The following is a 60948-nucleotide window of genomic DNA, read 5'->3' as shown; positions in this document are numbered from 1 at the left end:
AATTGCAATACCTATAATTTAATAGTTAATAACTAACTAATAATAATAATAATAATAATAATAACTATTACTATTTCAGATTTTCAAATTATTATTATTATTATTATTATTATTAGTTAGTTATTATTTCAGATTTTCGGACTTTCGCTCTTTCAAATTTTCGAATTTCAGATTTTCGAATTTTCAAATTTTTGGATTTCTGAATTTCCAAATTTTCAAATTTCCGATCATAACAAATGACCTGCACATGTCTAGAACACACAATGTGGGGTTTGTATCCTTTGTGAATATTGAAGAATGGATGGAAATGAGTTTTTGTGCCCGGAGTTCAGCTTTAAGATTGCCCATGAATACAGAGACCTCATTCCCCTGTAGAGGTGGTCGGTGTCTGCTGGGTTTGGTGGTGATTTTTCTCTGGAGATGGTCAGCGATGTCTTGGTGGAGTCACATGTTACAGTTCAGACACTTTTTGGTGACTTTATCAGCTGATAAGAAATGTTCATACATCAGCGATTCTACAAGTGCAGAGGTTGCTACATTTCCCTCCCCCACCAACAACAGTTGGTGACACAAATACGTGTGACACTTACATACCTCCCAACTTTTTGAGATGGGAATGAGGGACACCTATCAGCAAAAGTATGCAGATATAGGACACACCCCTTGCCACTCCCCATTAAAGGAGAATTGTACAAAAAAACAAAACAAGATTGGTTAAACCCACATGTGCTTTTTTTTACCACTACAATTCCTTTATATTGGCTTTTGGAATTTACAAATGTAGCAATTTAGAAATCAGATGAAAGGTTTAGCGCTAGAAAACACTTTTTGATACTTAACCACTTAAGGACCGAGCCTCTTTTTGAGATTTGTTGTTTACAAGTTAAAAATAGTTTTTTTTTTTGCTATAAAATTACTTAGAACCCCCAAACATTATACATTTTTTTTCTAACACCCTAGAGAATAAAATGGCGGTCGTTGCAATACTTTTTGTCACACCGTATTTGCGCCACGGTCGTAGAAGCTCACTTTTTTTGGAAAAAATACACTTTTTTTAATTAAAAAATAAGACAACACTAAAGTTAGCCCATTTTTTTTTTATATTGTGAAAGATAATGTTACGCTGAGTAAATTGATACCCAACATGTCATGCTTCAAAATTGCGCCCGCTCGTGGAATGGTGACAAAATTTTACCCTTAAAAATCTCCATAGGTGACGTTTAAAAAAATTCTACAGGTTGCATGTTTTGAGTTACAGAGGAGGTCTAGGGCTAGAATTATTGCTCTTGCTCTACCGATTGCGGCGATACCTCACATGTGTGGTTTGAACACCGTTTTTATATGTGGGCGCTACTCACGTATGCGTTCGCTTTTGCACGTGAGCTCGGCGGGATGGGGCGCGTTTAAAAATGTAAGATTTTTTTTTCTTTTTTATTTTACCTTTTATTTTTTATTTTTACACTGTTCTTTTTAAAAAAAAAAAATTGTGTCACTTTTATTCCTATTACAAGGAATGTAAACATCCCTTGTAATAGAAAAAAGCATGACAGGACCTCTTAAATATGAGATCAGGTGGTCAAAAAGACATCAGATCTCATATTTACACTAAAATGCAATAAAAAAAAAATAAAATAAAATAAAAGTGTCATTTAAAATGTTTTTTTTTTTTTAAATGGTCCTTTAAGAGCTATGGGCGAAAGTGACGTTTTGATGTCGCTTCCGCCCTGCAATGATATGGAGACGGGTGGGGGGGCCATCTTTCCCCCTCACTCGTCTCCATGCCAAGGAAGGAGCAACATCCGATCGCCTCCGCCTCTACCGACGGCCCCGGTATGCGGCGGAGGGGGCCCCTCTCCCGCCACCAATAAAAGTGATTCCGCAGCGAATACACCGCAGAGACCACTTTTATCTGAAAGCGGACCGCCGGCCGAAGAAGAGGATACCGGGGTTATGGCAGCTAGCTGCTGCAATAACAACGATATTCCCCTTCAAAGTAAGGACGTATATCGATGTGCGGCGCCCCGTAAGTGGCTAAAAAGTGCATTTTATATACATCTATATGGATCAGACCAAAATGAGGGACAAATGAGGAGGAATGAGGGACAGAGGGACATTGCTCCAAATCAGGGACAGTCCCTCGAAACCCGGGACAGTTGGGAGCTATGCACTTAAGGTTCAGTTCACATTGGAGAGATCTGACAGCTCAAATCGCATTGACAAGTCGCATTCTATTGCCAGCAATCGCACTGTTCAAATCGGTGTGACGCCGGCTTTGCAGTGCCGCATCGATTAGAAAAAGCAGTACATGCGCTACTTTTCAGGTGCGACTTGCCTAGACATCCGCGCATGAAGCCGCATCAGATGTCTTGAAAGTCGCTTCCAAAGGCGCACGATCTCAAAGCCTCAGTCAATGTGAACGAGGGGCTTAACTGCTTGCCGACCGCCCGCCACAGATCTACTGCGACAAGGTGGCACGGCTGCGCGACTCAACGCACCTGTACGTCGTTTCGTGCACTAGCCCCGTGTGGGGCACGCACTCATTGGCCAGAGGCGGTAGCAAATCAGACGCAATGTCCGTCGGCCACCCGCGGTCCTTTCCCACAGAGGCAGAACGGGGATCCGCCGATGTAAACAAGGCAGATCGCCGTTCTGACAGGGAGGACATAGAGATCTTGTGTTCCTGCTAAGCAGTAACAATGATCTCTGTGTTGTCCCAGTCAGCCCATCCCCCACACAGTTAGAAAACACTCCCAGGAAACACACTCAACCCTTTCATCGCCCCCTGATGTTAAAGTGATTGTAAATCTAATTTTTTTTTTTAAATAACAAACATATTATACTTACCTCCACTGTGCAGCTCGTTTTGCACAGAGTGGCCCCGAACCTCCTCTTCTGGGGTCCCCCGGTGGATCTCACAGCTCCTCCCCGCATCAGATAGCCCCCTAGGTGAGTAGTGCTTCCCCCGAGGGGGTTACCTTGCGGGCGCGCTCCCGAGTCCAGCCTTCGCCGTCCATAGAGGCCCCCCGACACCTGTGTCATTGGTATGGATGGATGAAGAGATCTGGACAGCCGCACACCGGAATAAATTGTGTTCATCTTTATTTGTGAAACAGGATCATGGGGTACACAGGGCACCACTGTGGGTGGTACAGAGCAACAGCTGACGCGTTTCACACTTACATTAAGTGCTTACTCCTAACTCAAGCTATGAGTAAGCACTTAATGTAAGTGTGAAACGCGTCAGCATACCTGCACTAGCAATTGCCAGCACCGGGGGCTCTCTCTTTTTTCTGGAGGTGGAGGACATACACACTCTGGTTTGGATCGTCCTGAGCGGTGGTAAATATATCTGCTCGCGTCATTGGGTTTGATTGACACCAGCGGGAGCCAATGGCTGCGCTGCTATCAATCTATCCAATCAAGAGCAGAGAACCCCGGGCAGAGAGACAGCGTGTCCCCGCCGGGTCAAGTTTGAGGGTTCAGGTAAGTAAAACGGGTGGGGGGGGGCGGTCACTGCCGGGTGTTTTTTCACCTTAATTCATAGGATGCATTAGGGCAGGCATGTCCAAAGTCCGGCCCGCGTTTCCCAGTTTCAAACAGCCCAACTGGTAATTTGGATATATATATTTTTTGTGGCCCCCAACAAATCCCTGAGTGCCACATAAGATGTATACCTGTATTTATCGACGACTCGGAGGGGGCGGGACGAGTGCCGACAGATTAAATACAGGAGAATCTCCTGTTTGCTCGGCGGCCTCTAATAGGAAGTCCCGCCTCCTGGGCTGGCATTGGATGGCTCTTCTGTCTATCATAGGAGGAGGGACTTTGAATTAAAGAGGCCGTCAAGTAAACAGGAGATTCTCCTTTATGTAATCTGCCTGTGCTCATCCCGCCCCCCTCCCTGTCCACACAGGCTGCAGATGGGCATGGATCAGGCTGCACTGATGGCAATGGTGAGGCTGCATTTATGTCAATGGTGAGGCTGCATTCATGGCACTGGTGAGGCCGCATTCATGGCAGTGGTGAGGCGACATTCAAGGCACTTGTGAGGCTGCATTTATGTCAAAGGTGAGGCTGCATTTATGTCAATGGTGAGGCTGCATTCATGGCACTGGTGAGGCTGCGTTCATGGCAATGGTGAGGCGACATTCAAGGCACTTGTGAGGTTGCGTTTATGTCAATGGTGAGGCTGCATTCAGAGGTTACATTCATGGCACTGGTGAGGCTGCATTCATGGCACTGATGAGGCTGCATTCATGGCATTGATGAGGCTGCATTTATGTCAATGGTGAGGCTACATTTATGGCACTGGTGAGGCCACATTCATGGCACTGGTGAGGCTGCATTCATGGCACTGGTGAGGCTGCATTTATGTCAAAGGTGAGGTTGCATTTATGTCAATAGTGAGGCTGCATTCATGGCACTGGTGAGGCTGCATTCATGGCACTGGTGAGGCTACATTCATGGCACTGGTGAAGCTACATTCAAGGCACTTGTGAGGCTGCATTTATGTCAATGTAGAGGCTGCATTTATGTCAATGGTGAGGCTGCGTTCATGGCACTGGTGAGTTTGCATTCATGGCACTGGTGAGGCTGCATTCATGGCACTGGTGAGGCTGCATTCATGGCACTGGTGAGGCTGCATTCATGGCAATGGTGAGGCTGCATTCATGGTAATGGTGAAGCTACATTCAAGGCACTTGTGAGGCTGCACTTATGTCAATGGTGAGGCTGCATTTATCTCAATGGTGAGGCTGCATTCATGGCACTGGTGATGCTGAATTCATGGCACTGGTGAGGCTGCATTCATGGCACTGGTGAGGCTGCATTCATGGCACTGGTGAGGCTGCATTCATGGCACTGGTGAGGCTGCATTCATGGCACTGGTGAGGCTGCATTTATGTCAATGGTGAGGCTGCATTCATGGCAATGGTGAGGCTGCATTCATGGCAATGGTGAGGCTGCATTCATGGGAATGGTGAGGCTGCATTCATGGGAATGGTGAGGCTGCATTCATGGCACTGGTGAGGCCGCATTCATGGCACTGGTGAGGCCGCATTCATGGCACTGGTGAGGCTGCATTCATGGCACTGGTGAAGCTACATTCAAGGCACTGGTGAGGCTGCATTTATGTCAGTGGTGAGGCTGCAGATGGGCACTGATTAGGTTGCATTGATGGCCACTGACCATTTATTTTGCTTCACAGTACTTTATTTAAAATTTTAGTTTTTTCCTGAAACTTCCCTCTTAAAGTGAAGGTTTGTGTTATATGCCAATAAATACGGTATATCCAAATAACACGCCGGAGCTCATCTTTTGTCCTGAGCAGCGCTCGGGGATTCGTTGGGGGCCACAAAAGATATATATATATCCAAATAACACGCCCGGCTCATCTCTTCACCACACACAGCCACATAGACAGGAGGATTCTCGTTTGGCTGTGTATTTATTGCTCAGACAAACACACTTAGACCAAATTTTAATGGTTCAAAGAATGTCAGGAAGAATGGTCGGCCCTCACGCACGTTCACTTCAGCAAACCTGGACCTCTTTGAAAAAAGTTTGGACACCCCTGCATTAAGTTGAAAAAACATGAAGGTTTACAACCCCTTTAACCCCTTCCCTGCCAGTGTCATCAGTACAGTGACAGTGCATATTTTTAGCACTGATCACTGTAATAATGTCACTGGTTCCCAAAAAAACGTCAGTTAGGTGTATGATTTATCCGCCGCAATGTCGCACTCCCACAAAAAAAAAAAATCGCTGATCGCCACCATTACTAGTAAAAAAATATAATTGATACAAAATTTCATAAAAATAGTTTGTAGATGCTATAACTTGTATAACTTTTGCGCAAATCAATCAGTATACGCTTATTGGGATTTTTTTTTTTACCAAAATTATGTAGCAGAATAAATATTGGCCTAAATTGATGAAGAAATTTGATTTTTTTGCAGTTTTTTATTTATAGTGTTTTATAGCAGAGAGTAAAAAATAGTGTTTGGGGTTTTTTTTACAAAATTGTCGCTCTTTTTTTGTTTATAGCGCAACAAATAAAAACAGCAGAAGTGATCAAATACCACCAAAAGAAGCTCTATCTGTAGGAAAAAAGGACGCCAATTTTGTTTGGGTGTAGCGTCGCACAACCGCGCAATTGTCAGTTAAAGCAACGCAGTGCCGAATCGCAAAAAATGGCCTGGTCGGGAAAGGGTATAAAATGTCCTAATGTGGTTAAAGGTGGTCAGGACTATTTTGGAGCTTTTCATCAGATTTGAAAATGCTGACAGAGACTCTGAGGTGTCAGAGAAGGTGAAGTGTACACAGTACAGCTGTCCTTTAATTATCCCCCTCCCCCACTCCTCTGAGCGCAGCCTGCTGTGAAATCACCCCCTCCCCCCCTCTGCCAGGCAATAGTCAGTGAGGCCCCACCTTGTTCTGTCCATCCTTTCTTCTAGAAGTCCTCACAGGTCCTCCTCTTACACCCCATTCACACTTGTCATGCGACTTTGAAAATCAGAGTCACATGACAAGACGTACCCCATGTTTTCCAATGATAACCATTTAGGTGCGACTTTCATGCAGCTTTTGAGGCTGAACATTGAAGTCTATGTGCCTCAAGTTGCTTGAAAGTCAAACCAAAGTAGTGGATGAACGACTGACTGTAAGGCTCTGTTTCCGCTACTGCAACCCCAAAGTTGCGCGATTTAGGCTCGGTTTCCACTAGTGCGACTTTTCATGTGAAGAGTCGCATGACAAGTCGTACCCCTATGATTTCCAATGAGTACCGTTCATATCTGTGCGACTTCAAGACGCAGCGACTTCAAAGTAGTCCCCGCACTACTTTGGTCCCACTTTGATGCGACTTGAGGTCCATAGACCTCAAGAATACACAGGCGTTGCTTCAAGTCGCGGCAAAAAATTGCGGTAAAAAAATTGCGGTAAAAATCACGCGACTTTGGGGGCGCGGTAGTGGAAACATAGCCTTACAGTGCAACTCTGCAATGGCGATTTGTGATGCGATGTCATGCGACCGGTGAAAACCACATGAGAACAAGTCACACCGATGTCGGGACAAAGTAGTGCAAAAAACCTGATTTGGAGTCGCTGTGACTTGAGGCGCACCGATTAGAACGGGGACCATTGAAATACATGGGATTTTGACTTGTCATGCGACTTTTCACATGTGTCAAGTTGCACAACTCGCAGTAGTGGAAACAGAGCCTTAGGCTCTGTTTCCACTATTGCGTCCACAAAGTCGCGCGATTTTTGACCGCGACTTGAAGAAATGCCTGTGTATTCTTGAGGTCTATAGATCTCAAGTCGCATCAAAGTGGGACCAAAGTAGTGCAGGGACTACTGTGAAGTCGCACAGATATGAACGGTACTCATTGTAAATCATGGGGTACGACTTGTCATGCGACTTTTCAGTCCCAAATCGCATGAAAAGTCGCACTAGTGGAAACATAGCCTAAGTCAAACATATCTGATGGGTTTACTTCCTCTTTGTTTCCCTGCAAAGGTAAAGCATAGTAGCCCATTATGTGTCACTTAGAGTTGCCACCTCATCCCTTTAAACCCGAACAAATATTAATTACACGGGTCCTGTGGCTAATTGAATGCAGATAAGGCACTAATTGAGTTTAATTACCACCTTAATCAGGCACAGAACCTGTGTAATTATTATGTGTCCGGGTTTAAAGGGATGAGGTGGCAACCTTAGTTTACAACCACTTTAAGGCGTCAGCAGACCAAGACATTTTGGACAATTTCATGCTCCCAACTTTGTGGGAACAGTTTGGGGACGGCCCCTTCCTGTTCCAACATGACTGTGCACAAAGCAAGGTGAGTGAGTTTGGGGTCGAGGAACTTGACTGGCCTGCACAGAGTCCTGACCTCAACCCGATAGAACACATTTGGGATGAATTAGAGTGGAGACTGCGAGCCAGGCCTTCTCGTCCAACATCAGTGCCCGACCTCACAAATGCGCTTCTGAAAGAATGGTCAAACATGTTGGAACGGGAAGGGGCCATCCCCCAAACTGTTCCCACAAAGTTGGGAGCATGAAATGTCTTGGTATGCTGACGTCTTAAGAGTTCCCTTCACTAGAACTAAGGGGCCAAGCCCAACCCCTGAAAAACAACCCCCCCACCATAATCCCCCCTCCACCAAATGGTTTGGACCAGTGCACAAAGCAAGGTCCATAAAGACATGAATGAGCGAGTTTGGGGTGGAGGAACTTGACTGGCTTGCACAGAGTCCTGACTTCAACCCGATAGAACACCTTTTGGGATGAATTAGAGCGGAGACTGCGAGCCAGGCCTTCTCGTCCAACATCTGTGCCTGACCTCATGAATGCGCTTCTGGAACAACGGTCAAACATTTCCCTTAGACACACTCCTAAACCTTGTGGACGGCCTTCCCAGAAGAGTTGAAGCTGTTATAGCTGCAAATGGTGGGCCAACTCAATATTGAACCCTACGGACTAAGACTGGGATGCCATTAAAGTTCATGTGCGTGTGTGTGTAAAGGCAGGCGTCACAATACTTTTGGTAATATAGTGTATATGAAAACAGATGTCGTCATCCCTTTAGTATTTACACTCGGGGCCTCGAGGAATGTGCTGTGCCAATAAGTCTGAACTCCATTTATCTCCCCCGGCTGTATATTGCACAGGAATCCTTTATAGTACTATGTGTCCTTGGTTAAACTCTAGTGTAAAGTTCACCATACAATAATAAATATGAGATAAAGGGTAGTTGGGGTGAGTATGGGACAACATTGTCCATGGAGATTAGAAGGAAAAGCAACCCTTGTACTGTGCGCTCATTACATAGATATATAGTAGGTGAGGTCGAAAAAAGTCCATGAAGTCCAACCTATGTGTGATTATATGTCAGTATTACATTGTATATCCCTGTATGTTGCGGTCATTCAGGTGCTTATCTAATAGTTTCTTGAAACTATCAATGCCCCCCGCTGAGACCACCGCCTGTGGAAGGGAATTCCACATCCTTGCCGCTCTTACAGTAAAGAACCCTCTACGTAGTTTAAGGTTAAACCTCTTTTCTTCTAATTTTAATGAGTGGCCACGAGTCTTATTAAACTCCCTTCTGAGAAAAAGTTTTCTCCCTATTGTGGGGTCACCAGTACGGTATTTGTAAATTGAAATCATATCCCCTCTCAAGTGTCTCGTCTCCAGAGAGAATAAGTTCAGAGCTCACAACCTTTCCTCATAACTAAGATCCTCCAGACCCTTTATTAGCTTTGTTGCCCTCCTTTGTACTCGCTCCATTTCCAGTACATCCTTCCTGAGGACTGGTGCCCAGAACTGGACGGCATACTCCAGGTGGGGCCGGACCAGAGTCTTGTAGAGTGGGAGAATTATCGTTTTATCTCTGGAGTTGATCCCCTTTTTAATGCCAATATTCTGTTTGCTTTGTTAGGAGCAGCTTGGCATTACTGAGCCTCTCATCTACTAGGACCCCCAGGTCCTTTTCCATCCTAGATCCCCCCAGAGGTTCTCCCCCCCAGTGTATAGATTGCATTCATATTTTGACCACCCAAATGCATTACCCGGTGACATTGCCCCTTATGACGTCACTGCCCCAGCATACCCCGGGTGGTGATGTCATAAGGGGTGGGGTCACCGGGTGACATTACCCAGTGACCACGCCCCATGCCTTTATAAGTCGTTGCGCACCACGCACACGGCATTACAACGGGAGAGAGCTTTGTGTCAACATCGGAAGAAGAGAAGAGGGAAGAAGACAACGGAGAAGACCGGACCACCGCTAGCAACAGAGTAGGCAGAAGAGCAGAAGATAGTGGAGGAGCCCGGCAGAAGACACCGGTGAGCGGGAGAAGAACGAAGAGAGAGCGGAGAAGAGGCTGGAGAGTTTTTTTTATTGACACTTTTTTCCCTCCAGGTGAATGGGTAGGGGTACGATGTACCCCATACTCATTCACATAGGGTGGGGGCCGGGATCTGGGGCCCCCTTTGCTCCCGGATTCCGTTGAGCCCCCTGCCCGCAAACCCCGAAAACCAACGGCCAGGGATGTCGGGAAGAGGCCCTTGTCCTCATCAACATGGGGACAAGGTGCTTTGGGGTGGGGGGGCCGCAGGGTGCCCCCCGCCCCAAAGCACCCACCCCCTATGTTGAGGGTATGCGGCCTGGTACGGTTCAGGAGGGGGGCCTCGCTCGTCCCCATCCCTTTTCCTGACCGGACGGGCTGCGTGCTCAGATAAGGGTCTGGTATGGATTTTTGGGGGACCTCCATGCCGTTTTTTTTTCGGCATAGGGGGTTCCCCTTAAAATCCATACCAGACCCAAGGGCCTGGTATGCTCTTGGAGGGGGAACTCATGCTGGTTTTTTTATTTAAAATTTGGTGTGGCGTTCCCCCTCAAGATCATCAGAGCACAAGTCGCATGCCAAAGTCGGATCATGCAAGACGGCGATCCGACTTCAATGATAGTCAATGGGCTGAAGTAGGATCAAAGTCGGGTCAAAGTAGTACAGGGAGCATTTTCAAAGTCAGACCGACTTGTGTTGGACCAGTTAGGACGGCTCCCATAGGGAAACATTAATTTTCACACATCATGCAACATGACCTCCCAATGTCGGAGCGTTTGTCGTACCGGTGTGAACCCGGCCTGAGGGCAGGGACTGATGAATATATAATATAAGGAAAGTGCTGCATAAATTGATTGCGCTATATAAGTTCCTGAAATAAATAAAATGTGTGCGAAAAATAAAATAAAGGATTAAAAAAAGATGAGGGGTTAAAGTTTAATTCCAGCCCAAAGTTTATTTGAGTTCTGGATGGAGTGGGGTAGGTTAGATCCACCGCCAGGTGGTTGTTGCTGGGCAGATTTCCTCCTATAGGCACACATTCATAAATTACCATAATGGATACAAAGGACACCATATAGTCTGCGCCGGGGCGTTGAAGTTCTTGGATGTTGCAATCACCGGCCAATGTGACCAGTCATGTGCAGGCTCCGGCGCTGGTGATTGGTGGGTGAAGCTGTTGACCAGTGGTGACCCCGCCCCCATTTTTGTGTTTATAGCTGGGAGGAAGGATACAGAGTCACAATCTGCGGACTCATCGTTGTGACAACACTCAGATTGCAGAGGAGAGCAGGTAAGTGATCAGGAGGTCGGCCAGTGTGGGGGGTATAGATCTCCTTTGTATAGCACTTTGAGAAGATACCTCTAAAGCTGTTCTATAAAAGAAAGTTTATTATTAGATTCGATTATTTCTAGATTGTAAACTAACGAGCCGAGCCCTCCTGTATTGGTTTGTATTGTAAGTGTAATGTCTGTCCTCATGTTGTAAAGCGTTGTGTAAACTGTTGGCGACATATAAATCCTGTATTATTATAATAATAATATTATAGATGTACCCTGCTGGAGACAGTGTGGGGGAGGGGGGACCACTTGGGAATAAAGAGATCTGTGTGTGTTGGGGGAGGGGTTCAGTAGAGGGAGAGATCAGACAATGGAGGGATCTGACTAATGCCGGCCATACATGAGTCGAATTCCGAATGGATTTTCTTTTGGAAATCAGATATTTTATGATCTGATGATACCACCATTCTTTTCGAAATTCAACCAAACAAGCCTTCGATTTCTCCTCATGTTGTTACAGAAAATAATTTTCGTGGCCGGGAATCTTCTTCTCCTTCCAGGTCACAGCTCATGCAAAGGAGAGATATGACGATATGGGGGAGGTCATCAGATGTAGAGATCTGACGATATGGGGGGATGTCATCAGATGTAGAGATCTGACGATATGGGGGGATGTCATCAGATGTAGAGATCTGACGATATGGGGGGAGGTCATCAGATGTAGAGATCTGACGATATGGGGGAGGTCATCAGATGTAGAGATCTGACGATATGGGGGGAGGTCATCAGATGTAGAGATCTGACGATATGGGGGGAGGTCATCAGATGTAGAGATCTGACGATATGGGGGGAGGTCATCAGATGTAGAGATCTGACGATATGGGGGAGGTCATCAGATGTAGAGATCTGACGATATGGGGGAGGTCATTAGATGGAGAAACCTGACGATATGGGGGAGGTCATCAGATGTAGAGATCTGACGATATGGGGGAGGTCATCAGATGTAGAGATCTGACGATATGGGGGAGGTCATTAGATGGAGAAACCTGACGATATGGGGGAGGTCATCAGATGTAGAGATCTGACGATATGGGGGGAGGTCATCAGATGTAGAGATCTGACGATATGGGGGGAGGTCATCAGATGTAGAGATCTGACGATATGGGGGAGGTCATCAGATGTAGAGATCTGACGATATGGGGGAGGTCATTAGATGGAGAAACCTGACGATATGGGGGAGGTCATCAGATGTAGAGACCTGACCATATGGGGGATGTCATCAGATGTAGAGATCAGACGATATGGGGGAGGTCATCAGACGGAGAGACCTGACGATATGGGGGAGGTCATCAGACGGAGAGACCTGACGATATGGGGGAGGTCATCAGACGGAGAGACCTGACGATATGGGGGAGGTCATCAGACGGAGAGACCTGACGATATGGGGGAGGTCATCAGACGGAGAGATCTGACGATATGGGGGAGGTCATCAGATGGAGAGATCTGACGATATGGGGGAGGTCATCAGACGGAGAGACCTGACGATATGGGGGAGGTCATCAGACGGAGAGACCTGACGATATGGGGGAGGTCATCAGACGGAGAGACCTGACGATATGGGGGAGGTCATCAGACGGAGAGACCTGACGATATGGGGGAGGTCATCAGACGGAGAGACCTGACGATATGGGGGAGGTCATCAGACGGAGAGACCTGACGATATGGGGGAGGTCATCAGACGGAGAGACCTGACGATATGGGGGAGGTCATCAGACGGAGAGACCTGATGATATGGGGGAGGTCATCAGACGGAGAGACCTGACGATATGGGGGAGGTCATCAGACGGAGAGACCTGACGATATGGGGGGACAGATTGACTGACGGATCTGACAGTGGGGGGAGATCGGCAGATGGGGAGATCTGATGATGGGGGGGGGGCAGGGAGGTCAGCCAGGACTGCAGTGTGGGGGATATAGATCTCCTTTGTATAGCACTTTGAAAAGCTACCTCTAAATAAAGATTATTGTTATTGTTGTTATTATTATTATTATTATTATAGAAGTACTTTGCTGGGGGCAGTGTGGGGGAGGGGGCTACTGGGGAATAAAGAGATTTGTGGGGGGATCAGGCAATGGAGTGATCTGACTAATGCCCGGTACACACGACGAGATTAACGGACAAATGATTGTCCCCTTTTTTTTTTTTTTTTTTTTGAATTCTAATCTCAGATCGAATCTGATGAGTTTACTAAAGTCACGAAAATTCTTGTATGAAAGAATAACAATTCGGAAGTGATGTCATGTGTTGTAATACATTTGTATTGCATTTTCAAATGACAGCTGTACTGATTAAACGAAAATTGTACAACATTTTTTGTTTTCGTGCATGTCTGATTAAATATCGGATGAACTGTCCTGATCGGCTTTTGAAAGCTCTGTACTAACGATCAGCTTATCGTACGATCGCTTCCAAATCTGCATTTTTTGTATGATTTTCTGATCGCGTGTATGGAGCATAAGAAGAGAAGATCGGCAGATGGAGAGAGCTAACAATGGGAAGTGGGGGGGGGGGATCAGCAGATGGAGAGAGCTGATGGGTGGGGGGGGGAGAGATTGATATATTGGCAGATGACAGAGTGATTGGGCTTATATAAATATATCACTAAATAATAGTACTAAAGTACACAGGTTTGCTTTAAAGAAGAAATATTTTTTTCCTAAAGAGGAAATTTTTTTTATATATTACCCAGGGGGATCAGGTGCATATAGCAGATGCTGAGCAGAGTGGTTGGACAGCTAGCGCCCCAACACATCACCCCAAGCTGTCCAATCACGCTTCTAGCAAGAAGACGAATATGTAATGAGGATTGATTGGCAGCCTTTGTCCGTAGCTGCAGACGCATGCCGGGGAGCAGCACCGTCCTTCAGCTTCATTCGTAGATCAGCTCAATTAATAGAACAAGCTAAAGTTCAATCAGCTCTGTGGTGTAGAGTATGTCTACCGGCAGCCGCAGGTCTATCACACAACCCCGCACAGCAGGATGTCAGGATATTGGTTGATCTATAGTAATATGTTACTTGGTGTTAATATCTAGTGGGTGTCTTGGTGTACATGCTTGGACTCCAGTGGGGGTATTGTAGATTGAGGTCTGTGGACCAGAACATACAACCTGAGGAGATATCCCTCATGCTCCCTGTGTATAATCACTCTTCATGTTGTCTCTTCAGGGATCGGATACTTATTTGAAGATGTTTTCAGTAATGCTATTCCTTGGCCTCGCCGTCCTGGCCACCTCCATCCCAATTGAGGACCCAGAAGATGGTGGGAAGCACTGGGTGGTCCTGGTGGCCGGCTCCAATGGTTGGGAAAACTATAGACATCAGGTGAGAGCTCCCGATATCACCTTCTCTCATCAGGGACTCAATATAACAACACTAATTTTCAGATTTTGCAGATATATATGAACTGGCACAAGTCAAAACTTACACTACAGACCACCTTTCTTTTGCATAGAAAGGAAGAAAATCTATTGGCATATTAATTACAACTAATCCCCCCGATGCATAGATATGTATTAGGCGTCACGTATCGGCACTTTACTACAGACAGCCCCCCTGATGCAAAGATATGTATGAAGTGTCATGTCTACTGGAAGGATATATTTTTGCCTAATTCACAAAGTTCAGTAATAAGATTTTATATCAAGTAGCTAATATCACATGCCCAGGTAAGTTCTGCTCTGTTGGATAAGTAATTAGTAGGGATGCACCGAAACACTTTTATTTTTATTTTTTGCATACGCCTATACCAATTACTGATACCGGCCGGTGTTCTGCCGAGGAAGTTCTGCTCGGCGTATAAGTTCCCCCCTCTACTGCGCCTGCGCAGTAGGTATCAGTGGAAATAGCCAAAGCAGAACAGCTGAAAATCAGCTGTACACGGCGCCTGTAAGAGGGCCCCTCGTGGGCTCGCTTCGCTCGCCACGCTTCGGGCACGGCCTCTCTGCACTCGGCACTTTTAGATTCCCCCTCTAGGTCCACTTGGATGGTGGGGAAGGAACCTGGACCCAGAGCACAGGCGCCGTGTACAGCTGATTGAAGCATTTGAGCTTCGGCTATCTCCGGCGGCTGAGAGTAGTATGTACTGCGCAGGCGCTGCGCCTGTGCAGTACAGGCGGGGAACTTATCCGCCGAGGGAACATTCTCAGCAAGACACCGGCAACTGTTTTGTTTACACTTCAGCTGTCAGCAATGATACAAAGTATTGAAAAATTATTTACAAATGAAATACATTTATTTATTTTTAAATGTTGCAATTTTTTTTCAATGTGAAACATGTAAATATACGTTAAAGGTGTAAAAATATTAAAGAGCAAAGCAAACAAAAAAAAAGGTTTAATTATTAATAGTTTATAAAATGGAAGTAAACAAACGAAAAATCAGCAGGAATGTAATAATTAAAGGGAGAATAAGTTAATTAAGGCTGATTAGAGTAAATTAAGGGTTAACCATGTCAGCCCCGGAAGGTTTTACCCCATTAATGACCAGACCATTCTTTGTGATACGGCACTGCGTTACTTTAACTGACTATTGTGCGGTCGTGCGATGCTGTACCCAAATAAAATTGATGTCCCCCCCCCGCAAATAGAGCTTTCTTTTGGTGGTATTTGATCACCTCTGCAGTAATTTTTTGCGCTATCAACAAAAAAAATATTTTGAAAAAAAAAACAATATTTTTTACTTCTGCTATAATACATACCCAATAAAAATGTAAAAATCTAAATTTATTCAACCGCCCCTACTCCCCAGGGGAGTAGGCCCCTACACATAATTGACTACTCAACTGGCCCGGGAGGGCAAAAGTGTGAAATGCTTCAATACGCAAATACAGATTTCATTCCTGACGCCGAGACTTCGCACGAGCTTCAGCATGGGTGCAGTAGGCAGGACAGGGCAGAGCTGAGCACTGAAATGTAGGCACAGATTTCATCTCACACTTGCCTAGTTGGCTGCTTAACCACTTCCTACCCATAGGATGTCATGTGACCTTAGGCTGAAGTGGTGATATCTGGGTGATGCCTGCAGCTACAGGCTTCATTCAGATGAATGTATTTTCAGCCAGAGATTCCCTCTAATGTAAAAGCCATCCTAATAGCTTTTACAGGCAGTGGGAAGGGACGACCCCCCCCCCCCCCGTAGCCCTCCGATGCCATAGATCTGGGGCAAGCTGCACCGTGACCAGGAATCCCAGGTTAGGTGGCTCACCTCATGCACAGTCGCTCCCCAAAGCAAAGATGGCCGCTGCTCCGGAGCTAGGCCAAAGCCGCAGCCTTTCCTAAGGCTGAGGCGGTGGCACGCTCCGCGGAGCGCATGTGTGCCGACCCGAACAAGCTGAACCTTTCGGATCATGGATCGGTGACGTGCCGTTGCACCCCTAATAGTTTGGGGAGGGCCCCTTCCTGTTCCAACATGACTGCTCACCAGTGCACAAAGCAAGGTCCATAAAGACATGGATGAGTGGGTTTGGGGTGGAGGAACTTGATTGGCCTGCACAGAGTCCTGACCTCAACCCCATAGAACATCTTTGGAATGTATTAGAGCGGAGACTGCGAGCCAGGCCTTCTCATCCAACATCACTGCCAGATCCCCACAATTGTGCTTCTGGAAGAATGGTCAAACATTCCCATAGACACACTCCTGAACCTTGTGGACGGCCTTCCCAGAAGAGTTGAAGCTGTTATAGCTGCAAAGGGCGGAGCCAACTCAATATTGAACCCTACAGACTAAGACTGGGATGCCATTAAAGTTCATGTGCGTGTAAAGGCAGGTGTCCCAATACTTTTGACAAAGTTCCTGGGTTCTCCCGTTCCTCCGGGGAGCCCGGGAATGCAGGAAGCAGCTTGGCCATTGAGAGCAGGAGGAACTCCAGGGACATCCGTTCTCTTTTTCTTTATAATGTTGATAACATACAAATCCCTTTTATTTTTTTTGCATGTTTGGTATTTATTTACTTGACACAACCCAATCTTTTCTGTTTTACCAAAAAAATTTGGGTATAATGTGTTTTGTTTACACTAACATTCACTTTATTGTATTTTCTATATCCTGAAAATATGCATTTGATAAATGTCTGCATAAATATTTGTGCGACATAAAAAATGCAGCTCCGCACCATTTCATTCTCCAGGGTCTCTACTTTCAGAGAGTTTATTCTTTTTAGCGGGTTTACATAAAAAAAGATGCAAACTGTAACATGTGCAAAATAAATCAATAATTTGCCCTGGTAGGCGAGTGGTTAAAGTGGAGTTCCACCCAAAAGTGGAACTTCCACTCATTAGATTCCTCCCCCCCTCCGGTGACACAGTTGGCACCTTTCAGGGGGGAGGGGGGTACAGATACCTGTATATTACAGGTATCTGTACCCACTTCCGGCGTAGATAGCCGCAGAATCTGCGGGTATTTACGCCACATCCTGTTCCCCCCCCGCTGCCTGCTGGGAAACACACGGGTCCCAGAGGCAGCAGGGACCATTCGTATTGCGCTGCGCGACTCGCGCATGCGCAGTAGGGAACCGGGAAGTGAAGCCGCACGGCTTCACTTCCTGATTCCCTTACCGAAGATGGAGGCGGCAGCACCCGAGGACGGAGAGACGCTTCGGCCTCGGGTGCCGACATCGCGGGCGCCCTGGACAGGTAAGTGTCCATGTTTTAAAAGTCAGCAGCTGCAGTATTTGTAGCTGCTGACTTTTAAAAATTTTTTTTTCGGTGCCGCTCCGCTTTAAGCTCTGGGGGAAGGGGGAGATCTTTGCCCCTCCCCCATGTTGTCCTTTCTATGGTCGGTGAATGATTGTTGGACTCTTTCTGCTATAACTGTATATAACATTTACCTCTGACGTTGTATTTCCAGGCTGATGTCTGCCACGCGTATCAAATAGTCAGGAAGAACGGCATCCCCGACGAGCAGATCGTGGTCATGATGTATGATGATATCGCGTATAATAGAAGGTAAGTGTTCTGTACTATAAAACTAGAGAACCGTCTGACTTTCTTCTTCATCTGGAGTTCCACTTTAATAAGTCCATAGAAGAGAATGTTGGTCGGTATTGGGATTGGCTCCCACTGCTGTCAATCACAGCCAATGAGGAGCGGGCGAGGGGCGGGGCCGAGCCGTGGCTCTGTTATTATGGGCACACAGAGCAGGGCTCAGGAGTGAGCATGCACCAGTGCCCCCATGGCAAGTGGCTTGCTATTGGGGGCACTGCTTATGGGGGAGGAGCCAGGAGTGCCAGCGGAGGACCTGTGAAGAAGGCCGGGGCCGCTCTGTGCAAAACCATTACACAGAGCAGGAAAATATGACCTTTGTCGACTTTTTTTATAAAGAAAAGCAAATTTTTAATAATCCTGTAACCCCTTGATTACCCCGAGATGTTAACTGCGTCCCAGCCAGTGTCATTAGTACAGTGACAGTGTCTAGTATGAGCACTGATCACTGTATTGGTATCACTGGTGATGTCAGTGGCAGTTAATCAGTCCCCCCCCAGTCACCCGCATCTAATTTCTTGGGGGGGGAATTGCCACATTGCCCCCCCTGGATCCGCCCCTGCCCCAGTTTCAGTTAGTGTCAGATTGTCCGCCGCACTCTCACAGTCCCACTATAAATTTGGCCGTACATTATACAATTCTCTTGTTCAGTTTCCTTTAGATTTACTTTCAGCTATGTAGGGGAAGGGTCTCCCTGATTGTGTACAAATTGAAAGTGTTCAGGTTTGACCTCCTATTATATGGTTTTAGTAAATCTAAAGGAAAATTGTATAATTTATGGCCAGCCTAAGTCGCTGATCGCTGCCATGAGGCTCCATTCACACCTATGCAGTTTGCTTTTGAGTGTTTCTGCAGTGTTTTTTTCTTTCCCACGGTTTTAGTTTTGTGTTTCTTTTTTGGGGGGGGGGATTTGTTGTTGGGCAGATTTAAAATCTGCAAATCAAAGCAAAATTGTGGTAAAAATGCACTACATGCTTTTCTGCAGCTTCTCAATTGAAGTCTATTGAACCAAAAAAGCAAAAAAAAAAAAAAGCACCGTTTTGCATTTAGAAAATCCCCGAACCTTTCCAAAAATGCAGAGGCACAAAAATGCATTGTTGTGAACGTGTTCCATAGGGACCCATGTTAAAACAAATGTTCTGCAAAAATATTCAATATGCACTTATTTGGGTTTTTTTTTTTTTTTGCAGCAGAATATATTTTGACATTTATAAAGAAATTTTATTTTTTGTTAATTTTTCTTTTTATTGGATATGTTTTATGGCGGAAAGTAAAAAAAAAAAAAAAAAAATATGAGCGAGACTCTATGTCTCTCTCTATGTGAGATCCTTTTTTCTTTTGTTTACTTTTTCAAAAAATTTCTGTCTTTTTTTTTTTTTTTTTTTTTCGTTTATATATTAAAAAAACAAAACCCCAGAGGTGATCAAATACCACAGGCAGAAAGCTCTATTTGTTTAAAATAAAAATTTATACAAATTTCATTTGGATACAGCATTGCATGACCGTGCAATTACCAATTTAAAGTAGCGCAATGCTGAATAGCAAAAAAGTGCCTGGTCTAGACATGTGCACTGCCAAAAAAATTTGTCAGTATTCGTTGTGTGGTGTTTTTTTTTATTTTTTTTTTTCGGGTCATTTGTTATGATCGGAAATTTGGAAATTCGGACAAACTAATAATAAATCTTAAATTATAGGTATTGGAATTTCCTTTCAAATTTGGCTGTTAGTTAATGTAACGAGTACAAATTTATCCGAAGTTACAAATTATCGGAAATAACGAATGCCGCATCTAAACGAATGGAACGTAACAAATTAACAACAATGAAAAGACAGTATTATTATTTATTAATTCATTAGGTTCCATTGATTTAGATGTTGCATTTGTTATTTCGGATAATTCGTAACTTTGGATAAATTCGTATTTGTTTTGTATTCGTTACGTTCACTAACCGCCAAATTTGAAATGAAATTCCAATACCTATAATTTAATAGCTGGTAATAGTTATTATTAGTTAGTTATTATTCGGATTTTCGTTCTTATTTTCGTTCTTTTGAATATGCAAATTTTTCATTTTTGGAAAAATGAGTTCAATGTTTTTTCGTTAATTTTGAATATCTCTGAATTAACAAATTTGTCAAATTTCGTCAAACAACGAATTCGGAACGAAACAAATTGCGCATGTCTAGCCTAGTCATGAAGGAGGAGGGGGGGGGACCTTCCAGAGCCGAGGTGAATATGAACCAAATTCCATGTCGGGAATCTCATTGTTCCTAGAACAGGCCACATGTGATTGGTTTGTGTGCATTCCCTGGGAGGGAAAAATGAAGGATACAGGATTGAGGATTCTTGGGGGAGGGGGGATCAATTTTTTTTTATTTATTTATTTTATTTTTTTATTTTAGGCAGTTGCACAAAACCAATGATTATTACAGAATTTAAAAAAGGTCACAGCATTTAAAACTTAACCTAACCTAAAAAAAATAGAATATATTACAACCTACCAATGTGATGGCTGTATTAGTTTTCTTCCCCCTTTTTTTTTTTTTTTTTTTTTTTTTTCAGGCTTTTCCTTTTTACTTTATATTAACCAGTAAAACATTTGCTTCTGTAATGTGACAACATTCACTCACTTCCCTATATCCAGGGCCGCTGATAATCTTTCAACCAGTCCTGTAGCTAATGGGGCCTGGGCCCAGTACAAAACAGGGGGGGGGCAGCTTCATTATTTGTTTCTGCTTAAATGAATAAATGGATTTTACTAGACCACACCACCGCCCCTACATGCTTACCAGGGCTTAAATTCCATTTCCATGGGCCCCACCAGGTCAACAGAGGGGCCCAGGAGGTGGGGGAATGGGAGGGAATTTATTTAAATTTTTTTTTTTTTTTTGGATGTAGGCAGATAAAGTCAGTCCTGCTGTTCTGCTGCACCCTGGGGGTGGGGGAGGGACGGTGTGCGGGTGGGGTGAAGGCGGGGATTGGGGGAAGCCAATCAGGAAGGCTGTACGGGGGCCCCATGATTTCTAACAGTGGCCCTGCCTATATCTATGGAGGAGCAGTGATGTCCCCCTAGGTTGAGCAAAATACATTTTAAAGTTATAAAGAAGTGTGAGCGGCATGCTAATAATATACAATGTATTTTTGTGTCCAGGAATCCGACCGATGGAGTCATCATAAACCGGCCCAATGGGACAAACGTGTACCCCGGAGTACTGAAGGATTACACAAAGGAGGTGAGACTCACAATTTTGGTGCTGCAGTGGTTCCCAGCCACACTTCCCACTCGGGGTCAAGACTAGGGGGGCATCATAATAAAAAGGAATGTGCAGAGCAAAAGATGGAGATGGAATGGCAAGAATGCTTCTCTGACATTCGTATAATTTATTTAATTTTTCTTCGGCACATCTGCAAACACGTGCGTGAACACACCATGATTAGGAAGGTATAAGAGTCTATGGGGTTGATTTACTAAAGGCAAATAAAGGCAAATGGACTGGGCACTTTGCAGTTGCTCCCCTATAAGGGCAGTTGCTCCAGAGCTTAGTAAATGAGCAGAAGCTCTGCTGACTTCCATCATCCAATCATGTGCAAGCAAAATGCTGTGTTTTTTTTTTTTATTTTTTTTATTTTCTTGCACGTGATTGGGTATTGTTTGCAAAGTGAAGCTTTTCCTCATTTACTGGAGCGACTGCAAAGTGCACAGTTTATTTGCCTTTAGTAAATCAACCCCTTTGTGTCCGGTCCCCACATGAGTCTAATGCCTCGTACACGCGATCAGACTTTCCGACAACAAAACCGTGGAATTTTGTTCGAAGGTTGTTGGCTCCAACTTGTCTTGCATACACATGGCCACACAAATGTTGGCCAACAATTACGAACGTAGTGACGTACTACACGTATTACGTGGTTTTTCAGCTCTTTAGCGCCACCCTTTGGGCTCCTTCTGCTAATTTCGTGTTAGTAGAAGTTTGGTGAGTGTTGATTCGCGCTTTTCTTTTTGCGTTTTTCATTTAGCATTATTATTATTATTATTATTATTATTATTATTATTATTATTATTCTTGATATCACTTGAAAAAAAAGTCTTTGAAAATTTGTTTTCAATAACTCCATCAGTATCACCAGCAAAGCAGCTTCATTATTATCCCATTAAAGAAGAAGAGAATTGTGCGCTGCGTTTGTAGATTTCATAATTTGCCGCGTCACGAATGTTAATTCTCTATTACAAGCGCTAGTTTACAAGACCGACCGCTTCTGCTTCCGAGCATGCGTGAACTTTTGTGCGACGGACTTGTGTACACACGATCGGAAAGTCCGCCAACAAATGTTCGATGGAGCGTACACACGGTCGGACTTTCCGCCAACAAGCTCACATCCAACATTTCCCGTTGGAAAGGCCGATCGTGTGTACGTGGCATAAGGATTGACATGTGCGCAGATCAAAGATAATTTCATGTACCTTCCTAATCAAAAGGCACCCATGCAAGTGCAGATCTGCCACAGGGCTCTGCCAGGTCTGAAGGCACATATGTGCATTGTCCGGCCCATTAAAGATGGAGGGGTTAGGGGTGGGGGGTCTGCGGCTGCTCATTCTACTAGTGTATGGCCAGTATAAGCTTCCCAAAGGCATCATGGTGCAAAGGTGTGGTGTTTTTGTTTTTTTTTTTTTTTTTTGTTTTTTTTATGGGGTAGGGGGTAAATAGTGGAGAATGATTAGAAAGACGGAGGGAGAAAGTCTAATAGGGGAGATTGAAGGAAAGGCGTGGGGGGGAGTCAGGATGTGGGGGGTAGAGGTGGTAAAAAGGGGAGAGAATACTGAGATTGTGGGGCCATTCATTATGGGGGGGTTGGGGCCGCAACAATTCCTTGCTATATTTTAAATAGAAAGTGGAAATCCTATCGGTATGGCCACCTTCCGCTAACCAATGAAGGTCTGGATTACTCAGAGCCATTTGGGCCTTTGGGAGACACCAAGGCCAACTCTTCTCGTGGTTTCTCTGTCTGAAGGAGCCATTGAAGATGAAAATGGTTTTACAAGGTCCGGCTATCCAGTCCCAAGTGTGACCTCTATTGCCATGCTGATGATCTCATTGTTCCTGCAACATGCTGCACATGATCCCCCCCCGTGCATAGTCCTGTAAAAGGAAAGCTGAACTGGTGTCAGCCTTGAAAGTGAACACAAGCAGCTGATCCCCAGGCTTTTTCCTCCCACCATTAGACCAGTAATGGTCCTACTCTAGATTCTGGGGGACATATCCACCAAGACCCTTCACATTTGTAGAATTTGGGTTGCAGTGGGACCACAGGTACACTTTAGAGGGATGTTGTTGGGTTTCCAGTTCTGTTCCCAGCGGGAAGTCAATGCACCAGACCCAGATCTGTAGGTGGCATTAGGAATCTTCCATTACTTTCCTTTGTTCTATGTTATAGATCCTGGGAAGTAATTATGGAGAATTATTTAACCCTCCGTCATAGCCCTACTTAGATTTCCCTGTCAATATTCCAGCAAAGCTCAGAAAACTAGTTGGATCGCCATGAGAATTTAATATATTTTATTGAAGGACCTTTTATCCCGTGTTGCTGATGATGTGTCTGTTGTGTCTTTGTAGTTCGTCACTCCTAAAAACTTCCTGGCGGTTCTCCGAGGTGACGCGGAGGCGGTGAAGGGACAAGGATCCGGGAAGGTGCTTAGGAGGTTGGTGAATTATTATTCCTCAGTCCTTTGGATTGGGGTCACACATGAGATGGCTGCTGGGGTTGGAAGAGGGAATACGGGCTTCCTGTATGCATCTATGACCCATCCAACAAAGTTGTCCATACTTCTGAAATGTGATGTTCCCTGTTGCCCCTCTCGTTAAAGCTGAATTCCAGGCTTGGCAGTTTTTACATATTTGGACCAATGGAAGTATGTATGTTCCGTGCCTGTGGGATCTTCCTGGCAGCTGGAAGTTAATGTAGTAGACACTGTTACTACAGTATCCACTAGCTTCCAGGTCCTGTGCCAAGTGGCTGCCCTGCTGTCTCCTGAACACAGGAACACGGGCACCATTCAAAGAACCTCCTTTTCTTTCCTTTTTTATCAATTATTACAAAGAGTTCTCTGATTGGATGAGGTAGAAATCTAAACATTCCCCACCTCATCCAATCATAAAATGCTTTGCATTTATAGTAAAGTGAATGGCACCCGTGGCAAACAAGAGACCTCCTGTGTTCACAGGGCAGCCGCTCAGCACGGGACCCAGAGGCTAGTGGAGATCACTGTAGTGAAGTTGTATTGGCAGTGCCCGCTACAGTGATTTCCAGGTTCCAGGGGTCCTAGAGGTATGGTACATAAATGGTTACATTGGTCCAAGCTAGGCCAATGTCACTATATAAAAAATGTCATATCTGGAAATCAGATAAATCTTTAAAACGGAAATTCATTTTTAATAATCAAGGAAAACTCCCCCTCCATCCATGTCTCCATGCTTTTATTTTGCTGATAAATCACTTTGAAACCCCCCTTAGCATTTCTAGTGGTGGCCATCTTAAGCAAGGCCAGATGATTCATGTGGGGCTTACTAACTGAAATCTACCTGCCCTTAGCTCAGGGATGCCAGAAAAGGAGGGCGTGCTTAGCTGAGAAAGACCCTCCTCCAGATAAAAGGGAAAAAAGATGCCCATGAAGACTCCTGGGACGTATGACCTCATTTTTGCCTAGGCCAGAAACCAGCAAGACTCTGGAGAAATGTAAAAAAAAATTTAAAAATGTAAATATAATGTGGCAACTCTGCTTCGAATAGTAACTCTGCACAGCTTTCAGCTATAACATGACATCACATAATTTGGGTAAGTCACTTTTTTTTCTGTTCTCTTGCAGTGGACCGAACGACCATGTCTTTGTCTTCTTTTCTGATCATGGAGCTCCGGGTTTGCTGGCCTTTCCCAATGACGATGTAAGAACCACCTCAAACCACCACCCCGCCATAGCCACTTCTACCGTTTCCCTACACCGAATCCCATTCTCTTTCATTTCTGCTGGGAGGAAAACCAAGGAAGACACTTTTTAAAGCTAAGACCCAGCTGCTGCTTCTCATAACCCTTTCATGTCCTCCTTATATTACTTCTAATAGAAGATCATAGTCTGCCCCTATACTGCCCTAGCCTGCCCCTATACTGCCCCAGCACGCCCCTTGGATTTGAACATAATGGTATGTCATCTAAATTTTGCATATGGATAAGGTGCTGTTCCATGTAAATCTGACTTCCTGATAAATTTAATTTTAGTTTTAATTATCATTATATAAAATAATGAATGTGGGGGCCTTTTGGTGGGATTATTATTATTATTATTATTATAATTATTATTAATATTATTTTTTTGGGGGGGGGCCTTTTCATTGGACCCATCTTGTCTTGGGCCAGCCCTGTTGTGAAGCGTCCTTTGACATAATTCATACATTGTGTCTTTGTTTGTAGTAATCCTTAGACTTGTTGTTCTCCATTGCAGCTCCATGTTGAAGATTTGAACAAGACAATTCAATACATGCATGAAAACAAGATGTACAAAAAAGTAAGTGCCCGATGGTGTCCTAGGAAGTGGCCAGTTTTTATGATCTGCAATGGGGGGGTATTTACTAAAACTGGAGAGCACAGAATCTGGTGCAGCTGTGCCTGGGAGCCAATCAGCTTCTAAATTCAGCTTATTCAGTTAAGCTTTGATTAAAAAAAAAACAAAACTTGAACAGTGGTTCTCTACCTGGGGGTCAGGACCACCTCAGGGGGCAGAATGATAATTTGCCAGGGGTCACCGAATCCTGGGCTGTTCCTGAAGCCCGCACTGATCTCCTAGTCGTTTTGCGCCCGCCCAGCAGGGCTGTCCCTGGAGCTCGCGGCCGCCCACTCAGCCTCTTCGCAGCAAACCCACTCAGTTCACGCCATGGCTGGGGGGCAGAGACTAGAGGTCAGTTGACTGGTAAGAATGGGAAGTGGGAGGGGCTGGAGGAGACCCCATCTCCTGATTTCAGCATAGGTGTCACTGTTACGAGACACCGCAAAGTCGGAGACACAGTGGAGTCAGGAACACAGTGAGTAACACTACCTGTGATTACAGTTGCCATTAAAAGTCCCCACTACAGTTCTAAGATCAGCAGATGACCTTGTTCAAGAGCACCTAAGTTGGCTGATCCCAACTCCCCGCCAGCACGGCCACTGACCCCCACCTCCCCGCCAGCACGGCCACTGACCCCCAACTCCCCGCTGGCACGGCCACTGATCCAATTTCCCCCCCTACCAAAGAGTAAAAATAGAGAATACATAAAAAGGAGAGAACAAGAGGGGGAGGAACAAAGAAAGGAAGAGACAGAATAAGAGAACAAGAAAGACAGCTAGAGAGAGGGATGGGGAAAAAAAACAAAAATTTAGGATAGAGAGAGGTGAAAGGGATAGAAAAGAGAAGAGAGTGGTACATCCTAAAATGTACCATAAGGGGTTTTAATACTGTACGAGTGGAAGGGACTCAGGGAACGCTAAAAGTCCATGGGTTAAGGGCGCAAATTACTTGTCTTGCCTTGGGTGCTGACAATCCACGCTACGAAAATAATTTTACTGTTAGGGGTCCCCACAACTTGGGAAATTTTATCAAGGGTTTACAGTACTAGAAAGGTTGAGAACCACTGACCTAGAAGCTGATTTCTGCACTAAATGTTGAACTCTCCGGGTTTAGTAAATCTCCCCCAATGTATCGGTGTGCTGAGTCTTCTATAGCAGAACCTGTTGGAGTGACATGGAGATATTTCTCTTACAGATGGTTTTGTACATTGAGGCCTGTGAGTCCGGCTCGATGATGAATCACCTACCTAACAACATCGATGGTAAGTGCGGCTGGCAGGGCCGTTTGAAGGAATTTGGGGGCCCCAAGCAAAATGGACATGGAGGCCCCCCCCCCGCACGCAAAGCCTACAGGAATCGCATAGCGATACAGTTTAAGTATGTATTAAAGCTTTTTGCAAAAATTTACAAAGCAGAGAAAAGACTCTACAGTAGAGTGTACTGTAGAATCTTTTCTCTGCTTTGTACATTTTTGCAAAAAGCTTTAATAAATATTACCTGATTAAAAAAAGAAGCAATAAGATGGAAATGGGATGGTAAAGAAAGAAAATGGAAAGAAAGCTATGGTAATCGTTTTTATTATGGTTAGCAAACTACTATATTTTTATTACTAAATGGGTCTTGATGACTGCCTCCCCCCACTGTGTTGTTCTTTCTAACTCTCCCTCCCTACCGCGTACCGCGCGCAGGAGATTCAGTTTTCTGTTCCTGGCCGGCCGGACTGACAGGAAGCGAGCACTCGGTTTGTGCACACTTCCTGTCAGTCCGGCCGGGAACAGGAAACTGAATCTCCTGTACCGCGCAGACTGCAGGAGGAAGGAGGAGGAGCTCGGCTACGCTCAGGGCCGTCTTTAATGTTGATTGGGCCCTGGGCAAACATTTTTTTGGGGCCCCCCCCTCCATTCTGAGACAAAATCAGTTTACTGCAGCAGATCACGCAGCGATTGCAATTGTTTGCCAGAGGTTACATTCTACAATAGGATAGAATATAAAATAAAGCAATAGTGATATATATATATATATATATATATATATATATATATATATATATATATATATATAATTTTTTTTTTTTCTATGCTTTTCTTTTCTATTATATTCTATAAGTCCTTTCAATTCAAATTCATGCTATACGAAATTCGAATTTCGGAACATGGCTTCTGAAGTTCGAATTTCGTATAGAATGAATTCGAATTTGAATAATAGATAGTAATAATAACTACTAATATTTAGTAATTACTAATAATAGACTAGAAAAACAATAGAACAGAATAAAAAAAATTTCTATTCTTTTCTATCATTTTATATTCTATTCTGATCTTTTCTATTCAATTTTGATTTCAGTCTATATGAAATTTGAATTTCGAAGATGTTATATAATTTTTTCTATTCTGTTCCATTGTTTTTCTATGCTATTCTTTTCTATTCTATTCTAAACTTTTCTATAAGAATTTGAATTCATTCTATGCGAATTTCGAAAGATGGCTTCTGGCTTCTGAAATTTCCAAATTTCGCATACAATGAATTTGAATTTGAATAGAAAAGATTAGAATAGAAAATAATAGAAAAGAATAGACTAGAAAAACAATAGAACAGGACAGAATATAATATAATATAATATATATATTTTATTCTATTCTGTTGTTTTTCTAGTCTATTCTTTTCTATACTGTTCTAATGTTTTCTATTCAAATTCATTTTATACGAAATTCGAATTTCGTAAGATATAGAAGAAAAAATCCGATGGATTCTGTTGTCGGAATGTCCAATCAATGTCCGATCGTATGTACAGGGCAAAACAGTTAAGCAAATTTGAAAGGAAATTCCAATACCTTTAATTGTTTATAGTTTTTTTTATTAAGAAATAATAATAACTATAATAATAATCACTAATTTAATTATACTAGATATTATGAAAAATGAAATGACCTGAATCTAATCGTTTTGTTAAATCGGTTGAATCGTTTTACGTTCTTTCGGGTTTTTCGTTCTTTCGGAATGTCGTTCTTTCCGAGAATTAATTTTCGTATGCATTCACCAAGAGTCTTTCGTTCATTCGGATGCTTACTAACGAACGTGCCAATTTTCACCCGCAAACGAATTTGGAACGAAACGAATTGCACATGTCTATTACAGAATCTTACTTCGAGAATAGTAAACTAATTTACAGCTTTTAGACGATCCCTCAAAACCCCTCTCTTCAGAGAAGCCTCCCCTACCCACACCTAACAACTGTTTTTTTTAATTTTCTCCATCAGCTCATCCCCCACAGTTATTACCTTTTTTGTTTCCACTTGACCCTCCCTTCTAGATTGTAAGCTCTAAGGAGCCGGGCTCTCTGATTCCTCCTGTATTGATTTGTATTGTAAGTGTAATGTCTGCCCTCATGTTGTAAAGCGCTGCGCAAACTGTTGGCGCAATATAAATCCTGTATAATAATAATAATAATAATATAGGAAAATATAGGATTGTCACAGCAGTCAGGAATTCTGAAGCTTTTATTATAAAATGATTAACATATATTGCAAATTTTGCCTAATGCCGTGTACACACGGCCGGACTTTTCGACCGGACTGGCCCAACGGAACAAATCTGTCGGACAATTAGACCGTGTGTGGGCTTCATCGGACCTGCAGCGGACCTTTTCTGTCGGAAATCTGACGCACTTTAGATTTGAAACATGTTTCAAATCCTTCCGACGGACTCGAGTCCGGACAAAAAATCCGGTCGTCTGTATGCTAGTCCGACGGACGAAAAACGATGCTAGGGCAGCTATTGGCTACTGGCTATCAACTTTCTTATTATAGTCTGGTCGTACGTCATCACGTACGAATCTGTCGGACTTTGGTGTGATCGTGAGTAGGCAAGTCCGTTCGTTACAGAGTCAGTCGAAAGTCCATCGGACCTTTGATGCCGAAAAGTCCGCCGGTGTGTACACGGCATAACACTTCTGTTTTGTGTATACAAACATGTAATGTATGGGAAATTATTTATACTGTATAACGGACTGTGACCTGCTGTGTGTCTGAAAATCCTTCCCCAGGACAGATATTGTGAAGTATGGATCATTATCTCTTCTATATTTACATCTTCACATTATATTTTGTAGTTTACGCCACAACAGCCTCCAACCCTCATGAGTCCTCCTATGCCTGTTATCAAGATGACAAGCTAAACACATTTCTTGGTGATCTGTACAGCGTCAGCTGGATGGAGGATTCAGACATGGTGAGTTTTTTTTGTTCTGTACACTCATTAAAATGTCTCAATTTACACCACCAGCTCATCAAGTATCTGGAATAAGAACTGTATGAGCTGTCCAACGGCAGCCAATCAGCTTCAGTGTTTCTAAAGACCATCGGGCATAGATCATAAATTCAGAATATATAATAGAATGTAATCTAGATTGAAACAGAATAACTGCTTAAGTTTCTAATTGTTTATCAATCAAAGATACAAGACACCGTGCCTATGGGACCATAGTCAGCTTGGCTGACAAGCCTCCCCCAGCTCAGCTCAGCACAGTTTGACTGACAGTGGCTCCTAGCAGGAGGCTCCTAGGCTGTGCTTAGTGAATGTAACCACTCCCCCTGCACATGTAACCACTCCCCCTGCACATGTAACCACTCCCCCTGCACATGTACCTAGGGTTGCACCGATAACCCCTTTTTTAAGACCGAGTACAAGTACCGATACTTTTTATAATGTCATGTGACAGTGGCACTAATATGCAGCACTGATGGGGTGTGGACTGTGTCAGTAGTTTTTATTTTTTTTTTTTCTAATGCTTTTTATATAATTAATTAAAAAAAAAAAAAATTATATATATATATATATATATATATATATATATATATATATATATATATTTATTATTATTATTTTACAATGCCTTCTTCTTTTGGGGAAGTGTTGTTTGTTTGTTTGTGTTTTCAATTGTAAAAAAAAAAAAAAAAAAAAAAAGTGTAACTAAACCCAGTAATATGAAAACCGTTCATTTGCCCACAGCTTATAAACCTTTTTACATAAAAATATTCCTACTATATACTTATTTATTTATTCTATTTATTGCTGATCTGTATACCACAGTCACATGATAAACTGCAGAGTTTCTCCACTGCTGAGAGTTCAGGTAGGAGGAGATTTCCCCTGCAGCCTGTATACACACCCACATGTATGATGTCAATATCATGTGACCTGACTATCTCTGAGAACAAGTAACTGTTCTCTCCAGCAGAAAAGACACAACTGAGCATGTGCAGGTTGGCTATTGCCTGTGTGTTAGCTGGCCTTCCCAAACTAGACTTTGCAGGAGGGGAAGGATCTGTGCATACAGGATAAAACAGCCTTTTTACACAGTGCAGAGGATTAACCCCTTAAGATCCACAGTGAGTATAACAAGCATGCTATGCTGCATATACGGACTGATTTTACTGTTGTGGGTTTAAACAGACCCCTGACATGTCCCCTTTGAGGCCACTTTTGAGACAGGGACTGAGGACACAGATTCCCCAGTTCCTTTCTCAGCTGCACTGAAGATGAATGGACAGGAGACAGAGGCCCCTCCCCCGATGCTCAGTTACAAATGGACAGTCGTGATCACTGACTCTGTTCTTTGTATAAAGGAAGGAGCCGGTAAATTACATATTTACTGGCTGCTTCATCTGCTCTCCATCCTGACAGATCTGGGACAAGGGAGGGGGTGCCGGAGGCGGACATCGGTGAGCTGGAGGAGGACTCGGGGGACAGTCGGGGTTAATTGGTGCAGCGGTGGGGATCAGTTACAAGCATCGATCTCCCTGTATAGCTTTCAATGAAGCAGCTGATGGCCACGGGAGGGAGAGGAGGAGAAGTGGCTGTACAGGGAGATCGGTGCTTGTAACTGGTCCCCACCGCCACACCGATCACCCACAGCTGTCCTCCGGGTCCTCCCCTGGCTCCGGTGTCCTACCTCCTGCTGGGAGGTATAAGATTAGGCGTCGGATCATTTTCATGAGTACAAGTACTCGTGCAAATCCTTGGCATCAGCACTGATATGACACTAGTATTGGTATCGGTGCAACCCTATATATAACCATGCCCCCTGCACATGTTACCATTCCTCACACATATAACCACACCCCCAGGTCAGTTTGATTAACAGCAGCTCCCAGCAATATCCTTGCTGTCACAACAGCAGCTGTACTTGGTGATAGTATCCTCGACCCCTGCACATGTAACCACACCCCCTGCTTGGTTTGATTGACAGCAACTTCTCCCAGTAGGCGCGCTGTCATAACAGCAGCAGTTTTTAGTAATGTAACCACACCCCCTTCATGTGTAACCACGCCCCCAGCTCAGTATGATTGATAGTGGCATCGAGCGGGAGCCGTGCTGTGAGAACAGGTGCTACCCCTAGTTAATGTAACCACGCCCCCTGCACATTTGACCACACCTCCTGCTTAGTTTGGTTGGAAACTTCTCTCAGGAGGCTCGCTGTCATAAAGGCAGCAGTGTCCAGTACATGTAACCACACCCCCTTCACATGTAACCACACCCCCAGCTCAGTATGATTGACAGTGTCTTCGAGCCGTGCTGTCACAACAGGAGCTGCCCCTAGTTAATGTAACCACGCCCCCTGCACATGTGACCACGCCCGCTGCACATGGAAGGAATATTAGAAGGAATGCCCATTGCTGTCACCTGACCCCTAAACAAAAGTGTAATTTATAATAAATCGCCGCCATTTCTATGATTATTGCTTAGTGATGACGCGTTGCATTGTTTTCTATAGATATGATGAAGTGTTTTCTGTTCTATGACTTCATATAAGATATAATGTTTCTATTCTAGGAGGATCTGTCACAGGAGACATTACATAAACAGTTTTTATTGGTCAAGCAACGCACTAATATGAGTCATGTGATGCAGTACGGGAACCGGGTGAGTGATGGAGACATTCATTGTTGGGTGGAGCTCTACACACGTGTACATTGTAGTCGTCTACAGAAATCTCTTCTGGGATTTATCTTTAATATTTTACCAACAATGTTACTTTGTATACTTTGTGTGCACAAGGTTGCAGCAAATGCTATCCATATACTTCTTTATTAAAATGCTTAACTTACGCAGTCTTACCCGAAGGCCTCGATGCGCAAAAACAAAAGGAGATTGACATTAAAAAACCTTAAGAGAACCAACTGTAACGACACCCCAAGTATGAAAGGGTTTAAAGTCGTTTAGGACATTCCATACCCAAACACAAAGGCAGCTACCGAACACTTTAATCAGCCGAACAAGGAACCCATACAAAAAATTCTTCCCCAAGTACGAGACAAGGCTCTGTCTTGAGGTTCAAGCTGGAATGAAACTTTATTCAAACACATGCTATACAGATCCCACTTCAAAACGCTTCCCCCCACCCTTGGAAAACAGGGCGGGTTAAACTGTCCAATGACAATGGACACACAGGTCAGGTGTGTATAACTTCTCATCAGTAAACAGTCTTAACAGGGGGCTGCTGGAGGAATCCCCCTCCCTCTTTCCTCATAGCAAGACACTTAGACATCCCATAATAGTTGAGGCAGACAGCCACAACAGACAATAGAATACAGTCACACCCCAACCATCACAGCAAATAGTACACAACATAATGAGACAGCACACATTATGTATACATATATACAGCATTGAGTCTGACTAGCACAGATCATAGTGGGGTTCTCATCCACCTTGTGCCCCTATTGGTGACTCCCGTCATAATGGCATATCCAGGGTCCCCAGAGTCTGTGTTTCTTGGGGGACATGGACCTGAATCTAAAGTAACACCACCTCCAGGGTCCCCAGGCATACAGCTCAGAACGAGCACCATTCCTCCAAATGCCAGGGCCCATAATCAGTAGGCAAGAGGCTAGCATTCAGTCCCCTCCAAAAGCCTCTGTCCCGGCTAGGTCTGTCACATTTCTCCATTTTCGGCAGGAGACTAACACAGGAGGAGACTCCAGACGGGTTGACTCCGAAGTTATCAGTAGTTCCAGTCCTCTAATGCTGGTATCCACCCAGTACCCCGTATAAATTGTTCCAAACAGTCTTCACTCTGTGTTTCCTCCAAACACCACTCCCATTCACTCCCAAAGTCAGGGTCCCTGGACAGCCTCCAATACAACAATCCCAGGCCATCATAGTCAAAGCCTTCCGTGGGGCTGTCATCCGCTGACCACGGGCACTCTTGGGCTACATACCACCGGAGGGCTCTGTAGCTCTCGTCCAACCGCATCTCTGCCCGGATATTCCTGCTTAACTCAGCTGTCCACTCCTGCTTTGGCTGTTCCCACAATAACAGCATTCGTACTTCATACTGCGACCAGTACCTTACATGAATGGAGGGGAGAAATTTTCCCTGGTGTCACTGCTCGAGAGCTAGTGCTTTCTTCCAGAGTTCGCAGTGGATAGAATCAGACCATCCAGGGCCGATCCTACCCAGGGTGCGAAGGGTGCTTTGCACCCAGGCGCCTGCAGAGGTGGGGGCGCCGAAGAGCCAGACTTCTCCCCTCCCTCCTTCTCTCCTTGTGAGTGTCCGTCCAGAACTCCAGTGTGAGCGTAGGGCAGCCCGTCCAGCCTGGCAGTGCTCGGGGGAAGGGCGCTCCTCTTCCTGACATGAGGGTTCTAGTCAGTGGATGCTGATGTGCTGGAATAAATTCCTCACACTGGGATCCCACACTGTCTCTACCAACTCCAGTTGGAATGCCTCCCCCTCCCATCTCTATCTCGGGCTGCACGGAGAGAGAACTGAGGTGAGTCAGTGTGCTGTGTGTAGGAATGGCATCCCCTACACACCTTTAGATGTGCTCTGGGCTGCCCCTGCTAGGAGATGTTTTATGGAATGATAGATTACATAGGATACACAGACCCTGTCCCTTCCTGCACCTCAGTAGTTCATTTACAGATGTGATGTTTAATGAGATGTACTAAGAGCCCTTTCACACTGACAGTGCAGGGGCATCGGTGGTAATGCGCTGCTACTTTTAGTGGCGTTTTACCGTCACTTTAGAGGTACATTTAACCCCCACTAAAGGATTCAAAGGCGCAACTGCTGAGGCGCTTTGCCGGCGCTGCCCATTGATTTCAATGAGCAAGGGCGCTTTAGTAGTGGTGTATACACCGCTCCTAAAGCACCTCAAAGAAGCTACTTGCAGCAATTTTTTGGACGTCCTGCCAGTGCTCTGCTCCAGTGTGAAAGCATTCGGGCTCTCACAGTGGGATTGCAGATAAGGCTTTTTCCGGGTGCTATTTTTAACACTAAAGCACCTGAAAAACGCCTCCAGTGTGAAAGGGGTCTAATGGACCATCTCCTGTACTATGTCTGCAGTAAGGATGAGCTCCGGCGTGTTCGCAAGCTGCACGTGCCGAGCCCGCCAGGAACTGGGCACTGCACAGCGCTAATCACAAGCAGTGAGACATTTCCTAAGGTGCGGCTGCAGAGATCGAGAAATGTCTCACTGCTTGTGATTAGCGCAGCGCATTGCCGACTTCCTGGCGCGTGCAGCTTGCGAACACGCCGGAGCTCATCCTTAGTCTGCAGTCTCTGACCATCTCCGGTATTATGTCTGCAGTCTCTGATCATCTCCTGTACTATGTCTGCAGTCTCTGATCATCTCCTGTATTATGTCTGCAGTCTCTGACCATCTCCTGTACTATGTCTGCAGTCTCTAACCGTCTCCTATATAATGTCTGCAGTCTCTGACCATCTCCTGTACTATGTCTGCAGTCTCTGACCATCTCCTGTACTATGTCTGCAGTCTCTGACCATCTCCTGTACTATGTCTGCAGTCTCTGACCATCTCCTGTACTATGTCTGCAGTCTCTGACCATCTCCTGTACTATGTCTGCAGTCTCTAACGTCTCCTATATAATGTCTGCAGTCTCTGACCATCTCCTGTACTATGTCTGCAGTCTCTGACCATCTCCTGTATTATGTCTGCAGTCTCTGACCATCTCCTGTATTATGTCTGCAGTCTCTGACCATCTCCTGTATTATGTCTGCAGTCTCTGATCATCTCCTGTATTATGTCTGCAGTCTCTGATCATCTCCTGTACTATGTCTGCAGTCTCTGATCATCTCCTGTACTATGTCTGCAGTCTCTGACCATTTCCTGTACTATGTCTGCAGTCTCTGATCATCTCCTGTACTATGTCTGTAGTCTCTGATCATCTCCTGTACTATGTCTGCAGTCTCTGATCATCTCCTGTATGATGTCTGTAGCATTTTTGGGGGCTTTTTCTAACAGACTCTCTAACAGAAGCGCTATCTGTCTCCATCAGAGAGGCCCCCCTCCAGGTCCCAATAAAGTACTCTTGCTTCTCTTCCTGTAATTTGTTTATTGTACCTGTAAGGATCCCAGGGTAATGAAGACTTCGTGGTGGAGCTGCCATAGAAATATTTGTAAAGGGGAGGAGTTACTAAAATGACCACGCCCATGTGGGGGCGCCAGAAATATTTCTGCACCCAGGCGCCTGTGACCCTAGGATCAGCCCTGAGACCATCCCAGCAGGACCTGCTCTGATACTGGTCCTATGTGCTGTATCTGCATCTCTCGCAACTTCCTTCTGAATTCCTCTTCCATGGCGGCTGGTTCCTGTACCTCTCCTCTCCTTTCAGTTGGTGCTGCTGTGACTTTTGCTGCTGCAGCACCTCTTTGCTGTAGCCAATTTGCATCCACAGCCGCTATAACTAGGTCTATGATCTCCGCTGTAGGGTTAGGACCATAATGTGCCAGCCTTATGTTAACAGCCCGATCAAAACTTGCCTCTTCTTGTGTCCTGCTTGTTATGGTGGGCCTTTCAGTTATGTTGGGTCTTTCGGCTCTATCCATTTCGACTAGTTCTGCGATAGTGTCCCTCTTCTTACGGTTGTTGTTGGTTCTCCAGTAAGTCCTTGAGGGAAGAGCATTTTAGCCATTCATACTGTGCTTCCATTGGCCTGTGTCCTCTTTTAGCTGTCCTTCTGGGCTGTGGGAATCATCCCGCTGCTTGCCACCAGTTGTAACGACACCCAGAGAATGAAAGGAGTTAAAGTCGTTTGGGTATGGAATGTCCTAAACACAAAGGCAGCTACCGAACACTTCCATCAGCTGAACCAGGAACCCATGTAACTTCTCATCAGTAAACAGTCTTAACAGGGGGCTGCTGGAGGAATCCCCCTCCCTCTTTCCTCATAGCAAGACACAGCCATCCCATAATAGTTGAGGCAGACAGCCACAATAGACAATAGAATACAGTCACACCCCAAACATCACAGCAAATCGTACACAACATAATGAGACAGCACACATTATATATACAGCATTGAGTCTGACTAGCACAGATCATAGTGGGGTTCTCATTCATCTTGTGCCCCTATTAGTGATTCCCGTCACAATGCCATATCCAGGGTCCCCAGAGTCTGTGTGTCTTGGGGGACATGGACCTTAACCTAATATACCACCTCCAGGGTCCCCAGGCATACAGCTCACAACGAGCACCGTTCCCCCAAATGCCAGGGCCCATAATCGGTAGGCAAGAGGCTGGCATTCAGTCCCCTCCAAAAGCCTCTGTCCCGGCTAGGTCTGTCCCACCAACAAACCAGCATAGCAAGATACAAAATAAAAGCTAGGGCCTCTGTCCATTACACCCCAATTAAAAATTAGGTGACTCCAAAAGCTTGTACAAAAAGTACGGTTTTCAATTTCTTTCGAAATTTCAAAAATTCATTCTCAAGTCTCAGTTTCAGAGGCAAGGAGTTCCAAATTTCAGCTCCTCCGTACTTCACTCGTTCTCCCTTTGCATGTTTCCTTTTTAATTCTGGAATCTTTAGTATGGCCAAGTTCGTCGATCTCAAGGATCGGGTAGGCACATACTTGACAAATTTTTCCTTCAGATACTCTGGGCCATATCCATGCAATGCCTTATGGACAAGACATCCGGTTTTAAACAGAACCCGTTCTTTCACGGGCAGCCAGTGCAGGGCTTTAAGGGATGGAGTGATGTGGTCACGGCGACCAACACCTGTCAGTAACCTTGCTGTGGCATTCTGAATCAACTGGAGCTTGTAGATGGTACAAGCAGGCAAACCCAATACAGGGCATTACAGTAGTCCAATCGACTGCTGATAATGGCATTGACCATGGCGATCTTGTCAGAGTCTGCGATATAGCGAAAAGTCGACCTCAGGAGTCTCAGGTAGAAGTGACATGAACTCACCACCTGATTTACCTGAGGGTGCAGGTTATGCTTCCTCCTTAGTAATGCTGCACAGTGGTTGTGTTACAGATCCTCTAGCTTAATGCAAATGTTTCATTGTGCTGATTGGCTGAAAAACAATACGCTCTGTGTGACTTTTTTTTTTTTTTTATCTTAGCAATGATGTTGTATATATCCAGGCATTACTCAGATTTATCCCAATACCTCCCTTTTCCCATCTAGATCCGCTCCCGGCTTTATTTATTTTCTTCCCTTTCTCCTGTATCCGGATATCACATGTATTCCTCTCTGCAATGTCTTTGTTAGGCTTGTGAGATTCATACATGGGCAGCTTCTAGGCCCCCCGGTGCCCAACCTGCAGCCTGGGGGCCACATTCAGCCATTTGACACTTTTTGTGCAGCCCCCCCCCCAGCGTGGGCTCCTGCAGACATTAATCTGTATTTCCCTGTTATAGCCGTGATCTCTAACAGTCTTGTGTAATGTCTCCAGTCTATGACTCTCTTGAAGCATATCATTAGTCTCCAACAATGTGAATAGTCTCTGACCATCTCCTGTGGTAGGTCTGCAGTCTCTGACCATCTCCTGTAGTATGTCTGCAGTCTCTGACCATCTCCTGTATTATGTCTGCAGTCTCTGATCATCTCCTGTAGTATGTCTGCAGTCTCTGACCATCTCCTGTAGTATGTCTGCAGTCTCTGACCATCTCCTGTATTATGTCTGCAGTCTCTGATCATCTCCTGTAGTATGTCTGCAGTCTCTGACAATCTCTTGTATTATATGCGGCTCTTTGGTGATGTCGAGGGGCCACACTTGAGAAAGTTGACCACCACTGTTCTAGGCAGTTTAACATATGTGTGTGTGGAGAGGGATGGGGGACGGGTGGAGTTCGGTAGTCCAGCAGGAAGGGGCGACAATACCGCTTGGGAACTCGGAGGCGCTGTGTTGTCAACTCATGACATTTAAAGGGGGAATATGTCCATGTATTGCAGAGATGTATTGTGTGGTGTGTGTGTTTTTTTTTTTAACACTTTAAGTGGTCAGTCCTATCAGAAACTAAGGACACTTAATGGGGGGAGGTAAGCCTATATATCCAAAGAGACTTTGTTATTGATATTCTGTATCTTGTTGCTTTTTCCTTCTCAGACTATTTCTAAGATGAAGGTGCGTCAGTTCCAGGGTAGCGGTAAAAAAGTCACCCCTCCAATGACCCTGGAGCCCATACACAACCTGGACCTGACCCCCAGCCCAGAGGTGCCCATGGCCATCCTCAAGAGCAAGCTCCTAGCTACTAATGATGCTGCCGAGGCCCTGGATATACTGAGCAGGATTAAGGCGCTACAGGAGGTGAGAGGAGCCGGCTGCTGATACAAAACAATAAATATAAGATTTTATTTTCTATTTTATAGCTCAACTGCAAATATATAAAAAACTAAAAAATGAGTCCTGTTGTGCATTAATTAAAAAAAAAATTCTATTTTTTTTTAAACCAGCATTTTCTGCTAGAAAATTAGAACCTCCAAACATATTCTATTTTCTGAAATCAGAGACCCTAGGGAATAAAATGGTGGGTGTTGCAGTTTTTTTATGTTGCAGGATATTTGTGCAGCCGTTTATCAAACACGTATTTTCAGGAACAAATATGTTAAAATTAATTTTGGCACACACACACACACACACTATAATATCCATTTTTCTTTTTGGTAAAATATAAAATTGGGTTAAGATGTGTAAATACCCAAAATGTCAAGATTTTAAATTTTTCATAGGTGACGCTTTAAAAGCCTTAATAGGTTATCAGTGTAGATTATTTGTGAATAATGACCCTAGAATTATTGCTCCCGCTCATTCGCAGCAATACCTCACATGTCACGTGCCGGAACTATGTGTGTGTTTGTATTAGCGGGGTGATGGGAATGTTTTTTTTAATTTTTTTTATTATTATTAATAATTTTTTTTCCCATATAACTTTATTGCTATCACAAAGGAGCTAACTAACCAGTTCCCTATATGATGGCATTGACAGTGGACAGGTACTCTTTATGAAGACATCAGGGGTGTATTGGACCCCCATTGTCTCCCCTGCCCTCCGATGCAGCTAGTCAAGCACAGATTGTGCAACTGTAAAAGTGATTGGCGGGCTGTAAAAAATTATACCAAGCTCATGGCTGCAGCTATGAACTTGTTTTAACCACTTCAAGTCTGGAAAATACAGTTAGTATAAATACTTAAATCTTCTTATTGGCTTCATGCATTCCTCTGCTTGTGCCAGGCAGGTTGTACGGCATTGAACAGTGCTGTCAGTCTAACATTGGACACTTGCTGGGGGGGCAGAATGGTGGCGTCATCCATACGGTGGTGCCCCATCATTGTCCAATCAGGATGGCGGGTCTGTGACCAAGCTGTGTTGCTTATCAACAATAGAGAAGTGTGGTCACTGACCGAGGTACCTCCAAGCTCCTCTGATTTTCCACATCTGGTCCTTCTATCAAACCAATATATCATAGCCGGCCCTCACATCCATCCCTCTTTTGTCTTCCCTCCAGGCCAAAGCCTTGATCGAGGAATCTGTAAAGAAGATTGTTTCTTTGGTGACGGAATCCGATGAGATGACAGAAGAGATTTTCACCGATCGGCTGGATATTAACGATCGCTCCTGTTACCGTGAGGCCGTTGAGCATTTCAAGAAGCGGTGCTTCAACTGGCACAACCCCCTGGTAAGTCCCGGTCATTATCGTTATCACAGCCTCAATCTGCTGCTTCTCTTGGGGGTGTCACAGGGGGGATCAATTCACTAAAGAATATCTCATGAGATAATTGAATCAGGTGACACATTTTTTTTCCAATTATCTCACGAAATGCTGAAAATGTCAATTCACTTGTCACCTTGTGAGTTACTTCCTTCACAAACCAAAGACATGAGGAAAAGAACTCGTAAAACTGCGTTATCGTCAATTCACAAAGGAAAAAAATGAATAAATGGATGAGTTAAGTCCTGGTCCAGGCATGAGGTATTGAAGGAATGTAAAAAAAATAAAAGCCAGTTTGGGGGAGTCTCTGCCTCTTTGGATCAGTTTCTTAACAGTAATGCGTAGAAACCTAAATATTGAAAAACGCAAAATTATCGGGAATGATTTACTTAAAGCATAACTGAAGGCAGTTTTGGATAGGGTGGAGATGGATTAGAACCCCTGCTTTCTGTGTCCAAGTTAGGGAGAATAAAGTGATTGTAAAGTTTTGTTTCCCCCCCCATAAAAATAGCAAACCATGTTATACTTGTCTGTTGCAGTGGATTTGCACAGAGCAGCTCGGCTCCTCCTCTTCTCGGGTCCCTCATCTGTGATCCTGGCCCCTCCCTCCTGTTCAGTGCCCCCACAGCAAGCTGCTTGCCATGGGGCACCCGAGCCGAGTCACAGCTTCCTGTGTCCATTTAGACACGGATCCCTGACCCGGCCCCGCCCCCCCTCTCCCCTGATTGGCAATTGACAATTATACAGCAATCAATGCTAAAAAAAAGGCACTGGTTACTGTGTAAATATCACTGGCAGGGAAGGGGTTAACACGAGGGGGCGATCAAGGGGTTAACTGTGTTCCCTGACTGTGTGTTCTAACTGTGGGGGAGGGGACTGACTAGAGGGGATGACATGATCGTGGGATGATCGTGGTTCCTAGCTATTAGGGAACTCACGATCTGCCTCTCCTCAAAGAACAGAGATTTGTGTGTTTACACACACGTCCCTGTTCTGCCTCTCGAAACCCACGATCATCGCGACCGCCGGCCATGAGCATCGACACCCCCGCAATGCAGTGGGCACACGTGCCTGCTATCCCACTTAAAGGAGCCGATGTACAGCTATGATGGTTCGTGGGATCGTGCTGCCTGCGGCAGTATAATGACGGGGGCTGTGGTTAATAAAAAAAAAAAAGAAATAATATTTTTTTTTTACTTGACAGGTTACTTGAAAATTGACTTCATCTGCAGATTGAAGTTCATCCCTTTGATCTGTAGATGAAGAAACAGAAGGATACAAAAAGAATCAATGTTTCTTTTTATCTTTCTGTTTCCGTGGCTGAGCAATGTTGTTGATAAACGTTGCCCGGGACTTTGTTTACACTTCAGCTGTCAACAGGGGAATCCCACTGACAGCTGAATGAGGCAAAGGCTGTTAAGGACGCGGCAGCCCCGTTTCTTATCAGCCGATTTACGTTTTTATTTTCTACATTTCAGCTGTCAGTGGGGGAATCCCGCTGACAGCTGAAAGAACTGAGCCTGAAACTGTAGGTTTCAGGTATAGGAGCATTTGCACGAGTACTGATACCCATACAAATGCTTGGTATCGGCACTGATATTGGTATTGTGCAACCCTAGTATAGACATCTGATATCCAGGATAATGCTTTCATTGTGTAACAATTTTTTTTTCCTAAATGGTTCTGTGTTATCGGTGATATGAGACCTGACTGTGTATTTGTCATTGCAGTATGAGTTCTCCATGAGGCGGCTGTACACTCTGGTGAACCTCTGTGAATCCGGATTTCCACCAGAGAGGTAACCATCTCTGCCTTTCCTTGTAGTAATGTTAATTGTCGTCTATATATCTGCTCCGTCTCCTTCGCCCTGCGACTCTTCTGAAAAAGCAACAATGGCAGCCACTCTGTTTGAAATTGGCATAAAGAAAAGGTGCACATGGGCAGGACAATATACAGACCTGTACAAGGGGGTCCCCAGCACACTTTCTGTTACCTAGTAAGCTGATGTCTAAGTTCCTGGTGTGTTGCTGTCACCCCTCCTCCCTCCATGGACGCCCAACAACGCAGCTAGCAGGGAGACGGCTTTGACAGACGGCGCTTCTCTCCGCCTTACTTAACTAGTGATGGCGCCGATCTGCGATTTTTTTTTTTTTTTTTTTTTTTTTTTTTTTTTATTTTTTTTTTTTATCGGGACTGGGGACATTATGGCGGACACATCGGACACTTTTGACACATTTTTGGGACCATTGGCATTTATTCAGCGATCAGTGCTAAAAAAAAATGCACTGATTACTGTAAAAATGTCACTGGCAGGGAAGGGGTTAACACTAGGGGGCGATCAAAGCACTATGTAAACTGTTGGTGCTATATAAATCTTGTATAATAATAACTGTGTTCCCTCTCTGTGTTCTAACTGAAGGGGGGAGGGGACTGTGTAGGGGAGATGACAGATCGCTGTTCATACTTTGTAGGAACACACAATCTGTCTCTTCTCCCCTCACAGAACCGTAAACTGTGTGTTTACACACACAGATCCCAGTTCTCGGTGTGTAACCAGCGATCACGGGAGCCCAGCGGTGATCCCGACCGCTGGGCACTCGCATTGGCTCCGGGGGTGAGCAGCGGGCACCCCTAGTGGCCATGGGGCGAAGCAACATTACATAATGTTTCGCCCAGCCGTGCCATTCTGCTGCAGTAAAACTGCGCCGGCTGGTCGGCAAGTGGTTAAAGGATAAGTTCACCTTTGGGAACATGTTGCATGTTCCACCAGATTTTAGGATGGAATATGTAACCTGTTCCCAAAGCTGCAGCCGCCGCTCGCTGCTCCCCACCCCCCCTCCCCCCTGGCAGCAGTATGGGGAGAGGTTTCCCTTACTAGCTGTCACTTTTTGAAAATGGCCTGGTCATGTGGGGCTCCGCCCACACTGCCACGTCACAGCTCTGCGTGTGAATGAACTAGAAGCCCCGACATCCACATAGCGGCTGTCCGCTTGTAGTTCTCAATGAACTACCACGGTGCTGTTGAGCGCTCCGGGAGTTCATTGAGTCTTCATGTCAGGGAGTATCGGCTCACCCCCTATGGGATGTACGGACACACAGATACACTGACCATGTGCTGGAGAACTGCAAAGCATCAGGGGATCTGATGATCACTAGTGCAAGGCTTTACAGGCTTCTGCAAAAATAAATGAGAAAATACACATTTTTTTTACCTACAAAAAGATGGTTATTTATTCTTTTTTTTTTTTAGAAAGGGGAACTTATCCTTTAAGTGCACCACAGGGAGCAAGATGTCAGCTCTTAAGTAAAGCTCTTTAGGTTTGGAGATCAGGCTGGACTGACTTACTCATCTGAGGGTCTGTGAGTGGGTGATGGTGGAGGTGGGTTGGAAGACTTCTCTCCCAAGGATTTCAGCCCAACTTACCAGAAGGCAGGTGGTAAGCCTTTTTGTGGGCTGCTACCTCTGGGTATGGCCTCGGGGTCGTTTCTCCATATACTTGTAAAGGTAGGTAAAAGGAGTGCCCAATATCCAATGGGATGCAAACTGAAAGGTTTTACTTGTTTTATTGACAGTAGCTACAAGTGATCAAGCCAATGCTTTTCGGGGAACAGAGACCCTGTCAGAAACCATGAAATCAGGCCGAGACAGAAGTACAGTTAAATCACACTTGTTTAATAATAAAAGTAAAAAGAACAAACATAGTCAAAACATAGCCAAAGTTCAGTAACTGGAACGGATAGTCAGCCAAGCCAGAAGTCAGGGATCAATGTAGTGGAACAGCAAACAGGATCTGGAGCCAGAAGGGATGTCAGCAAAGCAAGTCTTATGCCGCGTATACACGGTCGGACTTTTCGGCTACAAAAGTCTGACAGCCCGTCCGACAGACTTTTGGCGGACTTGCGGCATGCTTTCTAACGAACGGACTTGCCTGCATACGATCACACAAAAGTCCGACGGATTCGTACGTGATGACGTACACCGGACTAAAATGAGGAAGTTGATAGCCAGTAGCCAATAGCTGCCCTAGCGTGGGTTTTTGTCCGTCGGACTAGCATCAGACGAGCGGATTTCTGGGTCCGGCGTAGTTACGACGTAAAGATTTGAAGCATGTTTCAAATCTAAAGTCTGTCAGATTTGCGGCTGAAAAAGTCCGCTGAAAGTCCGGGGAAGCCCACACACGATCGGATTGTCAGCCGGCTTTGGTCCGTTGGACTTTTGTAGACGAAAAGTCCGACCGTGTGTACGCAGCATTAAACAGGATCGCAGGAGAAAGTTTCTGTGATGTTGACCAAGGTGAAGGCAGAGATCCTCTGGACTGGACAGCTTAAGTAGGCAGGACTGACAAGCAGGATATGATCAACAGCTGAGTAACTGTGAAGAGATTTTACATAGTATTTAAAAAATAAAAACAGCAGAAGCGAAAGAAACCAAAACACTAAAAATGGATAAAAGGAGTTTATTTTTCTCTGATAGCCCTAAAGAAGGGGGAGGGGAGTTTCTGTTCCCACGAAACGCGTTGGCTTGATCACTTTTCGCTACTTTCAATAAATCGATTACAAATTCACCTTTCAGTTTGCATCTCATTAGATATCGGGCGCTCCTTTGTACCTATCCTTATAAACTCGCAATCAAGTTGACTTATAGTTACGTCTTTAGGTTGCACTATTGATGCTCTCATTGGGTAGAATAGAACTACATGACGCCGAGGTGCTTTGCAATTTCTACATATATTTGCTGAGAGGTCTGTTTGTAAAATGGCAACAGATATGACCGGTCTTTGCTCATTGGAACATTTGCTGTGTATATAACGGCCCTTTTTATCAGTTGTGGGTCCAGATTGATGAGCAGCTTCCATTTTTCCTGCCTTGCCCTGTTATATAATATTTAGTATTTTGGAGACCTGCTGACACTATTTTGTGTTTTTACAGCATCACCCGTGCTATGGATGACGTCTGCCAAGGTCTTAACTGACACGACTGGCAACATCGAGTGTTCCAGCAGAGGGCAGTAGAGGGGCACTGGTGCTGATTAATCCTCTCTACCACAGCCTGAAGCTTCTACCTCAATCCTGAACTACTCTGACCGTTTTTGCCTTCAACATCACAACTCTTTGGTACAAACCTCAACCTTCATTTACAAAGCCAAGTCCATCTAAGACTGTGTTGGCTGTTGGACCTGAAAAGCTTGAGCGAGGCCCTGATCTGTACATCCAAAACGAGGAGCATGTGTGTGACCTCCACACCCCTCTCAGTGCCCAAGAGGGTCAGGAACTCCCCCCTGGGAAGTCAAGGCCTGCCCCCTAGAGGCCACCAAACAACATAAATCACAAGACTTGAAGAGTGGTGACAATTCTTGAGATGCTGCTTGACCAAAGCGAAGGGTGGAAATTGACTCGGACTACCTCTGGCCAGTTTTAATGTCTGACTTGAGTTTGATCACATTTTTTATTTTAGGGAAATTACCACAAACTGAAAATGTAGCTTTTAACTTATTAGAATGCAGATTTTACATTTTGTATCACTAGAATGTGTTTGTTTTAATTGCAGAGAATGTTTTAGTGTTTTTTTTTTCTCAAAGACTGTGAATCTGTCACTCAGGTAACAAATTGTGGAAGTCAATATTCTTGTATAGCTATAGTACATACCACAGACTGCTGCCTTTATACTTGAAATGTGGTTCTTATTAAAGGGTAACTCCACTTTTGTGGGGAAAAAAAACACAAATAAAGAAAAAATGATACAGCATATACAATTGTAACGCACAATATATTGTAACTAAATGTTATTAAAAATGACCTTTCCTTTTCAATCTGCAGCCGCTGTAATTTTCTTAAAATGCTATATGGCTACAGTGCCTTGAAAAAGTATTCATACCCTCTTTTCCACATTTTGTAATGTTACAACAAAAAAAGTGTATGTATGTATTTTATGTGATAGAGCAACACAAAGTGGCACATAATTGTGAAGTGGAAGCAACACATACATACACTTATTTTTTTTTCAGGTCCGGAGAATTTCAGGTTTTTGACTACTGCCCACCTCTCCCACTTTCCACCCCTGAATCCCCCCCTGGTGTTTGTTTAAAACATACCCCCTATGCATTCCACTTTTCCTGCAGTCATCAAGCTCAACATTTCTCATTCTTTTTACAGTCACGGCGCATTTTAAGAATATGGAAAATCTTGAGGCATCCCCAGTCTACAATGTACAAAATGTAAATGAGTCTGGGATGATGCTTATAACCTCCATGATAAAATTAACTTTACATTAGAGCCCCCTATCTCATCAGAAGTGCCCTTCACATCAAAGGTCCCCCATCATGTCAGAGGTTCCTCCGTCACATCAGGTTTCCATCACATTAGAGCTCCACTCATTACATCAAGGTCCCCCCCATCACATCAGAATGTGTCTTAACAATGGGGAACCTGAGCCTGGGGCAATGCACACAACCATGATGAAATTAACTTCACATCAGAGGTCTCCCCATCACATCAGAGGTCTCCCCATCACATCAGAGGTCTCCCTAGAGCAGGGATATGCAATTAGCGGACTTCCAGCTGTTGCAGAACTACAGGTCCCATGAGGCATAGCAAGACTCTGACAACCAAAGCATGACACCCAGAGGCAGAGGCATCATGGGACTTAGTTTTGCAACAGCTGGAGGTCTGCTAATGGCATATCCCTGCCCTAGAACATCAGAGGTCCTCCCATCACATCAGAGGTCTTTCCATTACATCAGAGGTCCTCATATGACATCAAAGGTCCTCCCATCTCATCAGAGGTCTTTCCATTACATCAACGGTCCTCCCATCACATCAGCGGTTTCTCCATCACATTAGAGGTCCCCCCATCGCATTAGAGGCCTCCCATCACATCAAAGGTTCTCCCATCACATCAGAGGTCCCCCCCATCGCATTAGAGGCCCCCCATCACATCAAAGCTCCTCCCATCACATCAGCGGTCCCCCATCACGTCAGAGCCCCCCATCACATCAGAGGTCCTCCCATTACACCAGATGTGCCCCATCACATCAGAGGTCCCTCCATCACATCATAGGTGTCCCTTCAAGTCAGAGCTCACCTCCATCACATCAAAGGTTGCCCTTGTATGTTACTCCCCCATTATATCACTGAATCTCCTCAACACATCAGAGCCCCCTCACATCACGACGTCCCTTAAATCTAAGAGCCACTCCATTACACAGTCCCCTCATCACAGAGCCCCCCCCTCATTACACAGTCCCCCAGAATCACATTTTGTTTTTTCTGGATGGCCTGATATCTGGGTTGTAAATGTCAATTATCCAGCTATATCAACACAATGATATTCCTGATACCGTGATGATGTCACTGCTACTTTTACAAGGTAATATCTGGGTATGCACAGGCATTTGGAACACACAAAGTAGGTTTGTATCCTTTGTGGCTATTGAGGAATTTAAGATTGCCCATGAATACAGAGACCTCATTCCCCTGTAGAGGTGGTCGGTGTCTGCTGGGTTTGGTGGTGATTTTTCTCTGGAGATGGTCAGCGGTGTCTTGGTTAGGGATGAGCTTCGAGTTCGACTTGAACATTGGCTGTTCACAAGTTCGCCGAACAGTGAACAATTTGGGGTGTTCGCGGCAAATTCGAATGCCACGGAACACCCTTTAAAAGTCTATGGTTGAAATCAAAAGTGCTAATTTTAAAGGCTTATATGCAAGTTATTGTCATAAAAAATGTTTGGGGACCCGGGTCTTGCCCCAGGGGACATGGATCAATGCAAAAAAAAGTTTTAAAAACGTCCGTTTTTTCAGGAGCAGTGATTTTAATAATGCTTAAAGTCAAACAATAAAAGTGTAATATTCCTTTAAATTTCGTAGCTGGGGGGTGTCTATAGTATGCCTGTAAAGGGGCGCATGTTTCCCATGTTTAGAACAGTCTGACAGCAAAATGACATTTCAAAGGAAAAAAGCCATTTAAAACTACTCGCGGCTATTAATGCATTCCCGGTCCGACAATACACATAGAAGTTCATTGATAAAAACGGCATGGGAATTCCCCACAGGGGAACTCCGAACCAAAATTTAAAAAAAAAATGACGTGGGGGTCCCCCTAAATTCCATACCAGACCCTTCAGGTCTGGTATGGATTTTAAGGGGAACCCCGTGCCAAAAAAAAAAATAAAACGGTGTGGGGCCCCCCAAAAATCCATACCAGACCCTTATCCGAGCACACAACCTGGCAGGTCGCAGGAAAAGAGGGGGGGACGAGAGAGCGCCCCCCCCTCCTGAAGCGTACTTGGCCACATGCCCTCAACATTGGGAGGGTGCTTTGGGGTAGCCCCCAAAACACCTTATCCCCATGTTGATGAGGACAAGGGCCTCATCCCCACAACCCTGGCCGGTGGTTGTGGGGGTCTGCGGGCGAGGGGCTTATCAGAATCTGGAAGCCCCCTTTAACAAGGGGACCCCCAGATCCCGGCCCCCCGCTGTGTGAAATGGTAAGGGGGTATTACCATTTCACTAAAAAACTCAAAAATGTTAAAAATGACAAGAGACAGTTTTTGACAATTCCTTTATTTAAATGCTTCTTTCTTCTATCTCCAGCATCTCCTCCGCGGCGTCTTCTATCTACTTCTCCTCGGGCCACTCAGCACCCATGGCATGAGGGGAGGCTCCCGCTCTTCTCTTCATCTTCTTCTCTTCTTCATCTTCTTCTTCATCTTCTTCTCTTCTTCTCCGGGCCGCTCCGCATCCATGCTGGCATGGAGGGAGGCTCCCGCTGTGTGACGGCGTCTCCTCTTCTGACGGTTCTTAAATAGACGCACGGTGACTTGTCGGGACTTCCCTGTGGCATTCCCCGTGACATCACAGGGAAGTCCTGTCAAGTCACCGTGTGTCAGAGGGGGGTGGGGTCACCGGGTGGCCCGCCCCCCATTATTTAAGAACCATCAGACGAGGAGACGCCGTCACACAGCGGGAGCCTCCCTCCATGCCGGCATGGATGCGGAGCGGCCCTGAGAAGAAGATGAAGAAGAGAAGAAGATGAAGCAGAGAAGAAGATGAAGAGAAGAGCGGGAGCCTCCCCCATGCCATGGGTGTGGAGCAGCCCGAGGAGAAGAAGATAGAAGACGCCGCAGAGGAGATGCTGGACGAGAACACCGGAGGAAGAACCAGAAGAGCCAGAAGAACCAGAAGAAGAAGAAGAAGATGAAGGAAGATAGAAGAAAGAAGCATTGAAATAAAGGAATTGTCAAAAACTGTCTCTTGTCATTTTTAACATTCTTGACAGTTTTTTTAGTGAAATGGTAGGGGTACAAAATACCCCCTTACCATTTCATACAGGGGGGGTCGGGATCTGGGGGTCCCCTTGTTAAAGGGGGCTTCCAGATTCCGATAAGCCCCCCGCCCGCAGACCCCCACAACCACCGGCCAGGGTTGTGGGGATGAGGCCCTTGTCCTCATCAACATGGGGACAAGGTGTTTTGGGGGGCTACCCCAAAGCACCCTCCCAATGTTGAGGGCATGTGGCCTGGTACAGTTCAGGAGGGGGGGCGCTCTCTCATCCCCCTCTCTTTTCCTGCGGCTTGCCAGGTTGCGTGCTCGGATAAGGGTCTGGTATGGATTCTTGGGGGGACCCCATGCCATTTTTTTTTTGGCGCGGGGTTCCCCTTAAAATCAGGTCTGGTATGGAATTTAGGGGGACCACCACGTCATTTTTTTACAAATTTTGGCCGGGGTTCCCCTTAATATCCATACCAGACCTGAAGGGCCTGGTATGGAATTTAGGGGGACCCCCATGTCATTTTTTTTTTAAATTTTGGTTTGGGGTTCCCCTGTGGGGAATTCCCATGCCGTTTTTATCAATGAACTTCTATGTGTATTGTCGGACCGGCATTCCTAGATTGTAAGCTCTAACGAGCAGGGCCCTCTGATTCCTCCTGTATTGAATTGTATTGTACTTGTACTGTCTGCCCTAATGTTGTTGTAAAGCGCTGCGTAAACTGTCGGCGCTATATAAATCCTGTATAATAATAATAATAATGATGTGTATTGTCAGACCGGCAATGCATTAATAGCCGCGAGTAGTTTTAAATGGCTTTTTTCCTTTGAAATGTCATTTTGCTGTCAGACTGTTCTAAACACGGGAAACATGCGCCCCTTTACAGGCATACTATAGACACCCCCCAGCTATGAAATTTAAAGGGATATTACACTTTTATTGTTTGACTTTAAGCATTATTAAAATCACTGCTCCTAAAAAAACTGCCGTTTTTAAAAGTTTTTTTTGCATTGATCCATGTCCCCTGGGACAGGTCCCGGGTCCCCAAACACTTTTTATGACAATAACTTGCATATAAGCCTTTAAAATTAGCACTTTTGATTATTCATGTTCGTGTCCCATAGACTTTAACGGTGTTCGCATATTCGAACAAACTTTTTTCCTGTTTGCATGTTCTGGCGCGAACCGAACAGGGGGGTGTTCGGCTCATCCCTAGTCTTGGTGGAGTCACATGTTGCAGTTCAGACACTTTTTGGTGACTTTATCAGCTGATAAGAAATGTTCATACATCAGCGATTCTACAAGTCCAGAGATTGCTAAATTTACTGCCCATAACAACAACAGTCCCCCTGGATATCAGGTGACACAATACGTGTGAAACTTTACGCTCGGTTCACACTGCCGCCACTTGGGAGTTCAAAGTCGCATGATGAGTCACACCCCATTAACTGCAATAGAACCGTTCTAATCTGTGCGACTCGAGTTGCAGCAACTTAGAAAAAGGTTCCTGCACTACTTTGGAGCGACTTCATCACGACTCGCATTGACTTCTGTTAACCTTTTCAGCCCCGGAAGGTTTTACCTCCTTCATGACCAGGCCATTTTCTTTGCGATATGGCACTGCGTTACTTTAAATTACAATTGCACGGCCGTTCGACGCTGTACTCAAATAAAATTGATGTCCTTTTTTTCCCACAAATAGAGCGTTCTTTTGGTGGTATTTGATCACCTCCTGCGGTTTTTGGTTTTTGCACTATAAACAAAAAAAGACCAACAAGTTTTGAAAAAGAAAAACAATATTTTTTACTTTCTGCTATAAAATACATCCAAATAAAAAAATTTAAAAATCGAATTTCTTCACCAATTTAGGCAGATATGTATTCTTCTACATATTTTTGCTAAAAAAAAAAAGTAAATATTGATTGGTTTGCGCAAAAGTTGTAACGTCTACAAACTATGGGATTTGGTTTATGGCATTTTTATTTATTTCGGGGTTTTTTTAAACTAGTAACGGCGGCAATCAGCGATTTTTAGCAGGACTGCGACATTGTGGCAGACCAGTCGGACACCTAACCGACACTTTTGACACTTTTTTGGGAACCAGTGACATTATTACAGTGATCAGTGCTAAAAATATGCACTGTCACTGTACTAATGACACTGGCTGGGAAGGGGTTAACACCAGGGGCGATCAAAGGGTTAACTGTGTGCCTAGAGAGTGCCTTCTAACTGTGTGGGGGATGGACTCATTGGATCAACAGATAGATCCGTGTTCCTGCTTGGCGGGAACACAAGATCTCTCTGTTCATCCCTGACAGGATGACCACCTGCCTTGGTAACATCGGCAGACCGGCCATCCTATCTCTATGGGGAGCGATCGGGAGTGGTCGGCGGACATCGTGTCGCTCCCCCTCTGGCCAATCAACGTGTCTGCGCCCGCTGGCTATTACACTAAATGACGTACAGGTATGTCCGTTCACGCAATAAAGCCGACCTGCTGCAGTATATGTTTTGCGGCCGGTTGGCAAGTGGTTCATGAAGTCGCAAGCAAGCCACAATAAAGTCACGTGAAAATGGCCTGGCAGAGTCGCACCTTAAGTTGCGTGACTTTCCGTCGCAACAGTGTAAACCAAGCCTAAGGACTCATGTACAAAGGATGTTTTTGCAGCTGCTTTTAGGGGCGACTGACGGTATTAAGAGCAATCATCTAAATCTGTAAGTGTTGTCTTTTTTATATATATTTACTCTATATATTTTTTATATATATCTACTCTATATCTACTCTGCATCCAGTGTAGCCTATATCTAGTGCATTCCGTGGTGTACAATTGCTAATACAGTGCAGGCGGTGTACACAGTATCTAATACAGTTTCTACTACACTTCTGGTGGTGTACACAGTATACAATACAGTGCAGCCGTTGTACACTTTCTAATACACTTCAGGCGGTGTACACAGTACACAATACAGTGCAGTGTGCTGTGAAAAGAAAATATCCCCATCATGTCCGGAAGGCCACCAAGGAGAGGCAGACGCTCACAGGCCACTAAAAGAGGACAAGCAGCCTCTGTGTCTACAGTCAACAGCGCTGGTCATTGGACATGGTGCATCCTCTGCAGGTGGCCGTGGGGCATGCTTGTCCTTTTTTGCTGCTGCTGGCCGTGTTATTGAGCCACAATATGCAGAAGCCTTGGTGGAGTGGATAACGAGCCGCCCTCATCCTCCTCATCCTCTGTCACCTCGGCTCAGAGTAGTTTGTCTTCCAACGCAGCTGCCAAAGTGGCCTATTCCACTGGCTCCTTGTCCACAGTCACTCCTTCCATAGCCTCACCATCATGCACAAAGGATTCCCCAGAATTTGAAGGCTCCGATGTTGGTTCCCAGGTTGAGGAAGAGAGTAACGTGAGCCTAGAGAGAGGGGGTGCCACAGAAGGACAAGAAACTGGCAGTCATGTTTCACAGCAGGGCTCGTTCCTGCACCCAACAAGAGCATCTGTGAGGGGTTACAGTGTTGAGGCACCACCACCACCACCCAAGGCCCAATTTTTCTGCCCCTGTGTAACAGGGGAATGTAATTACAATTCTTGATCTAATATTTTACAGCAGGGCCCGTTCCTGTGCTCAACAAGAGTAACTGTGGGGGCTTACAGTGTTCTGGCACCACCAACACCTGAGGCCCAATTTTTATATAGTATATATACTGCTGTTCAGAGTATATGGTGCCTGGGCGACCCCACACCATTTTTAAAAAAAATTGGGTGCAGGGTTCCCATTATTATCCATAACAGACCTGAAGGGTCTGGTATGGATTTTAGGGGGACATCCACGCCATTTTTTCTTGATATAATATATAACAATTTGTATTTTTGGTATTTTGTATCTATATTGCCGGGTTCCGACAATACATTACAGCCGCGAGCAGTTTTAAATTTACTTTTACTTTTATTTTTTCCTTTAGAAATGTCATTTTGCTATGGCACTGTTATAAACACAGGATGCGCTACTTTACAGGCATACTAAGGACACCCCCCAAGGCACGATATTTAACGGAATATTTCACTTGAAGCATTATTAAAATCACTGCTCCCGAAAAAAACGTCAGTTTTTAAAACTTTTTTTGCATTGACTTGGGGCAGGACCCGGGTCCCCAAACATTTTTTATGGCAATAACTTGCATTTAAGCCTTTAAAATTAGCACTTTTGATTTTTCAAATTCGCGTCGCATAGACTTTAACTGTGTTCGCGTGTTCGAACAAGTTTTTTGCCTGTTCGCATGTTCTGCTGCGAATCGAACATGGGGGTGTTTGGCTTATCCCTATAGACTACCTGACATGTTGGACCTACTTTTAGTTTAATGTGACTGGCAACTTTCCCTCCCCTTTTTTATCTGAAATGATAGATGATGGAAATTGGAGCACTCACATAATACACTAATACCTTTCCATTGAGCCTGTTAGATTTCCCGCCCTGGTGGTCCTCCCATGGGCCGGCGTGACTTTACTCACACTCATTCATCGCATTCATGTACTTGTCAGGGCTCAGCCCTTCCTTCTCAGAGCTCTGTGTCCAGCTGATGGTAATTGCCAAAGACTCTTCCTTCAACAGTGACTCGTCTGGTCTTCATTTCCTGCTCGTCAGCTAGAGCTGCTAGTTATATAAACTCCTTGGATCAGATCTTCTGTGCCTTTGCCTTTGGTCAAAATATCTGGACTCTCTCTGCTGTGTTTTCATGTGAAAGACTTTTGCTTGGCTGACTTCCCTTCTGGTTCCTGATCCTGATTGATGCACCCGACTTTGCTGATCTCTGGACTCCTACTTCTCTGGCCTGTTCTGACTACCCGTCCTGGTTACCGAACTCTGGCTATGTTTTGACTACGTTTGCTCATTTTATTAAATAGTGTGATTTTTACTGCACTTCTGTCTCAGTCTGAATAATGGTTCCTAACAGTACTGTTCTGAAGCTATATTGAATGACAATTTTTTGGAAGTGTTTTCTTAGTGTCCAGTTGTACTTTTACATGAGATTTGAGGTCCTGAGGAAGCAGATCATCCATGAAACGCGTCGACTCACACATCATAATCTCAGAGGATGATCATTCCATACATCCTCTACTTCCCTAAATGGAAGACAATTGGTAAACTTGAAGTCTATGTATTAATGGTATGTTTTCAATATGAGGTTTTAATGGAATGTAATAAAGATATGTGTATTTTTTAATATATTTTCTTGTGTACATCTGCCATTGGAGGGGTATTTAAAGTCCCATTTCATTTATTTTTGTACTCATATAACCAATTATGATCATCATTGGGCAGCACAGTGGTGTAGTGGTTAGCACTTTCACCCAGCAGCAAAAAGGGTCACTGGTTCGAATCCCAACCACGACACCATCTGCCTGGAGTTTGCATGTTGTCCCTGTGCCTGCATGGGTTTCCTCCAGGTACTCCGGTTTCCTCCCACACTCTAAAGACATGCTGTTAGGTCCTGTCTAAAAAAAAAATGGCCCTAGTATATGTATGAATGTGAGTTAGGGACCTTAGATTGTAAGCTCCTTGAGGGTAGGGACAGATGTGAATGTACAATGTATATGTAAAGTGCTGCGCAAATTGACAGTGCTATATAAGTACCTGAAATAAATAAATGATACATTTTTTAAAATTAGAATTTGGATCCTGTTGTTGAATGTTAAATGTTGTTTTGCAGTAAACGATGATGGTGTATTTCAGGGGTAGGCAACCGCGGCTCTCCAGCTGTCTTGAAACTACAAGTCCCATGAGACATTGCAAGACCCTAACAATCACAGGCATGACTCCTAGAGGCAAAGGCATGATGGGATTTGTAGTTTCACTACAGTTCGAGTGCCACGGTTGCCAACCCCTGGTGTATTTGATCAGTTTTGATAACCAGGGACACAACTTGGAAATCCAGGACTATCTATGGGTCATCAGCACTGTTTGCCTACCACAGTTTTTGTTGTGTTTTTCTAGTCGTAACATGTTGTACTCTTTTTCAGTCACAAGGGGGCAGCAAAACACCTCTTCTTGTCATAATTTTGTTTTATGCAATACCACCTGTAATAATAAAATGAGATTATACAATAAATGTGATTATTTTCTTGTGTAGCTTTTAGCTTTGAATAGATTTTACTTCTTATTGTGGTGATGTCAGATCGGAATTTTGAAGCCTCCTTCTCAAAAATTTAAACTGAAATGTCCTACTTTATCTCCAGATAATAAAAAATCCAACACATGAGTATTATTATTATTATTATTATTATACAGGATTTATATAGAGTTGACAGTTTACACAGCGCTTTACAACATGAGGGCAGACAGTACAGTCACAATAAAGTTTAATACAGGAGGAATCAGAGGGCCCTGCTCCTTAGAGCTTACAATCTAAGAGAGAGGGTCAAGTGATAAAAAAGGTAATACCTATGGCAGGGAGGGGGGGAGATGGAGAAAATAAAAGTACAGGGAGTAGTATGTCCCTTTAAAGTAAACCAGGGCTGTCCTCCATAGGGGTCAAAGTTACAGGTTTGTTTTAATCCGCAACCCTACCTAGAAACACATACATACCTTTGTCTTTAGGGCCGGTCCACTGAGCGTGTTAAGCAAGAACTTCAGGTTTTTGACTACTGCCCACCCTTCCAACTCTCCACCTTACCCCCCAAGCCCCCCTCAAATGTTTGTTTAAAACATACCCCCTATGCATTCCACCTTTCCTGTAGTCATCAAGCTCAGCATTTCTCATCCTTTTTTCAGTCACGGCACATTTTAAAAATATAGAAAATCCTGAGGCACCCCTATTCTACAATGTACAAAATGTAAATGTTACTTGTCATTGGAAAACCTGAGTCTGGGACGATGCTTATAACCTCCTTGAGGAAATTAACTTTACATCAAGCCCCCTTTCACATCAGAGATCCTCGCATCACATTAGAGCTCCCCTCATTACATCAAGGTTCCCCACCATCACATCAGAAAATTACTTACCAATAGGGAACCTGAGCCTGGGGCAATGCACGCAACCATGATGAAATTAACTTCACATTAGAGGTCCTCCAGTCACATCAGAGGTCTCCCTATCACATCAGAGGTCCTCCCATCACATCAGAGCTTCCCCTATCACAATAGAGATTCCCCCATCACATCAAAGGTTCCCCATCACATCCAAGGTTCCCCATCACATAAAAGGTCCACCCATCACATCAGAGATTCCCCCATCACATCAGAGATTCCACCCATCACATCAGAGATTCCACCCATCACATCAAAGGACCACCTATCACATCAGAGGTCCACCCATCACATCAGAGGTTCACCTATCACAATAGAGATTCGCTCATCACATCAAAGGCTCCCCATCACATCCAAGGTCCACCCGTCACATCAGAGGTTCCTCCATCGCATCAAAGATTCCCCCATCACATCAGAGATTCCCCCATCGCATCAGAGGTCCCCCATCACAATAGAGATTCCTCCATCACATCAAAGGTCCCCCATCACATCAGAGGTTCCTCCATCAATTTAGAGGCCCTCCCATCACATCAGAGATTCCCCCATCACATCAGAGATTACCCCATCACATCAGAGGTTCACCCATCACATCAGATGTCTACCCATCACATCAGAGTTCCCCGTCACATAAGACATTCTCCCTTCAAATCAAAGATCCCCCCATTACATCAGATTACATCCCTGTCCCTGCTGAAGAAAGCATCCCCACAACATGATGCTGCCACCACCATGTTTCACGGTGGGGATGGTGTGTTCAGGGTGATGTGCAGTGTTAGTTTTCCACCACACATAGCGTTTTGCTTTTAGGCCAAAAAGTTCAAATTTGCTCTCATCTGACCAGAACACCTTCTTCCACATGTTTGCTGCGTCCCCCACATGGCTTCCCCAAATTGCAAATGGGGTCTTTTTATGGCTTTCTTCTTGCCACTCTTCTATAAAGGCCAGATTTGTGGAGTGCACGACTAATAGTTGTCCTGTGGACAGATTCTCCCACCTGAGCTGTGGATCTCTGCAGGTCCTCCAGAGTTACCATGGACCGCTTGGCTTCTTCTCTGATGAATGTTCTCCTTGTCCGGCCGGTCAGTTTAGGTGGACGGCCATGTCTTGGTAGGTTTGCAGTTGTGCCATACTCTTTCCATTTTTGGATGATGAATTGAACAGTACTCCGTGAGATGTTCAAAGCTTGGGATATTTTTTTATACCCTAACCCTGCTTTAAACTTCTCCAAATCTTAAGCCCTGGCCTGTCTGGTGTGTTCCTTGGCCTTCATGATGCTGTTTGTTCTCTAAGGTTCTCTAACAAACCTCTGAGGGCTTCACAGAACAGCTGTATGTATACTAACATTCAATTATACACAGGTGGACTCTATTTACTAATTAGGTGACTTCTGAAGGTAATTGGTTCCACTAGATTTCAGTTAGGGTTATCAGGGTAAAGGGGGCTGAATACAAATGCATGCCACACTTTTCACATATTTATTTGTAAAAAATTCTAAAAAACATTTATCATTTTCCTTCCACTTCACAATTATGTGCCACTTTGTGTTGGTCTATCACATAAAATCCCAATAAAATACATTTATGTTTTTGGTTGTAACATGTCAAAATGTGGAACATTTCAAGGGGTATGAATATTTTTTCAAGGCACTTTTCATGCACTACTTTGGTTTGACTTTCAAGCAACTTGAGGGCCATAGACTTCAATGTTAAGCCTCAAAAGTTGCATGAAACTCAGACCTGAATGTTTTACATGCAACAACAGCGGGTCCAACTTTGCAGAGGGACAAGTCACATCCAAGTCGCACCCATCCAAATTTGCATCAAAGCTGCTCTCCAAAAAATCGCTCAACTTTACGGAGTCGTACAAGTGTGACTGGAGCCTTCCAGGAGGTCAAGTAGTTAATAATGTAAATAGCAAGTTGATGAGGGAGCAGCCAGGGAAGGCAAAATGTCCACAGTACAGTTGTCCTTTAACCACTTCCAGCCCAAGGACATCATACATACTTGCCAACTGTCCCAGATTTGGACTTGGGCCCAATTCCCGAATTTCTGGTGTCCCGGGAAATGTCCCGAGAAATCTGGTTCCTCATGATTCGCCACCGCCGCTAGAGGTCCGCGGCCGGCGGAGACAATGTTTCCGCCTTCCCCCATTTTGATGAAGTTCAGGAAGGTGGCTGGGGGGGGCTAGATGGAGCTCCTGCATCGCCAGTCCACCCTCCGCCCCGCCTCACCCCGCCTACCCCCCGCCCCTTTCCATATCAGACTGGCAGCAGGGCGGTAGGCGGGGTGAGGCGGAGCGGGGCGGAGGGTGGGCGGTGATGCAGGAGCTCCATCTAGCCCCCCCAGCTGTCTTCCTGTCTGATATGGAAAGGGGCGGGGGTTCTAGTCATGCTGCGGACACGTGACTACTAGGACACCTCTGAGGTGGGGGGGCACATCACTGTGGGACTCCTGATGTGAGGGGGGGCTCCTTTGGGGACACACACCTGATGCAAGAGGGGCTCCACTGGGGACACCTGATGTGAGGGGGGCTCCACTGGGGACACCTAATGTGAGGAGGGCTCTGCCGGGGACACCTAATGTGAGGGGGGCTCTACCGGGGACACCTGATGTGAGGGGGGGCTCTGGCGGGGACACCTGATGTGAGGGGGGCTCTGCCGGGGACACCTGATGTGAGGGGGAGCTCCGCTGGGGACACGTGATGTGAGGGGGAGCTCCGCTGGGGACACCTGATGTGAGGGGGAGCTCCGCCGGGGACACCTGATGTGAGGGGGAGCTCCGCCAGGGACACCTGATGTGAGGGGGGCTCTGCTGGGGACTCCTGGTGTGAGAGGGGCTCTGCTAGGGACATCTGATGTAAGGGGGGCTCTGCTGGGGGCACCTGATGCAAGGACGGACTCTGCTGGGACATCTGACGTAAGGACAGACGGCTGGTGGCAGGCGACGTGGCTAGTGACACGCTCAGGGATCCCACTGATTCTGCATTATGGTGAGTTGAATGATTTCATTTTATATTACAATGTAATAATAGAAATAATGCACTTCAATCATCCTGACACCATAACAACCATGGTGCCGGGATGATTGAAGTGCTAACACCAGGTGTTTGGAGTATCTTTATCTGCTTATTGTTAAACTTTCTAGAATACACATATTTTTATTGTGTAGGATCTGGGGCTGCTGTCCCATCATTTCCCTCTCCCCCTCTAATCCCTCTCCCCCTCTCTCCCTCTCCATCCCTCATTCATCTCAGACTCTAACCACACCCTCTTGAGCCACGCCCATTTAACCCACGCCCACTATGTCGCGTAAATCACGCCCATTCTTCGCCGCACTTGTATATTTTCCTAAGCCACGCCTACAAACGAATGCCCCGCCCATTAATTATTGTACGGCTCCTCCTACAGCCACAAAAGTGTCCCACATTTTTTTTACATTGTTGTCAACTATGCATCATATGACATCCTGGACTTTGAATGGAGCTATTCACCCCCTTGATTGCTTTTACAGGCGGCGGAGGATGTCCCCCACCTTCAGCTGCCCTCCAATGCTTCTCCAAGCTCGCCTATGCGATCAGGGAGCCGGAAATTAGTCCACCAGTGTTGGTGGTGGTTTACCATAGAGCTGACTGTGGACCAGATGGTCTTATAGACCCCAGATCTCTCTGTAAAGAGGACCTGCCATGCCCTATTCCTATTACAAAGGAATAAAAGTGGTCAAAAAAATTTAAAAAATCCTTCGTAAAGGGAAAGTGTAAAAATAAAAAAATTAAATAAACAATAACATTTAAAAAAATGCCCCCATCCCCTCATACTCGCACGCAGAAGCGAATGCATACGAAGGTCGCGCCCGCATATGTAAATGGAGTTCAAAATGGAGTTCAAACCACATATATATATATCATGTTTGGGGGTTCTGAGTAATTTTCTAGCAAAAACAA

The 60948-nt window shown here is 44.9% G+C and overlaps 1 protein-coding gene across 1 annotated transcript; it reads left to right on the top strand.

Moving 5' to 3' along the window:
- The first annotated feature begins 11063 nt into the window (after nt 1-11063).
- Nucleotides 11064-46534, top strand: LOC141117637 (legumain-like). The gene is made up of 14 exons (XM_073610586.1): nt 11064-11143; nt 14359-14514; nt 18037-18134; nt 21323-21404; nt 23781-23866; nt 25031-25106; nt 25661-25723; nt 26957-27023; nt 29870-29988; nt 32593-32682; nt 39122-39322; nt 40522-40692; nt 42456-42523; nt 45655-46534. Exons 2-14 carry the CDS (start codon nt 14380-14382, stop codon nt 45695-45697), a joined length of 1299 nt encoding a protein of 432 aa, XP_073466687.1. The 5' UTR covers nt 11064-11143; nt 14359-14379; the 3' UTR covers nt 45698-46534.
- The last annotated feature ends 14414 nt before the right edge of the window (nt 46535-60948 follow it).

Source organism: Aquarana catesbeiana, linkage group LG13 (assembly GCF_042186555.1).
Source record: "Aquarana catesbeiana isolate 2022-GZ linkage group LG13, ASM4218655v1, whole genome shotgun sequence".
Taxonomy (NCBI): Eukaryota; Metazoa; Chordata; class Amphibia; order Anura; family Ranidae; genus Aquarana; species Aquarana catesbeiana.
This window is presented reverse-complemented; position numbering and strand designations above follow the sequence as displayed.

Coding starts and splice junctions, on each gene's coding strand:
- LOC141117637 (XM_073610586.1), top strand. CDS start 14,380: ATGTTTTCAGTAATGCTATTCCTTGGCCTCGCCGTCCTGGCCACCTCC. Junction 40,693..42,455: donor TCAACTGGCACAACCCCCTG/GTAAGTCCCGGT, acceptor TTGTCATTGCAG/TATGAGTTCTCCATGAGGCG. Junction 42,524..45,654: donor TCCGGATTTCCACCAGAGAG/GTAACCATCTCT, acceptor GTGTTTTTACAG/CATCACCCGTGCTATGGATG.